The sequence below is a fragment of the Varanus komodoensis genome, unplaced genomic scaffold (genome assembly GCF_004798865.1).
Source record: "Varanus komodoensis strain SLA01 unplaced genomic scaffold, ASM479886v1 scaffold55, whole genome shotgun sequence".
Classification (NCBI taxonomy): domain Eukaryota; kingdom Metazoa; phylum Chordata; class Lepidosauria; order Squamata; family Varanidae; genus Varanus; species Varanus komodoensis.
Genome location: NW_025336157.1, coordinates 3,637,088 through 3,706,092, shown reverse-complemented (window position 1 = coordinate 3,706,092; position 69,005 = coordinate 3,637,088). Strand labels below are relative to the sequence as shown.

At 55.2% G+C, this 69,005-nt stretch overlaps 3 protein-coding genes across 4 annotated transcripts in view; 2 read left to right on the top strand and 1 right to left on the bottom strand.

The window, feature by feature from the left end:
• Nucleotides 1–1,489, top strand: part of TMEM151A (transmembrane protein 151A) — a 5,944-nt gene extending 4,455 nt beyond the window's left edge. The window contains exon 2 of the mRNA XM_044448394.1: nt 137–1,489. Within this exon, the coding sequence (XP_044304329.1) occupies nt 137–1,489 (1,353 nt within the window). The remainder of the gene's footprint in view (nt 1–136) is intronic.
• Nucleotides 1,490–8,612: 7,123 nt separating this feature from the next.
• LOC123032497 (homeobox protein SIX6-like) lies at nt 8,613–11,587 on the bottom strand. The gene is made up of 3 exons (XM_044448393.1): nt 11,192–11,587; nt 9,489–9,652; nt 8,613–8,793 (listed from the first exon to the last, which is right to left on the bottom strand). The coding sequence occupies exons 1-3, from the start codon at nt 11,585–11,587 to the stop codon at nt 8,613–8,615; spliced, it is 741 nt and encodes a 246-aa protein (XP_044304328.1).
• A 32,783-nt stretch (nt 11,588–44,370) lies between these two features.
• ADAMTS4 (ADAM metallopeptidase with thrombospondin type 1 motif 4) lies at nt 44,371–61,040 on the top strand. Of its 2 annotated transcripts, XM_044448728.1 has the most exons (10): nt 44,371–44,382; nt 49,824–51,143; nt 54,884–55,207; nt 55,677–55,809; nt 56,037–56,204; nt 57,077–57,363; nt 57,932–58,118; nt 59,065–59,240; nt 59,503–59,678; nt 60,357–61,040. In XM_044448728.1, the coding sequence occupies exons 2-10, from the start codon at nt 50,478–50,480 to the stop codon at nt 60,769–60,771; spliced, it is 2,532 nt and encodes an 843-aa protein (XP_044304663.1). In that variant the 5' UTR covers nt 44,371–44,382; nt 49,824–50,477; the 3' UTR covers nt 60,772–61,040. The 2 variants fall into 2 exon arrangements, with proteins under 2 accessions (XP_044304663.1, XP_044304662.1); XM_044448727.1 differs by lacking the exon at nt 44,371–44,382 and having other exon boundaries at nt 49,794–51,143.
• The last annotated feature ends 7,965 nt before the right edge of the window (nt 61,041–69,005 follow it).

Sequence of the window (69,005 nt, the reverse complement as noted above, 5' to 3'; positions counted from 1 at the left end):
CGAGTGCATGTTGGGCAAGCGCCAAACGATCCGGGGAAGGGCATCCCGGCGGGGCCAGCCCGGTAAACTGCCATCATCTCTCTCTCTCTCTCTCTCCCCCCCTCCCTCTCCTGCTCTCTCCCTCGCGGGCCGACAGCAACGCCCGCTCAAGCAGTCGCTGAGCAGCTCTCTGTGCCGCGAGTCCCACTGGAAGTGCCTGGTGCTCACCCTGCTGATGTACGGCTGCTTCGGCGTCATGGGCTGGTGCCGGCTCTCGACGGTGACCCGCCTGAGCTATGACGGCTCCTACCAGGGCGCCTCCCTGGTCTACCACGACAGCCCCTGCTCCCACGGGTACATCTACATCCCGCTGGCCTTCCTGGGGATGCTGTACGTGGTGTACCTGGTGGAGTGCTGGCACCGCTTCGCCACGGGGCGCACGCAGCACCGCGTGGACACGGCCAGCGTCTACGAGAAGGTGCAGCGCATGCAGCGGGCCACGCCCTGCATCTGGTGGAAGGCCGTCAGCTACCACTACATCCGCCGCACCCGGCAGGTCACGCGCTACCGCAACGGCGACGCCTACACCACCACGCAGGTCTACCACGAGCGGGTCAACACCCACGTGGCCGAGACGGAGTTCGACTACTCGGGCCACGGGGTGAAGGACGTCTCCAAGGAGCTGCTCGGCCTCTCGGACTACCCCGTCACCAAGCTGCGCTTCACCAAGTGCTTCAGCTTCGCCACCGGCGAGGCCGAGGCCGCCTACCTGACGCAGCGGGCCCGCTTCTTCGGGGAGAACGAGGGCCTGGACGACTACATGGAGGCGCGGGAGGGCATGCACCTGAAGAACGTGGACTTCAAGGAGCACATGCTGGTCTTCCCCGACCCCGGGCGCCCGCCCTGGTACACCCGCCGGTGGGTCTTCTGGCTGGCCTCGCTGCTCCTGCTCTCCTGGCCCCTGCGGGTGCTGGCCGAGTACCGCACGGCCAACGTCCACTACCACGTGGAGAAGCTCTTCGGGGCGGACGACGGGCCCAGCCCGCTGGACGCCGCCGGGGGCTACGGGCGCCGCATCTCGCGCGTCAACACGGTGGACATGACGGAGCTGGAGTGGCACATCCGCTCCAACCAGCAGCTGGTGCCCAGCTACTCGGAGGCCGTGCTGATGGACGCCACCGTGGTGGCCAGCGCCGCCTACCTGCGCAGCTGCCAGCGCTGCCGCCGGACTGTCAGCAGCAACTCGCTGCCCTCGCGGGCCCTCTACGCCCGCCTGCCCTTCAGCTGCAGCCGCTTCTCCCTGGGCGGCGCGCGGCGCTGCGGCGGCATCCTGCGCAGCCTGAGCGGCGGCCAGGTGGGCAGCAGCCTCGAGACGGAGCCGCTGGAGAGCCCCCCCTGCTACCAGGACGCGCTGTACTTCCCCGTGCTCATCGTGCACGGCGGGGAGGGCTGCCACCACAGCGGGCCCCGGGACGGCCCCGCAGGGAGGGCGTCGGGGACCCCGCTGTGAGCCGGCGGGGAGAGGGCCGCTGGAGCCAGGCCCCGCGGAAGAAGAGCGACACGCCAGCCCCCTGCCCTTCCCGACATTTCTCGGCCGGCCCCCGTCCCGCAGGCTTTACGTCCCTTTGGCCAACCTTGCCCCCTTCTTTCAGACTAGTCTCCAAGACCCCCAGACCCACTTTTGGGGGGGCTGTGTAGAGGGAGCTGGGGGGGTCACCTATTGGCTTCTTTTTTATAGTGCTTTGCTCTAAAAACATCCAGATTTTCAGGCGGAGGGGAAGCTTTCCAGCAAGTAAGCGGGAGAACGGATGCAGAAAAATGGGTGGCGCATGGGTCAGTTCAGCCATGAATGAGGAGGGGGGCAGGGGGTAAGGAGCACAAGACGGGGGCCGAAGCCCTCATTCCCGAGCGCACAAGATTAGACTACCTTCTCGCTTCTAAGAGTTTGGCCTCGGTCATCATGAGGACTAGAATCCTACTTGGAAAGTTGAATTCTGCACCAGCTACTGGCAGTTACAAGATACTGCTTGTCTTGCGGTTGTGGGAGACCTGGCCCTTCTGGGAAGCGGTGATTTGCCCTGGAAGCTGACATGGGAAGAGATGGATTTAGCAGACTGGGAATCTCTCTATTATAATGGAGTTGATAACTTTCACAAAGCAAGACTGCCCCCACCCCAGAGTTCTCTCTGCCCTAAGGTGTATTATTTAGTCTTCCAAGCAGGCGCACGTGGCCCTCCTCTGCACCATTTTGGCCTTGCAACAACCCTGCGAGGTAGACTGGGCTGAGAGTCAGTGCCTGGCCCAAAGTCCCCCAGTGAGTCTCACGCCGGGGCGGCGGCTTGGGCCTTGGTCCTCCGGGAGGCCTCGGCCAGCATTCTAGCCACTACACCACACTACCTCTCCCAGGCACCTCGGCTTGCAGATGGTTCAAGGACATTGTTTCAACGATGGAGGTCAACCCTCCCACGATTAGGAGCAGCCCTCCCGAAAACCAGGTGCTGGGCAATGGCCCGTAGTGAAGGGCTGCCCGCTTCCCTGTTCTGCCAGAGGGTTTCTCTGCTTGGCCCCTGCAAGAAACAGAAAGTAGCCCGGCTAAACCTCCGGCCTGGCCCAGGAGGCTGGTCTGCACCTTCCAGCGCTGGCCTGCAGTGACTTTGTCCGTCCATCAGCATATCCGACAATGGACCCATTTGACGTAAGACTAGTGTAGACCAAAAGCTCTTGGGGAAGGCGGAACCGAATGGGTCTGGACCGGGGCTGGGGGCTGGCTGTACCATTTGGTAGAGGTTGGCAGCTCCCCCCCCAATTCCATCTGGCGCACCACAGCTGTTCCCCTTCCTTCCAGTTCAGGGCTTCCACAGCCATCCTTGTTTACTGCCATCTCGCCTAGTTAGGCTTAGGCTTAGGCTTAGGGCTAGGGCTAGGGCTAGGTTTAGGAAAGGACCCCCAGCCCACCCGCTCCTGCCAGTGACACTCCTGGTGCAGGTGCCGGCCTCTGGCGGATGGAGCTGTGAGTGCCTGAGTGGGTTCTGTACATGGCGGGGGAAGCAAGGCGAGCTGGACTGGACCCGCTCCACCACGCCCGGCTGCTGAAGTCGCCCTCTCTAGCGCAGGGTTGTTGGCAGAGCTGGGCTGACACAGCAGGCCCCTGCTCCCCCAAGATCCTTTGGGATTGTGTTGGGGAGTGCGGGGTCGTGGGCAGCGGTCCAGAGAGGAATTTCCCCTGCAGCCGCTCACTGGCTTGTAGGCCAGGACGCCAACTGATCCAAGATGGCGGGATGGCCGCTCCCTTCCTAGGGCACCCTGGGAACCGTCGTCCTCTGGATGGCCCTCCCGCGAGCTCGCAGCCTGGAGAGCAGCATCACACCCGACAGCGTAAACCTTCCATCGTTCGCACCCCTTCTCCTTCAACGGCCAAGTTTTCGGCGGTCGCGCCAGCGTTATGTGGCTCCAGCTCCGCCAGGGACGCTCCAGACGCCCTGTGTGGGCAGGCCTTCCTCCGCGCCTCCGATGGGCAGGGCGGGCGTCCCGGCCAGGCCCTCACCTGCCGCCTCAACCTCCTTGGCCAGGTGTTCCCTGCCTCCATGCGCATGCGTTGCCTACTCTCCCGGAGCACATCTGGAGGCCAAGTGACTGGCAAAGGTGCAGCACATTCGGGGTTGCAGCCGGGCCCCGTTCACTTGAGTGGGTCTGCTCTAAGTAGGACTGAAGCTGGTGGCCACCGTCCCCAAGCAGACTTCACATTTCCACGCTGACCAACTTCAGTGTGGTTTTAGAGCAAGATCTTGCGGTTCCCCGTGCATCCCGGAGAAGGCGGGGAAGGAGTCAGGATGCCGGATCGGTTCTTGCAGCCTCACTTCCGCTTTCTCTCTGCCTCTCCCGAGCGACTCTGGCACAATTTCAAAGAGACTCGGCCCCGTGACGTGAATGTGGCGAAGCGAACCATAAACCGTTGGGCTGGGGTGGGTGAGCTTGGGATTGGACCTGTTGACATTGAAATAAAATAACTTCAAGCCCCTTCGTTATGGGGCGGTAAAAAAGAACTTCTGAGGTGAATGGATGCCTTTTTGTGTGTCCCGGTCGGTGGAACTTCATGCCACTGGTGTGGGCGGAGCTGGAGGCAAAAGGGGTGGAGCCAAAATCCTTGTGGATTTGAGCAAAAGGCTCTTATAGCCTCGGCAGAGACGTTTCAACCTCAGGAAGCGGGTGAAAAATGCACGGAAGCTGCAGAACCACAGCCAGGGGAAAAGACGTGCTTTTTGCCCAATTCCGTCTCCTTCCTGTAGCTCTTCAAAGCCTTTTCTCTTTCCTGCTGCTTTTACTCCCCAGCAGTCGTTGCCCTCCAGATTAAGTGGTGAGAGCTGGTGCCCCCAGTGGGACTTCTCATCCATGACAGCTTTTCTTTTGAGCTTGTTAAGAACTGTCCGTAGCAGTGGACCTATTTTGAAGGTGGCATTCAGGACCATGGACAGCACCTGTCCAGTCCAAAGCAGCATTGCAATTAAGGGCTCAGGAGCTGCACTGAAACAGGAAGTCCAGCTTAGCATGCAGTCTGATTCAGCAACTCACTGTATATAAAATCGAGGCTTCGTCTAGTTCAGGGCAGCCCATACTGGTCGTCTTTCATCCCCAAAACAAAAGATCGCCTCATCTTCTCTCCTACCCTCTCCAAAGCTGTCCGCACACTCACAGGCCGTCCTGGGAGGTGATTCAATACGTTTTGCTCTCACAGCAAAAGCGGCGCTTATCTAAGGAATAATCAGAGAAGGCCACTCCAAGACTGTGCTTTTCCTAACTAGCCGAAAGCCAGAAAGCCTGGGCAAGGCTTCAAGGAACTATCTGTGTTCCTGCACATGGGGAAAGTTCACTACACTACCTGTTGAACCTTGGAAACCTCCTTGCCATTCTTCCGGTAGAGCCCATACCATAGAGGGGATACAGCTGGATATCGATCTAGCTGCCTGTTCATCCACTGACAGAGTTTAATGGGCACAAATGTGTTGTGAAAGGAACCATGTGTCCTGGCACTCACTTTCTGTGATGAGATCTTCAAAAATGGTGAGGCATGGGGTGTTGGGGAAGACTCAGCACATAGCCCATACTGGCTGGGGGTGATGGGAATTAGAGTCCCACTCATTGGCAAGGCATTGGGGCGGGGAAGGTGCAGGGTGGCCGTGAGGGTGTGGGGCTGGGCCCGGAGATCCGGTTTAGACCCCGCTCAGCCAGGGAGCTCATGCCATGGGTGGCACTGGGTCTCTTACAGACTCTCAGCCTGACCTACTTCACAGGGTTGTCGTGAGGATAGGATGGGATAGAGAAGAACTACTTAGCTGCTCTGGGTTTCCGGCAAGAGGAAAAAACACAGGGAATAAGTGCGTTGTCACACCAACTACAACCGTGGCAGATTTTTAAAAAAATCTGATTAGTATTTCACGGTGCTTAGAGAGGAGCGACTACACAGCCCATAACTCCCAGTGCTGCACACGTCGCGAGCCCTGCAGCGATCCATGAAGGCCCGGAGCACAGCTGCAAAGGCACACGGCACAAAATGTCCACGTCCCGGTGCTGCAGCCGCCGCCGCAGCCAAGGATGCGCCGCGGTGGCATCGAGCAGATGGGAGTCGATTGTCTGGAAATAAGTCGCTTCTCCTTGGGTGGTGGGCTGGGAGGCAGCCGGCTGGCCGGTCCTCGCATGCCTCGGAGCATCCCTTCCTTCCAGCGTTGCCATGGAGATGGCTGCCGAGCCTCGGAGACGGAGAAGCCGGTCTCTTCCCCGGCCCTGTCCCCATCCCTGTCCCCCAGCCCGGTTCCGGCCTCCCCTCCCCTCCACCCTGCAGATCTGGTCCTGTGTGCCCCCCCCCCCCCACGACCCCTTCCGAAGCAGCTGCGTGTTCGCATTCCTCTCCATTCGAGCTGCTCGGGAAAGCGAGTCGGAGGCTCCCTTGGCTGTGGGCCAAGCGGTGCCTGAACATCTGTTCAGCTCGGGGAATAGGTGGCGAGGCACCCACAAGATGGAGGTGAGGAGATGTTGCCTGCGATGGGAAGGCGGAAAGAAACACGTTTTTGGCTCCCTCTTTCCGCCTCCTGGAAGCAAAGTGACCCCTCCCATGAAGCCGCCGGGGGGGGGGAGGTTCAGGACCAATACGACTGCGGCGTTTAACTTTTGAATTCAAGGAGGAGGCTATCCAAGGCTGCTAGTCCTCATGGAGTCCCTAGAAGCAATGCACCAGCTGCTGGGGAGCATGGGTGGCTGAGTGCTGCTAAACTCACCTCCTTCGCTAGGGCTTCCCTCTGGGGACTGACCCCGCATGGCTCTGGGTTTTCTTCTCCTTCGACAAGCTGTCTGCATTTCTGGTAACTTACCAAATTGGTGAGGATGAGCTGCAGGGACGGCTGGCCGCTAGCCAAGATGGCTCGCAGGCACTTCCCCCGGGCATCCACGGCCGATCCTGGAGTGCCTTTCTGAGTGGCTTTTGTGGGCCAGTCTAGCAACTCATGTAATGAGCCGCAAAAGGAACAGGAGACAAACCTTCTAAATCTGGGCTCCTAGAGAACACAGCAAGTGGCCCCCTGATTGAGTCTCGGGCCCGAATCAGAAATTCAGGGAAGGCAAGAAGACAAAATGAGCATCTTTACAACCGCCTGGCAGAACAACGTCGAGATCCGGCTTGCTTAATAGGTCGAATGTGTTACACACGTCGCCTCCCGAAAGAGGAAACGCACAACGGGAAGAGAGAAGGGCGAGAAGGCCGGTGGGCGTTTAATAGGCACGTGTTAATTTAGGACTCAAAGGTGCAGGATTAAAACAATTGCTGTCAATTAACAATTAAACGGAACGACACCTCCTCATCCCGTGCAAGAGGGAGAAAGGTGGCCCGTGTGCCATCTGCCAGGTCTCCCGGCTGCATGCCGCTAAACATGGGTGGGCAGCTTTCCAGTCTCCACACCTCTCCTGCCTCGGAGTTAAATTGGACCTAGGCTGCACAGACGCTTTTCCCCGGCTTCCTGTCCACCCAGATACTCTGGTCTGCAACTCCCGGGATCGCTAACCGTTGCTCATGCTAACTCAGGCTGATGGAGAAAATGTCTGACAGCACCAGGTGGAAACGGCTGACATTGGGAATGCTTTCCTATAGAAGCTTACGCTCTGCAAAGCAAGACACACGGCTACTCTGATTAAGGGCGCCAGTCCAAGCATGTTTGGGCAGAATCTTCCCCTGCAGTGCTTAGCATTCCCCAACCAGCCTTTTAATGTCTAAGCATGTAGAGGATGCGGCCAAAATTCAGAGCACCCTTCAGTGGGGCCGCTTGGTTACCAGCACTGAATGGAGGAAGCATCGGTGCAGTGTGATCTCTTGGAAGATCGGGCAACAGGCCCGAGAACCACCGCCTCAAAGTAATGTGTTTGTAAAGGCGCCAACATTTTTTTCTTCTGAATTAACCAACCCGCTGTGTTTATGAGCAAAGAGCTCTTTCATGTGGGGCGACTTCTAGGAACAGGCAAGTTCAGCTTGCAAAGATGGAGATCGTCTGTGTGCCGTTTGTGGGTTTAAGCTTCACATTGGCCCCAGAGAATTAAGAATACAAAGGAGCCTCCTTTATTGACACAGAGTTGTAGCTGAGGAAAAGCCGGAATGAACCAAACTGCCTCTTTTCTGCAGAGCCATAAGTATGCAGAAGCCAAACCAAATGCAGATAAGCATCTGCCCTCAAGGAGCTTACAATCTACCTTGCAGATACCTTGCACAGGTTGTGTCACCTCAGGGGTGGTGGCATGAAACCAAGACCTGCATGGCTTCTTTTCCTCGCTCAGCTCCAGAGCGTGAAGCTACTTTGAATGTCAACATGCATATAATAATCGGACACGAAGAGAGTCAAACCATGACCTTAGAGTCTTTTCAAGTTCCTCATTTCTTGCTCACAATTTAAAAGACAAGGAACTGGGCCATAAGAGTCATCACGGTACACCTTCCCTGCCAGGCATCTAATATTATTCTTGCCCCGATTTCCTCCACACCCCATAAACTCCGACTCTTCACCTTCTTAACCAGCCCAAGACCTCCGGCTGTCTGTAAAATGCACCGTTTGGGAGACCTTGCTAAAATCAAAGCCCCCACCTCTAATGAGCTTAACAACCAGATGGAATTTGGGGTACCTAGAAACTGCAGAGGATCCTGGAGGAATAAACAGTCATTCAGCAGGTTCAGTTTTGCCCTGGATATATGACAGGGGCTACAAGTGAAATCGACCCCTCCAGGTCCTCGAATGGCCTCCTTCCCCCACCTGCCGGTGGTGCTGTGGTCGGACCACTTCTGCACAGCGGTTCCCCCCGCTCACCCTATTAAAAAAGCCTTTTGCTCCTCAAATAGGTTGGTGTCTTGGCCCCACCTCTTCTGCCATGGCCCCACCCCTTTGCCTTTGGCCCCGCCCCAAGAACGGTCCGCCCTTGAGCTGAAAGGGGTCCCCTCTCCGGTATGCGATGCCACAGAGAAAGGGAGGCCCTTTCTCTGCCAGTGTCTGGTCGGATCCTGGATCGTACGCTGCGGATCCCTCTGGATCGTTCTCTTGGTGCCAATAAGCATCCTGTTGGCACACGCGTCTGGGGCTGCCTCCCCCGAGGGACCCCCCTCGGGGTCAGACTTCCCAGCCCTTCCCTGCTCCTTGGCTGCTCTTGGCCTCGCCGGTGCAGGCCGTGGGAGCCCCCTGCTCCCTGGGAATCCTGCCGTCCCTCAACAGGGAGGGGGCACAGCTGGCGCTTTCGCTTCCGGAGGCGTGTGTGGCATCCGCAGGCCGGGTCGGTGGCTCCTTTTGCGTCCTGGCAAAGAACGGAGGGGCCAGAGAGGGGGAGAACAGAAAAGGTTACGTGACAGTTTTTTCAAAAAGAGCGACCATCGTAGGTAGAACAAGCTCTGGTTCTTGGGGAACGCCATGACATTTTCCAGTCTTTAGGAACGCTCCAAGGCCGCTGCGATGTCCTCATCTGGGCCACTGCTGGGAATGGGGGTCCAGGGCCGATTGCACCATCGGGTAAGCAAGGGCTCCAGTGGGTTTATTAACAATCAAACCAGATTCATTGACTATATTTATATCCCACCGTATTCCTTCAGGAAGCCCAAGGCAGCTGACAGAATCCCCCTTCTTCTCCTTTCTAGTTTACTCACACAACAACCCTGTGAGGTAGGTTAGGCTGTCAGACTGGCCCCAGCGTCACCCAGCGAGCTTCATGGTCAAGAGGGGGCTGGTATCCCAACAGAGCACCAGGCTTCACCTGCACATGGCAGGCATGTCATGAGCGGAGCCGGCTGGAGCCAGGGGTCAGACTAGATGACCTGGGAGGTCCCTTCTGACTCGCTCTGTTTCTATGTTTCACTGGCTCTATGCACAGGAATTATCACAAGCACAGGCAAAAGGCACGTGACAAAATAGCAGGTCACTTCATGAACAGGCCAGGAAGAACCATGCTTGTCTCTTTAGGCTCAGCTTTCTGGAACTTTGCCAGGGATGCCTCACCTGTGCTTGGCTGAAGCGGCACGGTCCCTCTGCCGACGGTTTTTAAACCAGTTCCCCACCTGGATGGGAGTGAGCCCCGTGGCCTGAGCAAGATGCCGTTTGCGGGAAGGGTTTGGGTACGGATCCTGGAGGTACCATTCCCGCAGGAGGTTGCGTGTCCTTTCCTGGTAGGAGGGAGCGAGGGCGGGCGGGCGGGAGGGAGGGAGAGAGGGGTTAGTGCAAAGAGAGGGAAGGCTCCACACCTGTCCTTCAGGTGCACCCATCCTGACCCTGCTGCCTGGTTTTTAACACTCCTGGCCCTGGAACTCCGTTTCTCCCAAGGCGCATCGCAACTCTCACCTTTCCTTCTCCTGCACACCTGCTGCACTTTCCTGCATTTCCGTTTTGGCCTGAGAGTCCTGCAGTTCTTCCGGCGATGGCTGATAGAAATTCTAAGCCAGAACATTTGGAGGGCTACCAATTGCCCACCTTTGCCGTACTGCTTTGAAGGTGGCCGGCCTAATAGCCTCCCTGTGCCCCCGCCCCCTTTCTGCCCACTTCTGCTGATTTTTCTTTCAAACTTTCTGTTCCTTTCCTTCAGGACAAAAGGTTGCAACATGGAGCAATCAGATTCAACTTGCTTGCCACGCTCGCTTCTAAAATATTTATTCATTTAATAGCGATATTTTAATGCTCTTCCTTAGCTGAAACAAAGGGGACATTTGATGAAAGCTCTTAATGCCCATAACTCTGTTTTTGGAAGGGGCATTCTGGACTTTTAGGAGGGAGGGGGAAAACTGTCCAAAACCTGAGAATTGGTGGCTGGGGAATTAGGGTGTGGACCCCGGAGAGCCTTTTGAAATGGGAGAAAAATGCAAATAAAGTTTACCAAATGGAGGAGAGGGGAACTCCTAAAGAATATGCCCTTTACAAGAGGCTTCAAAAAAGTCCCTCTCAGCGGAACCCCATCCTGGACTGAGCTAATTGTGGGGAAGGGACAGCTCTGCAAGCGGAGAACGGGGCTGCTGTGGAACCAGTCTCTCGGTCCTTGTCGGGGCTGAGGTTTTCCTGGCGTCCTGGGATCTTTCCGAGACGCAGCACCAAGGGCCTGCGACCTTCGTGCAGGGACTCCGACGGCTCGCCCTCCTGTAGTGGGCACGTCCCTTGAACAGTCAGCAGGGCAGGCTATAATCTTCTCCAGCCCCCCCCCCCCCCTCGCCCTCTGCACCCATCCCTAATCCAGATTCTACATGGCCAGAAAAACAGACCCTGGACGTCTGGATTGTGAGGCAGCGGATGAAGGTGGGTGCAGTGCCGTCGGTGGGCATGCAGGAGAAGGGCTCCCACAGGCCAGAACAACCACAGGGAGGGGAAAGGTCTCTGTCCCGAAGGCGCTTACATTTCGCTGTCCAATGTGGGGAATACAATCGTAGAAGCTGCTTCCTGCTTCGCCACGCTCAGGTGGGCGCATGAGGAGGGCCACGCTGGCTGAGCTCAGTGGGTGGGCAGCGTGCGGTGCCCCCAGGGTGTCCTCCAGACACGTGTGTGTCCCGGTGCCCGTTCTCGTCCCTCCCCCCTCCTCCTCACGGCTCCCGCTCGCTCGCCAGCCAGCCAGAGCCGGGGGCAGCGTCTCCGTTGCCAACACCGTCTCGCCCGCAGCGGGCGGACGGCGCAGGGGCCGCAGGGGGAGCAGAGGCGTGGCTGCAGGGGGCGCCCTGGCTCACCTTGAAGCCGTTGGCCTTCTGTTCGCCCTCGGGGGCAGCATCCCTCGGCGGGCCCGGCAGCTTCTTCCCGGTGGGCAGGCCGCCTGGCAGGGCCCCCAGGAGCCTGTCTCCGGGCCGGAGGAGGCCCAAGGGCTCTGGGGGGTAGGCAGCAGCTTGGCTGCAGCAGGGCGCCAGCCAGGCCGCCGGGGGGGGCGAGCTGCCCAGCACGTCCAGCTCACGGCAGCCGTGGTGGCGGGCGCCGCCGAGGCCTTCGGGGTGCCGCAGGGAGAGGGTCGGTGGCAGGGACCACAGGAGGCGGGCGAGGCGCTCGAACTCCCCGCTTTCCTGCAGGGCTTCGCAGACGCGGGCCACCTGGCTTGGGGAGAAGAGGGAGACGCTCGGTGGGGGCAAGTTCATTTTGGGGCGGTCCGGGCGAGGGGCAGGGGATGCGCTGCGGGCTGGCCGGGGGGTGGGCGGGGGGGGGAGGGGTGGGGAAGGGCTGGGGAAGGGAGGAGAGTTGGGAAAGAAGGGGAAATAATACAAGATCATGCTGAGACGGACAAGGCAGGGGAGGCACCGGCTGGAATCGCCATCGCCGCAGGCCAGACGGTGCAAGCCCCCACCCCAATTCTCTCCTGGAAGATTTTGGAGAGCTTTCCAGGGATCTAGGAAGAAATCGGTTAGGATATTGACTGATTGATTGAGGGTCCAATACTATGCATGTTTCATTTCTTTTTATTTAAACAATATTTTAACAACGTTTAATATTAACTATAGGTTTTAATTTGCAGCTGGAATGAATCAGGTTTTTCATTTGTATAATTTGTATTTTTTGTATTTGTATAATTTGGTTTTTTTTTTTTGGTATCATGTTTGTTTATTTATTAAGCCGTCCCGAGGTGTTAAGCGATGGGACGGCATACAAAAACTCTAAAAAAATAAATAAATAATGAATAATAAATATTTACATAGAATTATAAGCTCGTGTCTTTAAGGAACAATCCTAAGCAAGTCTGGGCAGAAAAGATGCCTGCAATTTGGAATTTTTGGTCAGTTTAAACTTGCATCGGATTATGAACTGGATCACCAGGGTTCCCTTGCAAAATTATTAATTTATTATGCACTTACTCTAAATTGCTCATATACCATCTGATTATTATAGAATCTCAAGATGGTTTACATCAAAAGCCAGAAATTGTTTTGGAAGCCGCCCTGAGGCTTTTGCGAATGGGGCGGCATATAAATGTTCCAAATAAATAATAATAATAAATAAATAAATAAAGAGAAAATTATCATGTTTGGGGTGGAAGAAGGTCTTTCACACCTGACCTGATTAGATGCATTTCTATATTTCACTTGATCTTTCCACAGGTGTGCAAACATGATGATCCAAAATATAATTCAGATTTCAGAACAAAAAGGAAACTCAGAATGTTTTTGGTGGGTTAGGGTTCATGCCCTGTTGAGGCTTAAGATTAGAAAAAAGAAAGTGTCTTCAAACTTCTTGAAGCTTGGGATGTGATTGGGAGTGGAAGAAAGAGTGTACTGTGCAAAGAAATTAAATGTGGGCAGTTTGGAAATCCGGCATGAGACCTGTATAATTGAGCCTGATGTTAGGGTCAGGGTTCAGGCCCAGGCTAGGGTTGGGGTCCGAAAAACCACCCAAACTGTCCCGAATGGGCCTGAGAAACAAACAGCCCTTGAATGGGTAGTTTTCAGACAGCCACCTACAAATACGGGAACATTTGGTCTGCCTTCGTTGAAGCGTTTGCATCTGTCTTTCTTAATTGGTAGCAGCTGACGTCCATACTTAACATATTTAAATATAAATGGGTACACATTCCAGACTCATCCTTTGTAATTCATTAAATCCATTTTTAACGTAAGAAAAATGCCGTTTTCTCTTCCATATGTCTACGGGTTTTGTTTTCATGTGGTTCTGCTGAATTTCACCAAAGAAATGAATTCAAAAGGCATAGTAAATATATCTGCAGACAAATCTGAGTGGTAGTTCTTTTCTCCACTCACTTTCCAGAAATCTGTCTCAACATCACCTTCCAGCCATAGGGCAGTGCCCTTTGGTGTTTGGAAGTGAATTGGGCTGTGGACAAATGGGGAGAGGAATCATTTATATATAAGGCAAGGAGACAGACGTCTGCCTCCCATCCCCAGAACACGGGCAATTTATTCCTTGGGAGAAACTGTATTTCTGGTTCTCAAGAGATACAGAAAAGGAAGCACAAGACACGGTCTTAGATTTCCTCCTTTCCTTCCAGTTTTGCAGTCCCTACCTGAACTGCAAGGCCTCAGCGGTTATAGGCAGCCTAAAAATGTACATATAAATAAGAACCCCCCCCAAACCAAAACATCTTTTTGTTCCCACTCCGAGGTTGCCAATTTGTAATCCCGCCTGTGCTTTCTCCCCTGGCTCTATGAGGGCACGAAACTCTGCACACCATGTAAAATTTCCCCTTGTGATAACGACAGATAAAACCTCACAGATGTGGCGCTCCGGGATATTTTTTCCCCTGGATTGTTGGCATCCCAGCTCTGCCAGATCTTTGCCTCGAGGCTCCGTTGGTTCTGCCGGTCTCAGAAGCTTTCGTTTTTCAGGTGTTGGGCAAAAGCAGGAAGAAATTCTGCTTACCTGATTATCCTTGGGGTTACAGGATCAGAGAAGAGTCGGAGGCAAGCTGGGCGTCCCGCGTGTATGGCTGCATCCTGACAGGCTCAGCGCTCCGTCCCCCGGCGTATTTAGGGATGCTTCTGAAATGCTGGGATGAACCTTTGATACTTTGGTGCCCTGATTACTGGGAGCTAATCGCGGTGTGCAAGAGGGTTTTAACCAGCTCAGGGAGACGGTGCACCATGTGTTTCAGACGCTGACTTCTTTGCCAAAGGGTGGGCAGGCTGCCTTCTGAAGGCTGCCAACTGAGAAGGGCTCTTTCTGGAGCCGCTAACAAGAAGGGAAGCTGAGCCAGATTTGGGGGCTGGCGGGGGGGATTCGCAGGCCTCAGTTCCCCCCTGAAGTGACTCTGCCGTCCTCTGTTGCTCGTTCTGGGCTCAGCCCCAGGTTTTGACCCCATTCCCATCCAGTATGGGCATGGCACATCTTAACCCAGTGCTTACATGTTCATCTCTGCTCTGCAGGCCCAGGTATTTTTGGAGCGGGGGTGGTCCCTCGGGATAAGAACCAGCTTCTGCAGGAATTGTCCCGAGTCTTCCGATCAGCTCCAGGGGGGCTGGTTTCTCTCCTGGCACCATTTAAAGCCATGGCTGGCAGGCAGAGATGGGGCCTTTTTCTTGGCGGCACCAGAACCTCTGGAAAATTCTCCCCAGGAAAATTCCCTAGGCTGCCTTTAAGCAGGCCTTCCAGATGGAGGCAGACTTTTGGTCCACATCTGTTTCCCTCCTGGATTTTTCTGGATGAGGGTTTTTTATTTTCCTGAAATCAAACAGCATCCCGCCCCCCCACCGCCCTGTCCTTGTGTCCCTTTTTATAAACAGGGCTGCCTTTCGGAAAAGGGTCTTTGAAAGACACAGAGAAAGACTTTAGAGCGTTGCATAATTCACTAGGCACAGGTATTTGTGTGTGTGTGTGGGTTTTATACGGACCGCTGAACTCTTTGGGTATCGAACCCCAACCCGGCCTCTGGCAGCAAAATCCCCAGAACTAGGCCTGGCAAGGGGGGGCACAGGGGTGATTTAAGCGACTGAGAAGCCGGTGGCCGCAAAGCGGATTGGAGGCACCGGAGCGGGTGCCAAGTGCCAGCTGTGTTAAATAGCCTTTCCTGGGATCAGAGCAGCAAGCGGCTTCCATCCAAGTCGGAATTGATGAGCCTTAAAGGATCAGGGTGACAACAGCAGTGCTGAGCAGCCACTTAGCATTCCTGAACTGGGTTAAATCACACCTGTTTGAACCTCTTCCAGCTGAGGGAAGGGGCTTCCAAGTGGTGCTGGGGCTGTAGGACATGACCCGGGGTAGCCCGTCACCGCCCCCTCTGCCCCCCATGGTCATGGACCTGAGCCACGACAGTGCTCCAAATGAAGGACAGTCACAGGCCCTCAGCCCATCCTTCCTCACAGGGTTGTTGTGCAGATAGCATGGAGAAGGAAAATCAAACCGTCTGAGCTTCTTGGCCTGGAACAGCAAATTCGAGGATCCTTAGGAAGAAATTAAAGCACCTGATGAGAATACAGTGATGAAATATGGATGCAGAATATAAACAGGAGGAGAACGCTGGCGTGGACATTCCCTCTCGGTTCCCTGAGTACAGCTGGGGTTGTTGTGAGGGTCTCCCAAGAAAGTAACATGTCGATTTCTTTCCCCATGCTGAGAACAAAAGACAACACCTCCTGTCATGGGTTTTATTTTATAGAAGTCCTCTCTCTCGTTGTTTCAGAAGCACAGGACACAAGGGAGAGTGGAGCTGCTTCATTAAAGGAAACACTCCCGGTTCTCAGAACCAAAGCAGTGCTTATCTAAAAAAATAATTCCAGAAGGCCACTCTAAGGCTGCGATCTCTGGTGCTCCTCCGGACAAGCTGAAGGCCAGAAAGGCCTGGCATGGCTTCAAGAACTTATCTGTGTTTCTGCACATGAGGAGGGTTCCCTACACACACACACCCCATTGAACCTTAAAAACCTCCTTGTCGTTCTTCTAATAGAGCCCACCCCACGCAGAATATAAGTTAAAAAACAGAATACCAATTCTGACCCCTCTGCAGAGGTCTCTTTTTGCTGTGGTAAACGTACCTGTCCGTGAAGCCAATCTATTTATTTATGTGATTGCATTGTAAGCTGTCCTGAGGCTTTTTTGCGATTAGGATGGCATATAAATATTTTAAATAAATAAATAACCAGCTCTTCCTTTCCCTGTGTGACAAATGGTTGTCATGGAAAGCTCCCTTCCCTTGGTTGTTAACTGCAGGTTGCTTCTTGTCAGTCATTTGGTGTTCGCTTCGCAGCGGGCCTACACAAAGCCTCGTGGTTATTTTTGAAGAGCAACCTTCCCCCTGCGCCCCTCACCGAAAACCCCATGTGTATGCACGAGAGGGCCGACAAAATGCAGACAAGCCAAGCGTTCTGCAACAGTTTTTAAGATTTCTGTCTGTTCATTTGTTCTACGGCTCCTCTTTCCCAGCCTGGTCCTCTCCAGAGGTATTGCACTACAGTCCCCATCATGCACAGCCAGCATCGGCCACACTTATTCTGCAATGCCTTGGACACTGGATGCCCCAGTCCCTCACCCCATCGAGGGAATGCTTGCAGAAGTGCTCGCCATTTCCAGATATTTCCTTGCAACGTTCCAAACTTTCCACGGAATTTTGATAGACGTGGGATTCAGTGGCGGTTTTCAAATGCATCTCCGGCCCCTGGACCCTCTGGCTGCTGCTTGCTTGCTTGCTTGCTTTCCAGGCTCCCCTCGGGCCCTCCCACCCCAAACATTTCCAGAAAACATCTAGTAGCTAGCTCTATTTGTTCTGGCTGCGGTGGGACCCCGTGCCGTCATGTTCTCAGCTGTCCTGAACACATTTTACGCTGCTGCTGCGTGGATTCGATTCTGTACTGTACTTAGTGTTGCTTAGGCCAACGGCCCAAACAATAAATCAGAACTCGAGCGGGACAATCCAAACGCTCCACCCAAACTTTGGCTGTTCTGCTCTCTGGCCTCGCCAGAGCCATCACAATTGAATCTTGAACAACCCTCAATTTATTCTCCCGCCCAGCATCTGTGCACCATTGGAGAGAGCCAATCCTGAACCCCAGAGGCGTTTCCACATCACGAACAACACACACACACACACACACACACACACACACACACACACAATTTTGTGAGCACTGACAAGACCTTTAAAGAGTGTCCCAGTAAACGGATTTGCAAAGCGGGTGGTGGTCAAAAGAAAAAACTCTTTTTCGCTGGACACCTGGGCTGCCGGGAAAGCGGCTTCAGCTAATTGGCTTCCCAACTGGCTCAGGATAATTGTGGGGAAGGAACTGTGGGTGGATCAGAAAAGGGGAGTCATTTCTTTCGATGGGATTGACTAAGGAAGGCAGAACCGTGGCCTGGCCTGGCTCTTGCCAGCCACAAAGCCTCCATAACCTTGCATGTTCCACCAGTGAAATAGAGAGATGTGATCACTTTGATGCTTTTATTCTCATGGCAAGGATTGCTTTAAGGAGTCCTCCGTTTCCAAGCAGACTTGAAGCTGCCCTAGACGGATGCTTCCTGGGATACAAACCCACACTCTCGTGGCCTTCCTCCTTTGCCCAAAGCACCCTTGTCTTAGGATGCCATCCCGTGCGTGTTAAGATGGAAAAAGCCCCCGCCGGTTGGGGAACGCTAGAAATTGTAGGGCTCCTCATCTCTCAAATATGCGCCATTAGCATGCCGGACGATCTTGACACCGTTGCTGGCTTTCATTCCAGTTTAGGTGATGCGTTTTGTCCCAAACGGATCGTTCTCTGACAGCACATTTCATGCAGTTCCGTAATGTTAACTTTCTGTGCCATGAACCCCCGGCGAGCTTTGGCGGACGGGTGGAGAAGGGGGTGAGAGCGAGCCTGCCTGAGGAGGGGGCTTCTCGTGGGCTTTTCCCCCTGCCAAAAAAGGGGAGCTGGTGTCCCCGCCACGTTTTTCAACCCGAGAGCCTCTTCGCCGACCGCAGGCCGCGGCCTCGGCGGGGCCCCCGCTCCGCAGCATCCATAGCACAACAATTAATCCTGCCCGTATCTGCCTGTGCGAGGTCTGGGCTATAGGGTGTCCTCAATGTATCATTTAGAATTACCCGCGTATTTCCAGCCTTCTGTTACCTTTAATCGCCTTCCCTCGGTAACATCTTGTGTTAGTGGACAACAGACAGCAAAGACTAATTGACTTTGTCATTAAGCTGCCAGGATTCCCCCGGGTTAGCAGCTTAGCCACTGCCTGGGGCCATAAGCTGGATTGTGCCTCATCGGGCCTACCTTGAAATAGACTGCTATGGGGCTCCAGCAAGCCCCATAGCCTGGGCGCAAGCCGGCCCATTTTCCGTGTGATGGGCTGCAGTGGGGGGACCACCAGGCCTTCGGTCAGAGGAGCCGGCCAAGAGCAGGAGATCAGGGCATGCGCGGCGGTTTATCTTGATAGCCTTCGGCCGTAATAGATGCACTCGGGAAGCTCCGTCTCCGACAGCCGAATGCAGGGATATTAATTAATTTATTTAAAGGTTTTGTATGCCGTCCCATTAGTGAAAAAGTCTCTGGGTGGCTTACAGAGGGCGAACCAAAAAACAGAACCCATAACAACAACAGCACACATCTTAAAAAAAAAAGGATCTGCATCTAAAATACTAATAAAAACAAGGATAAAACCAGTTAATTATTGACATACTGGGGGAATAATAAGGAATAATTCAGTGACGAGGGCTGTGGAGAGCAGCAGCCTGTCTGCGATGCCGGCATCAAGCTTCGGCATGGTGGGGCAGCTGCCGTGGCCCCCGCTGGGCCCCCCGGGCAAGAGACCCGCAGACTTGTGCCTCCCGTTCCCCAGTGTGGCCCTCTCACCCCACGGCCTCTTGATTTGGCGCAGACGAAAGGGCCTGTTTTCTCCCAGGCCTTTCGCTTCTCCAGCATTCAAGCAGGACCCACGATGAGGAAGAGGAGGAGGAAGAAAAGCAGGTGGCGACCACGGTGGGGAGGAGGCTGACTCGCTGCAGGAGGGCCCCTGCAGGGGTCCTTTCCCTCACTCCATCATCCCTGGACCCTGTGCTAGAACAAACGAGGAGCGATCCCAACGTCAGTGGGTCAAGCAAAACGGTTTATTCCCACCCCGGCCTTCCAGGCCCGGGTAGGACTGGCTCAGACAGAATCAGAGGCAGAGCACAGTCCGCAGGCAGATATAATACACAGTCCAGACGGAATCGAAAGTCCCGAGGGTGAGCTTTGGAAAACGCAGCACTGGAACGAATGCTTGGTGCTGCCCCTTTCCCGGAGCTCCAGCTTCTCCCCGGAGAAGAATACATCTGGCATGGACACGGCACCCCTTGCCCTGTTCTCTTCCCTGATACGCTGATATTTTGGCCCAAATTCTACATTTCCGGGTGTTCTTTCAGCTCTGAGTTTAGCTTTAGAAATGTTCGGTCTGTTCCAGCAGTGCCCGAGATGGTTTGGACTACAACTGCCATCAAGATGATGGGTCTTATAGTCAAAACATCCACATGGCACCCGGTTGGAGAAAGTGAGGTTATATCTGCAGTCTGATGCAGAAACTCGCATTGGGACGCTGTACAGCGATTCCTGCATTTTATATTTCCCTTTCTGTGTTTCACACCTGAAGTTTTCTGTGGTCTAGAAGAGACCCCAGAAACGAGTATCAGGTTTCCCATCCAAAGCAAATGCCCAGCTCCCACTTCTTCCTTGTGAAGCAGCGGAACGAAAAAGACGGAAGAGGAATGCCCCCATATTCAAAACTCCAACAACCTTTTTCGCGAAGGGGAGCCTGAAATGCAGAGAGCAGAAAGGGAAAACGAGCCGTCGAGCTGCACATTTTCACGCTTGGGTATGTCCTGTCCTTCAGCGTCCGGCTGCGGCGTCTCATCCCTCGCCTGACCCCAATCGTTTGCCGCTTCAGGAGGTTTGCTCCGCATCCAATCCAGCTGCTGGTAGCGCTTGCCACCCACCCTCCCCCGCCGCTCCTTGGGGGGTGTTTATGACACCCCCGGTGTCATAACATGTTCCTCATGTCGCCTGGTCCGGCCCAGACATATTTAGTTGGCTTAATCTTTTCCCCTCGAATAATCTTCGTGACTAAGATCATGCTTGGTATCAAGGCGCATGAATGTCTGATATGGAGCTTCTAATCCTCTCGCCAGCAGGAAGGCCCTCGAACGATCCGGCATGGATCTTCCCCTCCTGGCCACCCTCTCCCCTCCGCCCCCCGCTGTCCCCTCCTACACCACTTTGGGGGACCACCGGAGGTGGCATCCTCCCCGGGTCACCTGCAGGTTGCCAAAGCACCACAGGCCCCTCTCGCGCCAAAAGAGACCATGAGGCGCACGGAAGGGGCACACGGGGATTACACATTGCTGCTTCCGTCTAGGCAGGAAGTGGATCTGTATCAGTGGTGGCGAACTTCTGGCACGCGTGCCGCAGCGGCACGCAGAGCCCTCTCTGTCGGCACGGAGCCAAGCCGCCCCAGCAGCGCCCCAGCAGCCGAGCACCGGATAACAGCGCACACAGGGGCCATGCGCACGCTCGGAAAGGGGCAGGGGTGCCAGGCGATGACGTCACGAGCTGCTACTCATTAGCTGCGACTCGTCCGAGCTTTCGCATGGCTGGTCAGTGCGCTGCCAAGGATATATATATATTTGCTTGGACTGGCTGTGAGGTGCTGTTTCTAAACTAAACCTCACTTTTCAGGTTGTGTTGCAGTGCTGGCACTTTGCGATAAGGAAGTGGGTTTTGGGCTGCAGTTTGGGCCCTCGGTGCCCAGGCCAGGGCGAAAGGCCACTCTAGTGACGTCTGCGCTCTCGGTTTGCTGTCTGGCCTTGCCGAGCGTGGGCAGGCGGCCTCCAGACCCCCTTCTACTCTCTGCCATGCTTAGTGCTCCTTGCGACCTCGCCCAGACCCTGGCAAGTAGAACTTGTTGTGGTCTGAACTGTGGGGCTCTGCCCTGCGGCTGCTCAGCCCCTGCAGGATCCCCAGGGGAGAAAACGACGTAATTGTTAAGTCATCCCATGGCGCCCGTTTGTGACTTGTCGGGGTGGCTGGTTCCGATGACATGATAACCCATTTCAAGGTCTGAGTACGGGTTGAATGAGGATTGTTGTTAAACTGTGGGCTATCGTGCTGTCTGAACCCACCCAAGATAACCAGCCAGGGCAAGCGACGCACAGTTCACAACCCAACCACAAACCTTGGGTAGTTTGTGGCTAACAGCCCCAGGCTAGAACAGCTGGGCTCAGACAAGCCACATTTCGTCAACCTTTCACTCGCCATTCAGACATGTGGGTTCAACTTAGCCTGTGTCCTTTTCAGCCACCAGCTCCTTGAAGATGAGTTGAAGTCATTGTGCCAGCCCCCACTGGCACGGTCCTGAGAACCAGCCCCCCAAAAATGCAAGCCGCGTCCATTCATCCGTAGCAACAGGCCTCTTCTCACGCCCACCAGGAGCAGCTCTTTGGCAAAGCTACTGCGTCCGAATTGCCCACTCCAGAGCAAGCTCCCCAGCTAACCCTGTGTTACAACATGGAATCATAGATTGTTTCTGGGAGAATTCGTTTCCTTCCGAGCACTGCAAGGACTGTGGAGGGAAGCAGAGGATCCGGGGAGGGGGAGCAGATGACCTTCGAGACCCTGCTAGCGAGGAGCCTCGCAAAGATCTGTGAGGTCTGGCTTCAACATTGGTGACAGTGCTGACTTCCCAAACCGGAAGGCCTGGGAACTAGTCGTTCTTGGGGAAATGTTTGCTGCATGCATCTATCCAAACATTCTGCAAAAGGTGAAGCAATAATAATAATAATAAAAAAACATAAATAAAGGCAAGCAGAGCGATGTGGGGGATCCGTTGCCTTTCAATCCTGCTTTGGGGGTTTCAAGAGGCCTGCAGGTGGCCTCTGTTGGAATTGGGGCCTCATCCAGCAGGGTGCTGAGGTCCTGCAGGCAAGACCTGTTGCAGGAAGCACCCCAAAGCCAGACGGGGGTCCAAACAGACGGCCCAGCTGCTCGGCTCTTGCACGAGCTCGCGCCGCGCTGCAGCATCTCCTTGCAGCGCGCTGGGCTCGCACGGCTCGCTGCTGCCCTCCTGTGGCCACAGCCTGGCTCTGCACGCCAGCGAGTGCGGCTATTTCGAGTTTACGCACAGCTTAAGGTTTGGGTTGTTTGTTTAAAAATAAACAAAGCCATTCTCCACCACAGACAGCCTTCAAGGCAGCAGTTGGCTTGCTTTAAAAATGCCACAGCAAAGGAAGAAAGAAAAGCATGACCTAGAAAACCTAGATTAGCAGCTGCTTAAAATCAAACGTGGCAAAATCATCTTATTTGCTAAACAAAAGGCGAACAGGACCGTTTAAACCTGTTGGGTGCTAGTTTAAGCTAGGACCAGGCAGATGTGTCTAGGGAAGGGAGGGTTGTTCTGGATTAAGGAGGCCACCACCGAGAAATCCATCTCTGTGGTAATTGCTTGAATAGCAAATTATAAACTCTTCACAGCAAGAATCCCTTGGTAACTTTGAGTAGGACAGTCTGGTGGAGAGAAGCTGCTACCCAGTGTAAACAGTTTGGAGCCGATGGTCTGGCTCAATTTAAACCACATGGTTCTCTGGAATCATGAGGACCAGAATCTTTATGTTATTTTTAGGGGAACTGCGGTTTATTAGTTTATTATCCCATTAATAGCCTAGCCTTTGTGGGGCGTCTTTGTGGTCATGGCCCTGCCCCAGGTTTCTTTCTCCTGTTTTCTATTTTGTATGCGGCTTGCCCTTTAGGCACACGGGAAAAACGCTTTCCTCTTGCCAGTTGTGAAGAAAGATCCAGCCCTGCCCAGGCAGCTTCTGTACATGGAGTGGGAGGGCATTTAAGCAGCTGAGACATGCCGGCTGTTTCTGGATATCTTGGGGGGTTAGAAACATCCAGGCCCTGACCTAAGCGCTCCCCCTCCCAACGCCCATCCAGCACAAACCTTTCCAGCTGTTTTCTCACCCCCCAGTGGCCTGTCTTGTGGGGATGCAGCAATTTTTTGTGGCTGTCTCACCCCCCCCTGCAGCCTGGGACGTCCAAAGCATGTAATATCACTGACGATTACTAGGAGACGGCCCAGCTCTCCCCGGGCATCCGTCTCCCAGGGGCGATGCAGCCGGGCTGCTCAGGCCAGAGGCACGTCTGGGGAGCTTTCACGTGAGGAATGGGTGTTCTGAAGTTGATAGCTGGAGGTGGGGAGGAGATGCCTGTGGGGAGAGGAAGAGTTCAGACAGAGTTCCCCCCCTCTTTTTCTGCTGATTTCTACAGGAACAAATGAGGTTGTGTTTTGGGGCGGGGGGAGTTGGCTGAGAGAGGGGTAGCACAGCAACGAAAGCCAGACTCGGTTTCCACCCCTCCTCCCGCAACACACGGCTCTTGCGGAAAGTTGGAGCTCAGATCTATTTACAGTGCCGATTGCTTCCAGATGTGAGGCTGAACCTGTGTCAGCAAAATAGGGGGAAAGAACAGAGGGTGAGCAAGAGAAAAAAGGAGCCGAAAACCCGGTCGGTCTGGAAAGCAGGCCATAACAATGCAGAGAAAATGAAAGCACGCCCTAGACAAAGCAGGATAACGCAGGGAGGCAGCAGGCCTGCTCTAGAAAGATTGGAGGGGTGGTCTATTTTTGCCGGAGAAACCGCTGGGCCTGGACAAGGAGAGAAATCGGGGGGTTTTGCTTCAATTAGCAGAATCGAGGGTTCAAAGAGCTGCTTTGGAGAAACAAGTACGAAACGCACACTGGTACAGAGGTACACTGCTCCTGGACAGGGAGGCTCCACTGAGAGATGACTCCAGACTGACTTCTCCGCCGCAGATTTGACAGCTGCTTTTGGCGTGCGTGCGGATGTGAAAAGAGCTGCATCATTTACCAGTTGTGGCCACATTTTAGCCATAAGGCTAAAAATAATCAATAAATAAGTCAGGCTAAGGGAGAAGGGGGACTTCCTGGAGGTCATTGGACTAGTACCCCATTCACCCAGAGGGTGAGCAGGGATGATGGGAGTTGGCATCCCACAGCGTCCGGAAGGCCACAAGTTCCTCTCCCTTGCTTTGGCATCTCCTGGCATTGCCAACACACACTCACACTGCTCTAGACAGGACTCGAACTCCAAGGACGAGCAAGAGACGCCTGGCCATATGCAGAAAGCACAGCCCGCCCAGAGCTCTGTACATGCACAGAATCCAGCCCTTTCTTGACATGTTGCCCCTCTTTCCCCCTGTAATCTGTGAGCCCTTCCGGGGGCTCCTCTCCTTGGCTTTGCTGAGCATCGCCGACTCCTCCCATCCTTCCCGTTTCAGATCCCCGTTACCCACCAGCACATTCCAGTTAGGAGTTCAAGAGCCCCGGGGCGTTTGGTCTCGCGACTCACACAGGGGTCGGTTTCCAACACCGCTTCCTTCGGCAAAGGAAGCAGCAAAGATCGGGGAGTCTGCAGACCGCCTCTCTTTTCTCTGTGCCCAAAAAGTGCCAGGAAAACTTGGCCGAGAAAGCAGGTCTCTCCCAGATTGGGGGGAAGAGAGAAAATTCTGCACTGGCTCCTTCACAGGCTGCTAGAGGATGAAGGGCTGTTTCTGGAAGGGGAATGGAAAACGCAAAGGGGAAGGGGAGCAGCGAGTCCGGGGGCTTTCACCGGAGCCCCCGCTGGGCTGCGGGACCTCAGCTTCTGCTCCTCCACACCTGCCCTTGAGGCCAGCCCTGACTCCGACCCAGCTGCTTCGCTCGCCGCAGGGTAACCCGTGAAAGCAACCCGTGCAAAAGAAAGACGCGACGCAAGCTTGCACAGAAATCGCACGTGTGCAAGTGGGAAACCAGCAATACTTTGCTCTAATTCAAACAGAAATGCAAACGAGACAACATCTCTCGGTGCCAGGATAACGTAACCTATCTGCCTGTTTAGTCTGCTGTTGATAAGCAACTTCAAGGCCTGTGCAGGCCTCCCCGCCAGCCTTTGGTCTGGTTCTTTTCATCTAATCTGGGCCTGAACTGGACAGCTGTTTCAAGAAAAGAATCCCTTTGAACCAACTGTAGCATCGGACACCCCAGGTTATACCCAGAGATGTCCCTCGGAGGTCTGGCGCAAAGAAGCCACCCTCATCTCTGAAAAACACAATCCAGCTGTCCCTGAACCTGTCTCTGGACTTTCCACACGCTTGTGGAGTTGCAGGGTTGCAGCCGGCCAGCTGGGAGCAGCACCGGGCACCTCCGAAAAACCCACAGCGCTCTCTCTCTCTCTCTTGTGGTCTGCCCTCTTGGCACCCCACAGTCTGACCCGTCGGCGTTTCAGCTGCTGACTCTGCCAGCGCTCCCGCCCCCCTTCTCCCCAGACCTCCCCAGGGTGGGTGGGGGGCTTTGGCGAGGGCAGCGCGAACATCCACCAACTATTTCCTGACGCAGCTAAAAAATGCTTTTAAAATGCCTTTTCTTTTTCATGTCCGTGGCTCCAGGGTCTGGCTTGCATGGAGAGGCCGTCCAAAGCCCCCGCAACCCCGAGACCTGCCCGTGCTGCAAGGATCAGTAGGAAGTGGGGAGGGGGTGAGCGGCCCCGAACCGGCCCTCTTTCCTTTCCCCGCTCACCTTTTCCTATCCTTTATGATCTTTTAGGTTCCGAGCATTATGTTAAACCTCTTCTTCGACCTCTTCCTATCCTTGCCTAGCTCTGCTCCTTCTTTTTTCATTTTCTCAATATGTTTTCCTGGAGTTTTCAGTATGTTTCTCTCCATGTTGGTCTTGAAATGAGCTACACTTTGAAATGCTTAGCGGTGGTATTTCTAGAGATTTAGGGACCATTCTGGTTCTCTCCTTTTTTATGGGAAGGGAGCTGGCATCTAATCTAATCAGAAATGAAGAGCCAAAGCCATTTCGGGGCCTCTTCAAATAAAACCCACCAATCGCACATTCTTTCCCCTGCATCAGTCCACTGAAATCACCTCATGCTGTCCTCCCAGTGGTGAAGGATAATGGGAGTTGTAGTTCATCCACATCTAGAGTGTCACAGGAACTTTCCAGCTCTGTAGTGGAAAAGTCCTTTCTGGTCTGAAAAGGCGGCAAAGCGACAAACAAGAAAGTTTGGCAGTGAAAGGATATTTTGAAAACCTGCCACACCTATTTAATTGGTGGTGCACTGCAAGTGGTGAAGCCGCTTTCCTTTGATCCTCTGGGGAGAAAAGGGGGGGGGGTCTTTGCTTGTGGTGTGGCCCTCGTCTTGCTTTTATGACTCTTCAAAGGGACATGGCAGGTTTCTTCATCATTCCAACTGTCTGCACCACCCGTTTAACTACGTCTGATGGTCCTGTAAAAGAAACACACAAACGAAATGCAACTGGAGAGATTAAATGCGTGTACATAAAATATGCTCACGAGGTCTTGCAAACTGGTTTCAACAGTGCACTTAAAAAAGAAAGCCTTTTGGGATGGAATCAGCTTGCAAACCCTCAGAGTTTATGCATCAAATGGGAAAGCGACAGTTAAAGGTAACAGAAATATTCCTTGTTTTTGGTCAGGATGGCACGGAATCATATTCCCCAACCTGGGGCCCAGCAGATTGTGACACCCATCATCCCCAGCTGGCCCAATATCTCTGGAGGACAACGACTGGCAATAACTCTGGCCCCATAGGCTGGACTCTTTAGAGCAAAAACTGGATTCTTTGCTGCTGTTCAGCCATGAGACCAGTCGGGTGTCCTCCCTCACAGATGAGGTCCCTCCATTTGAAAAGCCCTCAGAGGGCAATCCTCTGTTTGAAGGGCTCAGCTGGTCCACGTCCGGGGGAAAACTGAGCAAGGGGGGGGAGCCGCTCTGAAGCTTATTTATTTATTTCTATGTATTTTCTTTCTTTATGAAAAGCTTTTCTATCCCGTCCCCTAGAGAATGTCTCAGAGCAGGATAGAAAACCTTTTCATAAAGAAAGAAAATCGCCAGTCCTTGGACAGCAGCAACTGGACTGAGCTCACCTGGACAATGAGATGGACACGATTTTGATGTAACTTACACAAATTACTTCCAGAGGATTGGGATCTGGCCAGGGCGACTTCTTTCCTTTTCTTTCCTTTTCTTCTTTTCTTTTCTTTTATAACTTTTCTTTTACAACTTCTTTTATATTGTTTATATATTTTTTATTTTATATTATTAATTTTAATTTTATATTGTTATTTTTGTATTGTATTGTATTGTATTGTGTTGTAAGCTGCCCCGAGGCTTCGGCAAGGGGTGGCATAGAAATGTTTTAATAATAATAATAATAATAGTAATAATAATAATAATCTATACAGGTAAAGTGGCCCAGGTGTGTTACACACCCCCCTTCCTGCTGTTTTCAGGGCTCCCCCCTCCCTCCCCTCCCCAATCCCCAGATTCACCCCTGCCTGTGTCCCCCTGCCTTTATCCTTCAGGCCCCTTTCCAAGCATCCCCACAGCTTTCTCTCTTCACCCAGCAAAATGCAGACCTTCTCTGAACTTGACCCGTGAACCGGCGGGGGGAAATTCCTGCTTTTTCACCATTTTGTTCTACCACAGGGCATCTAGTGCTTGCTCAGGTGGACTGCACGGAAAGGAAAAACTTTGGTGTGGAGTGAAGAAAGCACGGTCAAAGGAGCCGGTCTCGGATCGCCAAGAATCCAGGAGCAGAAGTCTGGGACAAGCAGAGGGTTAAAACCTCATCCTAGAGAAGGAGGACCAGAATTGCAGTATTTTCAGCCACCCAAGGGACTCCTTATCTATGCAGATAAATAGACTTCCATGTGATCTCTGGCAAAAGAAGGCATATTTTCTCCCTTATCCTTATGCCTGGAAAGGGCCTTCCAGGAGGGTCTGTGTGATGCAAAATCCCTTCATCTTTCGCAAATCTTGTGCTTTCACAAGCCCCCCAACCCCCTCCAATACCTGGAGTCGACACAGCCTCATGACCCCACTAATGCAGGGTATGTGCTCCAAGCTTCAACCCATGCTGTTCCTCATCGGCCGGTCCCCAAACCTCCCCCCCCCCCCCGCGCATGCTGGATTTTATTTTAGATTGTAAGCTCCTTGGGGCAGAGGTCTGTCCTCCTAGACCTTGTGAAAGGCATGCTGATGGCAATAGGCCACTCGGCCGATGAGGACGTCTCCTGGCTGGAGCAAGATTTTTCGACCCACAGGGGTTAAAAGGCGGGCAGCTGATTCTAGGCTGGGCCGAGATTCCTGGCATTCTGCAGCCCGACCTCCTCGGCCTCTCCGGGTCGCTCCTTCGGGAGCATGCGCTCCGGCCCAGTTTGACACAGGGTGCCCACTCATTCCCCTGCCCTGTCCCCTTGTTTATGGCACCCTTTGGAAAAAAAAATACCAAGTGTTTCTTTCCCTCCCTGGCTTTTTTCAAATGGCTGCCTGAATTTAAATTCAGTCCAAAGCTTGACTCATGTTTTGACTCATCTGTGGCCCAGGATCTTGCCCTCTTGACCGGAAGAGAGGGCCTTTCTGTGGTCTCTCCTCCATCAACACCCTGTGAGGCATCTGTTGCTGGCAGAAATCCCCCTCCTTCTCAGGAGAGACAAACCACCCTGTCGGAATGTCCCCCGTGTCAGTACAGGAGCCATCTGGGTGAGCTGCTGAGTCACTAGGGACTAGGCACTTGAGCTGTCCTCCAGCTGGATTTCTGTCTGCAGGCAGGTCATTACTGGGATGCAAGGTCATGCTTTCTGGGAAGTGCTTCTTCCCAGCTTCGAAGCCCTAATCATGACTCAGGGATCCGAGAGGCACGTGGTCCCAATCTGGGAATTGTTGGTTGGTTGAGCCACATCATGCAAGCGACTCTTTGGGAGCTCCGGCTGGGAGGTCGTGAAGATAAGTGCTTGTTTCCAGGCCTCTCCTAAACCTCCTTCCCAGATTCCACCACGACACCAGAATGAGGGGGATCTTTCCCAGACTGGTTCAGATAACCCAGTAGCCCAAACTCAAGGGTTCAGTGTCACTGAACCATGGTTCGTTCTTGAAATGAGGCTGCCTGATATAACAGCCAAACTCTGGGCCCTGAAGAATTCCTGCAGTATTTACACTCTGCACAATTATTCAAACTCCCCAATCTGCTTTTTGGGCCGTGCAATCTTGCTAGGAATTGCCCATGTGCCTTCAAGGATGACTTCATAACCATAAGGGCTAGAAACATGATTTAAAAAATAGAAGGGGGGAAAGAGCAGAGATTCTTAAGAAAATGAATCAGCCATCCAGGGACATATTCTATGCATGGTTTACACCCAATTTCCTCTGCATATCTGTTGTCTTCCACTCGGATTTGGCTCGGTCTCTTTGCAGGCTGTGATTCGGTTGCGGCATCAAAGGAGGGTCTGGTGCTTTAGCATGTCCACAACTTTCCGAGTGGAGCGATGCTCATGCTACAACTGACCACAGCGCAAGGACGCCTTTGGACAGCTGGAAAGGAAGGGCTTCGGAAGCATCTGTGCAGCCGAAGCCCTTGTGGCTTTTTCATGACCTCAGGAAAGGGAGCGTTGCTTTCTCCGGCGTCCAGCTAGGCCACCGGCAGCAGGCGGCTGCTCCGCTTCGCGCCAGGCCGCCTACCCCGGCCCCTGCACCTGCTGGGACATGAGCCACCGCAGCTCACGGGCAAAAGTTTCCTTGGCACACGCCGACTTCCCCGCCTGAGCACAGCCTCACAAGATGCACATGCCCTGGTCCAGAAAGCGGGGGTGCAGCACCCGTGCAACGCTCTCGGGGGCCGCAGCTGGGGTGCGCGGAGCCCAGGACGAAGAGGGTGCCTCTGCAGACCTGTGCACATCTTAGGTATCCCAAGAGACACTCCTGTTCTTTGGGTTAGTCATGCTGAGCCTTCAGGCAAGTCCCAGCCATGCCCAGCGATTTTGCAACGTGCAACTCATGCCCCAAACAAACCCCCCCACCATATATAATTGCATTTATATTTTACCTTCATTTATATTTTTACCAATGGCGTATTACTGCACATATCTTTTACCAACATAAGGTTGCATTGATAAATACATTGCATTTATATTTTACCTTTCTTCCTCTTGCTAAGAACCCAGAGGGGCTAACAAAGGTCTCCTTTCCATTTTCATCCCCACAACAACAACCCTGTGAGGTAGGCTGGGCTGAGAGCCTGTGCCTGGCCCAAAGTCACCCATTTGGCTCCGTGGCTGAGCAGGGACTCGGCTGCAGCTCTCCTGAGTCCCAGTCTAGCCCACTACACCAAACTGGCTCCCGAAAGCAACCCAAGACCTCAACTTGTCGCATAATAGAAAGTGGCTGTTTGCCCTTCCTGTGTCACAACACGAGCCGGTTAGCTGCCCAAAGGGTGCAGAGGATCCATTTACGCTGAGCAGGTTCTGTAGCAGGAAGCAAGTAAACACCTGAGAAAACATTCGCAAGAGTGAATTTGAAAGGCCTTTCCGTCCCACTGATTATCTTGCATTCTCCTCTCTTCCCAAAAAGAGGCAGCCTTTGGGCATTGCCAGATGGGCAAGAGAAGCAGCAGCTGTGCTACACCTCCAACAATTAGCCGATTTAGGAAAACCCTTATTAAAAAGACATTGCGGCATCCTCTCAGCGGAAAGCATACATTTTTGCTAAATCAGATGGCACCAAAGATCCTGTAACTGTTCTGTGAGCGTCTTTTGTGCCTGCCGCTGATACGGAATGTGACATCTCAGTGCGAAGAGTCACTGCTCAGTGAGAACCACAAGCCTGCCTCCCTCTTACAAAGTCAGGGACTCAGAAAAAGGCAGGATGGTTCAGTGGTCACAGTGTCCGGCTGCCGGCTAATTCAGAAGGAGCGGGCTGCGGTTGGCTTGGCTCCCTGCCATCTCACCATGTGCAATTCAGGACAGGCTCCAGAAATTAACTCCTCCGAATGTTTTAGCCAGTTTTTCTTACAACAGACATGAAAAGCAATGGCGCCCCATCCTTGTCAAAGTAAGCAAGCGAGTGTAAACTGGTCTCCGGTTCAGAATGATTTGGCTCACTGGCTAAAGCTCTTCAGTTTGAGATGCTCATGGGAGAAAACCAGCGCAGGACTCCGTCCCGCTGACGGCTGTCCAGCTGCAGCTTGGCTGTCCCCCTGTGGGAAAGGCCACCCCCCTCCTACGTCATCGGTCCCATCTTTGAATTCCCAGGGTGTTTTGCCTGAGGTTCTGCCAGAATCCGGCTTCCTGGAACTGGAACTGGGCCTGCATTCTGGGATGATGGAGAAGAGATCCTGGCCTTCCCGTGTGGCAACCTTTGAGGTGCTTGAAGGGGGTCCCCGTGTCTCCCCCAAGTCTTCTCTTCTCATGCCCGGTTCTTCCAGTGTCCGGTCCCCTGGTCATTTTTGCTGCCCTCTTCTGAGACTTTCCCTGCATCTCTTCTGAGACTTTCTCTGTATCTTGAATGGTGATGCACACAACCGGACTGAATGTGGTAACCCAAGATGAGGCCTAACCAGGGCTGAGAAGAGGGGAACTAAACCTTATATAACGTGGAGGACTAGGACCTTGCGTGATGGGGAAGAGGCAAATTGATTCAAACCGCTCCAAAGACTGCCTTCTTTGCAGCCACATCAGCTAGCAGACTCATTTGTGGCGTGAGGTCTCCAGAAATCCCAGCGGCCCCCTTTCTGAAGCACTGGATCTCTTATTACCAATGTGGACAATCCCAAACACAGATGTCCTGAGGCAGCTGCATAGATTCATTTAGCTTGGAAGATCCATGTGGGGGTTTCATGAATGACACCCCAAGAAGATTTCCCTGGATTCGCTGGGAGAAGGACGTGCTGGCGATGGAGTCGGTGGTCATAGGTTCAAATTCCCTTAGTTTGCCTTGCTTGGAATTCACCTCGCCAGTTTTGGACAGAACCAACGTTGACTTCAAAGAGTTACATCAGAGCATGATGGAAGGAACTTTGCAGCCATCTGGTCTTCCAATCTGCCTGCTTCTCTCACTAGGCTGTGAGCCATCCAGCTGAAATCCCCTCCAGATTTTTTTTTAAAAAGAATAAAAATCTGCTGCAGAAGGCTGCCCTGCCAAATGTTTCACAAACGGTTGCACAAAAGGTTGTTGTACAAGGTATTGCATCTGCCGCTCCACAAACCATTGCACAAGCTGACCCACTGACGGTTGCACCGTTTCATGGAAGGAAAAATAAAACGAGAGAGAGCTGTTTTGTTACGTGAGATTGAATGTTGTGGTCATGGGTGCTGAAGGCTTTGACTTAGAAATTCATAATAAAAAGATGTCCGGAAGATGAAGGCTGAATCTCACATGTCCGGATTGTGCCAGTCCTGGACTGTAGTCAACCTTCTGCTAGTGGAAAATGGGAATACGAATAGCTGCGACTTTCCGACATTTCTTTTGTCTCCATGCTTCTGCAAAGGTACACTCCATTTTCCCGCAAGGGATGGATCCTTCATGTTAGTAGAGGCGACGTGTGGAGCACAACCCACACTTTCTAGGGCACAACCGCCCCCAGTGAGTTGGACTGCAACCCCCAGCAGTCCCAGCTATTGCCTATGCTGTCCTCAGGATGATGGGGGTTGAACAGCAAAGCATCTGGAGGCCTTCCCGCTGAGGAAGGCTGTCCTGGTTTCCAAGCTAAGCCAACAGGTGGTTTGATATTGCTTCCAGTTCTGGCCTACCGAAGCTCTTGCTCAGACTGGCCCGCGATCATCCATCGCCTGACTGAGTGGGGGACTTGAGTCCACAGGAACATGAGCATACAATTGTGGGATTCGACAGCCGGGAAACACCCTACAATTATTGTGGAGAGAGGGCACACCAGCACTGCGCTCCGGTAAGCCCCATTCCAAGCCGCCTTTCCAGGGAAAACCAAACCCAAGTGAGCGCTTTCCAGGCTCTTGGCTTCTGAGCCGGGCTGAGGACGGCTTCCTCTTTCATGGGATGGAGGTCAGAAGATCTCCTGGCATTTCGAAAAAATGGCACGAAACCGTGGATGCTGCCAAAGGGATTGGTGGTAGGGCGAAAGAGGAGGGGGCCTTCCAGGAAGGCTGGGCTTGTCCCTAAGCCCCTGGTCCTACCATGAAGGTGCCAGTTCCTAGAATAGGTCTTTTGGTGCTCTGATTCCAAACGGCCTTTTCAGGCCAAAAGAAAACCCCAAGGGAATCCAAACAACTAACTCCCATCAGAATAGGGTAGGAGTTGGGGCTGACCATATGGCCAAGGAAGCATCCCTCCTTCTCCCTGCTCATTGATCCTCACAACCACCCTGCGAGGTAGGCCAGGCTGAAATCGAGACTGGTTTCGACCCTGGATGTGACCGTCTTTGCAGTCCAATGCCAGCCGAGAGGAGGAATGACGCCCCTACAGCTCCCGGCGTTGCACAGAGAGCAAGTTTGAGCATGCCTGGGCCCCTCGTGGAGGGGGCCCTGCCCTGCTGGCCCTGCTGGGGGCTGCTCCCAACACAGAGAGACCCCATGGCAGGATCGGAGAGCTTCCGCCCTCCAGCAGAAGGACCGGAGCCAGCGAGACTCGGGACCCAACAGGGCGAGGGAAGCGAACATGCTGTCTTCACAAGGCCGACACCGGATGAAAGCTGCAGCTGCGCCGCCCGGTCTCTCCCGCATCTCCGGACGCCCCACAAAGAGGTGGCTTGCTGGCCCGGCCTGTCGCACAAGAGGCTTCATTGTGCTCCTCGGAGGCGCAAATGCCCTCCGGAACAGGATCCAAGCGGACGGACAGCCTTCTGGTGAAAGCACCTGCTCCCCCTCGAGGCAGAAAAGCCGGCACCTTCCCCTTCTGCTGTGCTCCCCACTCCCTTCCTTTCCCCCCCGGAGAACCGCCGGCCCCCTCACCCCTTGCCAAGTAGCAGGAAGCATCGATGAGCCCAAGCGCCCCACTCGGAGGAACGGGGGGGCTTTGTTGCGCACTGATCTGGCTCACTGGGGAGCGGTGAGGGCCCCTTCTCCTTGCCGCACCCCTTCCCCTTCCCCGTCGAGGCAGGCTTGCTCCGTTTCTGCGCAGGTTTTACTCCGGGATGGAACGGAGGCATTTTGTCTCGAAAATGAGCCTCGGGGACAGCGAAGGCACATTCGTATGATGGAGGGGAGGGAGAGACACCCCCTCCAGCAGCGGGCTGGGTGAGCTGTGACGCCTCGCTTCAGGAAGAGCTGGGGTTCAGCCTTGCTGGCGGCATGTGGCTGGAACGGCTCGCTGGCCAAATCTGGGCTCGAGGGAGTCCGTGCCTTTGAGGGCTCTTGGGCGAGCCTTGCCCTTCTCTCCACCGTGGTCACCGACTGCAAATGAGCGGCTGCCACGGGGAACAGAGGACCCCCGCGGCTCCTCTTTGTCCGTGGGCCCTCGCCGGGCTGCCCGCCCATGACGACCCTTGGCGCCTGCATCTGCCCACCGGCCCTGCGTGGGGCAGACCCAGAGAGAAGGACTCGAGGGAGGCCGCCCTCGCTCGTGTCTCAGGCGCGAGATGCCCCGGCGTGCTCTCCGGGAAGCAAGAGAGGGGCCTTGTTCTCCCATACGGAGGCCAGATTTCCACAGCTCAGGACTGGGAAGAGAAAGTGCCGGTGGCGTGAATCAGGAGGCGCTTGCCACATCTGGCTGTCAGAAGGGCTGGGCTGGCAGAGGGCTTGTCCGGGAGCCAGTGGCACTGCTTCAGATGGGAAGGATGTGGGAAGAGAGGATGGATCTGGGACAGGCCCGGCTTGCACAGCACCCCAGCGGGAAAGATCCGGATTCAGCCCGGCCGCTGTCTCTTCCCTGCACTCCATTCCCAGGGCCGGGATCCAGAAGAGAATCCCCTTCATTGTAATCTCCTTCCGAGAAGCTCTTGTGTACTGTTCTTGGCCGGGCCTCGGGAGACGTCACGGTCGCCCTGGGCCACGCAGGCCTGGCGCTGGCGCCGTCCCAGGGGTCTGTAAATCTGCCTGCTTCTGTCAGAGGCTGTGCAAGGGGGGAGCCGCACGAGAGAAGTGTCCTCCGTAAATCAGAAGCGTAAACAGCTGTTCTCCGCGAGAAAAGTGACAGGTGGTGACAGTGACGTGGTCACAGTTCCCGGGGTCAGGAAAGCCGTGCTACCCCGTAAGCCCAAGATGCAAACAGAGGGGAAAAAAGGGCGGGGGGAATGGCACCCCATGCTCACAGTACAGAATGCAGCTTGGCTACCTTTCTTCCAGCAGCTGGCCCATCCTACAATTAAACTTTACAGAAGCCTTTCTCTGCAAAAGCAATCTCTGCAGGAGACTTCTGTTAAAAAAAATCCAGTTAAATTTAAAGAAGGCTTGCCTCAAAAGTTTCCACCAGTCTGGGATCCTTTGGAAATGATAAGACGTTATCTCCCAGCAGTCCCAAGCCCTGGCCATGCTGGTTGGGGCTGATGGGAGCTCTAGTCTAAAACTTCCGGAGGGTACCACATTTGCAGAAGTCTGCTTAATAGAAGACCCTCTCCCACGCAGTGGAACGGCTTGGATTTCTTACCCGGAGAAGCTGCAATTTAAAATACCTTCCGCAGTATTTGCTCTCTGAATTGGGAGATCCTGAGACGGACAGGCCCCGCTGTTTCCAGTCCGACTTGGTTTCTCGTGCCTCGATTCACCAGTCCATTGTGATCCGTCTCTCTGCCAATCTGCAAGTTATTATTAAAGTCAAAACACATTTAAAAGCTTAACAGCCGATGTTTGCACGCATGATGTCCTAGAACACACATTTTGGAAGGTTCTAGTTGACTTCTTGAGCTGAGAATTGTTTAACCCCTGGAGTCGAAGGTGAGCAGAGCAAGCTGGTCCGTTGACGGGGTGAAGATGAAACTTCGGCACTGGCAATCCGAAACTAATCATTATAAGCAAATAGAATATGCTGATAGACAGAGGAATTTAAAAAAAGAACATTAACGAAAATCAGCAGTGGCGAGAGTGTGTGTGTGCTTGCACCTTTTAGGTACAGCGATATGAATTTGCACAATGCCTTCAGCTCGCAGGACCCAGAATTGCTTGGTGCAGAAAGTGGAGCCCTGAAGGTCAGAAGCAGGCAGAAATCCTGGCGTCGTTCATCCGCAAAGCTGCTGGCTGCTTGGCCGCTTTGCACTCTTTTACTTCCATGCGGTGGTTCCAGAGGTTCCCTGTGAGGCAGCCATTTCAAGTCGTGTCAGGAATCTTCTTGCTAACCAGTTCCAGATGCGTCTCTCTTTCCGATTTCAGCCTCCACGCGCTGTCATTCAGCGGCCCGAGGAGGCTGACCGGGGTCTCTGCGGACTCGTGCGCCTGCCAAGAGGCCTGACGGGAGACTCTGGATCGCTTATCCAGAAGAGCGAACGAACGGCTTCCAAAGAAAGTGGTTTAACGGGAGCCCCCGAACCCCCTTCCCTGGCCTGGAGCGAGGGTGCACTGGGCAGCCAGACAGTGTAAAGCGTGCCTCTAGGCGTATGCAGAGTGGCCAGCTTAAGTGTGGGAGGCCAAGACGCCCACGCAAGGGAGCAGAGTTGGCTTAGTGCGTTTTCAGGAAGCAAAAGTGGGGTGAGGGTGCAGGTGGGAATTTGAGAGTCTCCATCAGGGCCGGGGAATGCGCCCCTCCAGGTGTGGCCGGACTACACCTTCCAGCATCCCTGACCAGTGGCTACCCTGGCTGGGGCCAATGGGAGTGGTAGGCCAAAGCAAGAGGATGCCCCCAGTGACCCTCCTTATCCGAAGGGGTAGGATCGCTCTGATCCCAGGTGCCGATCTCATCCACACGGTGTAAAATTAGCCACTGATATTGGAGGCAGAGGGCTCCAGTGGATCCCCCCCCACACATTTTTCCCCATGCCGCCCCTGCAAGACCCCTGCTCCGCAACGCCTCTCCTTAGCACTCTCTGTTCTCCTCACAGCAGCCCTGCGAGGTAGACTAGCCAGAGAGCTTGGCCGGCTGCCCCACCTCAGCCTCCCCACTGAGCGGAGGCTTCTCTCGATCCCCGGCCTCTGTCTGAACGAGGAAAGGCATTTTTATTTATTTTTATTTTATTTATTAAAACATTTTTATGCCGCCCCATTCGCTGAAGCCTCGGGGCGGCTTACAACAATAAATTTTCATTGTCCTTCTTACCGCCTTTGTTTACTTTCCCTTGCTGTGCTTGCTTCAGGTTTCCCCTTTTCGATTGCATTTGAATTACCGATATGCAATAATAATTAAACTAAAATAGCTGAGAAGGGGGATGGCAGCTTGATTCCCGCCCGATCCGAGTCCGGCCGTGCAGCCCCCCCCCACCGCAGTGCCGTCTCCTCGGCTCCCACGCCCCCATTTATTTTTATTTTTTACAAGCTCTGGAAGCAACGCAGAGGGAGAAAACTTCAAGCACGGGGTTAGGGAGGGGAAGATGTCTGAACTCCCAGGTCTGTGTGCGCCAACAGCAAATGCCGCATCCAAGCTCCTGGAACGGTTGCCAAGAGCAAAAGGAGCAGGCAAGAGAGGCCAGCTTCAAACTCTGCTTTCCAGCATCCTCCACTGAGCTCCGCCGAGCGACCGTTCCGGCACACTGAGCAGCGTGTCCCTGAGCATACGCAGAGTACCTTTGCCCCAACGAGAAGGGCACGGCTATTTTTAAAAGCCGGACATTTCTCCTCCCAGGTCCTCCTGCCATTTAAGATTTTTGTGGGCTGGAGCGTTGCCCCGCGTGCTGCCTCCGTCCCGGCCTTGCCCGCAGTCCTGCTCCGCCGAGCTGCTCTCCGACCTCAGCGTGCCTCTGGATGGTGCCCCCAGCGTTGACCTCGCCTGGCCTTGCTGGAATTTGACCTCAGTTTTGGGACTCTGCCTTGTCCCTGGCCTGGGTGCAGCGAGCGGGGCTGATAGAGTCTTTGTCCTGTGTGACCTGAAGATTTCCCCAGCTTGCCGTCCTTCCAGACAGACTGGCATTATCTTACTATTACGGCCGCGCATTCTTACCCACCTTATTTATTTTATTTATTAATTTATTAAAACATTTATTAAAACATTTCCTCTTGCAAGGACGCCAAGGAGGCTCATATTTTATCCTTGCAACAACCCCCCTGTGAGGGTGTTGGATGGAACTGCCACACTACAAGTCCCATCACCCCCGCAGCCTGCAGACCCTACGGAGAGCCAGTGTGGTGTCATGGTTAAGAGCACGGGACTGGGACTCGGGAGATCCGGGTTCGAGTCTCCGCTCGGCCATGCGGCCAACTGGGTGACTTTGGGCCAGCCAGACTCTCAGCCCGACCTACCTCACAGGGTTGTTGTTCTGGGGATAAGACTTAGAGCGGCAGGAGGAGAATGACCTAATCTGCTTCGTAAGGAAAAAAATGGGCTATAAATCTAATAAATAAAAAATAAACAGACACGCCGGTTTGGGGAAAGCCAGTGTCCCGTTTTATTGTTCTTTGTTTCGTTATACACAATTCGCTTCTGTTAACAGAAATGAGGAGCAGAAATATCCAGAGAAATGTATTCCACTTCAGACTGGATTCTTTCCTTGCGAGGAGGGCGACATAACAGCACAGGCCAACCCGCCATTTTCAGAGCAAAAAAAACGGTATGAATAATAGGATGAAATTTCAACATAGGTAGAGTTTTAGGGTCAGACTTTCCCTCCCACCCACCACCTGGCAAATTATAGTCAGCAATAAAAGAGTAACTGAAAGAACAGCCTTGTAGTGATGCAAAAAAAGCAACTGTTCTAATTGAAAATGTCTGAAATTGAATTTGGGGGATATTAAGCTCAAGTTCTTCTAATCCATGCATCCTTCCTAGGCATGCAGATGTGACGGAACGCAAAGGACCCTCCTTTTCCAGCAGGAACCAACCCTGGGAAGGAGTGTCTCCCCTGCCCTCGAGAGGGAGGGCTGGTACCAAAGTCTGGCAAGTTTGGGCACCTGCCAACTGCTCAAAAGGCCCCCCTGGACTTGCGTCTCATCTTCCCCAGCCTCCTGCTCTGGCTAGCCAGATGCTCCTCTCCCTGCCAAGGAAAGCAAGCGGTAGCCACGATGAGGAAGAGGAAGAGGAGCCAGAGCTGCTGGAGGTGAGAAGGTCGGCCCACCGAGGGAGGGGGCCGTTGTGGCTGCCTCGCCCGAGGGCCCTACAAGATCTGGAGCCGAGACGGTCAGATGGTCTCACCGCTAGGAGAAGCGGAGCGAGCGTTAGAACATGCTTTTGCAGCGAAGCGTGTGTGCCGGAGGGCGGCTTCGTTTGGTTTGGTTCGGTTTTCCTTCTCTCGCTGCTCGTGTGGTGAATGGTTATAATGGAGCACAGCTGCGGGGGTCTTGACATGCGCTCCCCCTCTGGAGTTTTGGTCATGATCCTGGGATCCAAGCACAGGCACTCTTTACGGCCAGGATCCTAATCCACATTCGTTGGGGAACATGAGGGTACTTCAGCCCGAAGAGGCGTGGGCAAGGTCCTGCTCCAAGCGGGCTGGTTCGAACTCGGAGGGGGCCCTTCTCTCAGGGGCTGCAAACAGGGGGATGAGCTGTCGCATTGCCTTTAAAGAGAACTTGTCTGGCTGTCGGTGGGTTCCAGCTGGTCCGGCAGGTTTGGGGTGCACTAGAATAGCCTACCAGTTCTTTGCTGGAAACAAAGAGTTGCTTTTGAGAGGGCTGAAACGAAATTTGAATGGGGCATCTCTGCTTACAGGCAGGCACCCAACTTTTATACAGCCAACACTGCTGGTCAAACAGAACGTGCAGGATTTGGGGCTGGCTCCGAAAACGTGCTAGTCCTCTTTAACCAGAGGAGGAGGTGAATATGTGGAGTCTTCTAAATAGGCCTACAAAAGCCATTGGCTTGCTGGAGTCATCTAGGCCGAGCGTGTGTCAAACAGTCCTCTGGTACAAGTCCAATTTAAAAGAACCCAGAGAAGGAAGAACCGGACAGGGGCCTCGAAGTTGTCCGGCTACAATTAGCACCACTCCAACAGCCTCGCAGGATCTGGCTGCCATCTTATTTATTAGACTTTTATCCGATGCCCTTCTACAGTAAGGCTCCCTGCTAGTTGGAGATGCAAAGCATCACTCTGTCCATTATAACAATTATTTCTAAATCGGCCTGTGCAAATGTCATGCACGTATACAGCCTTTCTTGGAGAAGCGGTTCCTGCTTTTTGGCAACATGTACACTGACACTTTCCTTCGGTCCTTGCTCTGCCAGCCCACTCGGTCGCCCCTTGTGCTACCTGGTCACCCGTGGCAACCAGGTGAGTGTGTGAGCACAAGAAGGAATTGAGTAGCCGAGATCGAAGCAGCGATCCAGCTTTGATCCTCCACAGGGAGGCAAAGGGATGCCTCTATCATTTGCTGAACTATTTCCCATAGCACAAGTTTTGCAGACTAAGATCTTTTTCCTTTTTGGGTTTGCCCTTTCAAGAAGGAGCAAGGTTCAGGCTCCCTTTGCTCCCCGCTTCCCCGCTGTGAGTGGAGGGCTACTTTTATGTCTGCAGACTCATCATTTCCCAGGTCTCCTGCTGTTGATTGATTCAGGCACGCATGGGGCGGGGTGGGGGGGATCCCAGCCACGTCTGTGTGTCTGCGCCCAGATGGAGACTGGGAAATCTGCCACCGAGTCCTGGCTCTCCCCCCATCACCCCCGAGGGAGAGCTGGCATGCCATCTGCGTGGGTGCCGAAGGCTGTCGGCAGCGGACCAGCCTCCCCCAAGGAACACGACAACCGGCATGTCGCCGTTTTGGTGGCTGTTTCCAAGCTGGGGCTGAAAAGTTGGAAAGGCAAGGGCTCATCCGGAGAGCCCCCGGCCAGGTGCCCAGGCAGGGCCCCACAATGATGCTCTCATGGCAGCCAGGAGCGGGTCCAGGGATCCCAAGAGCAAGAAGGGGGTGGGAACGAGACAGAAGGGGTGGCAGAGAGACACGGGGCGGCAGGAAGGGAAGAAAGAGGGGGTGCTCCCCGCTTTCGTCCCGCACTGGCATGCAGACCCCGATGGAACGCTCCCCGAGGCGTTTATGACTGATTCGTACTTATGTGCTGCTTAAGATAGCAAAGCCTGTAAGGACGGTGGCCACGGGCAAGACAAGCGCTCCCCTCTCTGCCGCCGGGAATAAACCCAGCCGGGAAGCCCCACTTGCCCTGCTCTGCCTGCGTGGGCCACCGAGCTGTGCTTTCCGGCCACCACCAGAGCACACCCCGAGCCCAGCCGAGCCGCAACTTGCGACACCTTCCGTGGCGAACCCGCATTTCACACACCGCCATCCTGTCCCCTTGCCCAACCGCCTCCTCCATGGGAGAACCTTCTGCTTTCGCCGGCCGCGCCGCATGCGTTGCGACCGCTTAGCTTCCTCTCGACCGATCTGGGCAGAGGGGTGCCGTCCGAGGGGATCGCAGCTCGGTCTACGAAATGGCTGAGTCACACCCCGCGAGTGCCGAAATCGGGCGACCAGGCAACGCCAGCAAATTCTGCATTTACACCAGCGCGAATTCGGCTGCATTACTGATTTCCTGAAACGGAGAGCTGAACGCACCTTATAAGGACATGTGTGCCACCGTCTCCATCGCTCTGTGGCAACCCTTTGGACAAAGCATCCCTCGCAGATATTTATCTAACCTACTTCTGTTGAAAAACGGGGAACCCGCAATGACCCCCTGGCTTAATGAATTCCATCCCGACTCCAACAGACACGCTTAGAACATGGAGACAGATGTTTGTTCCTCAATCCACACACGCCCTTCTTTTGTTTGCTGTGCAGCTGAAGTCTTGCAATTGGTAAACGCAGCACAGAAGTCTGCAAAAAGGTTGCAGGACAGTGGAGAACTTGGGTTTTGGGGGTGGCGAGAGGCGGATTTTGACCAGGGCCGCATTAATGAGCAGGTTAGAAGTCCGGCCTGCAGCCAGGGACTCTTGCAATACAACCCAGGTGTAGTTGGGGTCACCTTTCGCTAAATATTTACTTCCCCATTCCCCAAATTTTGTTTCCCAGGCACACCTGTTGCATTAGGAGACAAAATGACATGTTACTGAAGTGCGTGCTCTGATTTGTGGAACAAGAACGGCGTTTTTTTAATGGCTCAGCTAACATCCCCAGCAATTCTCAGGTGGGTTGTAGGGGCAACGGTTTGAGAGTAGCTGGGTCAAAGGGGGAATCCAGAACATACGACACTCAGCGTTTCGAATACTGGTTTATTGGACGGGCAGAAGTTCTGGGTTTTAAAAGGCGAATTGAATGGGACAAGGGCAATTTTGCTTTAAGGATGTCCAAGGTTGGACTAAACTCTTATGCATGTGCTATGCAAGCCACTGGACCTCATGGCCTCCTTGGCTCCTTCCAACTTTACTATTCGATGGTTCTGTTTTGCCTGCACGGTCCAGCACTGTCTGATCCAGGTGGCCACACCCCCTCCCTCTGGCCACACCCCCTTCCCTGACAGCCAATCGTTTGGCAGCTTCCTGACTGCCGTGCTTTCCCCCTCGCTCCCAAAGGTTCAAATGCTTCTCCAAAGGGTGTTTGGAGTTCCTTTCCCCCTTCGCCCCTGCCCAGCATCGCAATGCAGCCCCCGAGGGCGTCTCCAGAGTGGGATGCGGCCCTCGGGGGGGGGGAGGCTCCACACCCCCCTTTGCCCCGCCTGGCATCACCCCTCAGTGCCTCAGAGGGACCAGGAACTTGTACCTGGGACCGCGGGGGTCGAAACCAGCGCCTTCGGCGTGCCTCGCGTCACGTGCCCTTGGAGCCCAGATGCAGCCGCACCCCAAACGGGGAGCTGCCCTGGGCCCTTCACGAGCCAGCTGCCTCCCCCCCGAGCCACGACCGTCTCAGGAGCAGCCCCGGCTCTGCTGCCCGGGCCGAGAGGCTTGCTGCCCCCGCCACTGCCAGAGACGGACTGAGAGCCCCTTTGTCCGCAAGCGCCTTGCGCTGGTGCTGCTTGAGAGCTGACCCCGGGCCGGCACTGAAGCCTTTTGTTGCGCGATTTCATCACCGCCTTTGTTTCCCTCCTGAGATGCCCGAGGCTTGTTTTTCATGTCCTGAGCCCTCTTGTCCGGGCGGGCGATGTCTCCTCTAGACACGTCCGCCGCTGCGCCACTTTACCTCTGGGTGGAGGTCCGTGTCCCCCACCGGCAGGCGGAGAGGCGAGGGCTGGGCCGAGGGCAAAGCGAAGGGTGCGGGAGGGCCACCCGGACCCCTGGAAGTTCTCCAGCCCCGGACTGGAAAGATCAAGGCCGCTGGTTTTTGTGAGCAGAGAGCGGCCATCTGTTTGAAGAGCTGTCGAAAGACAGTGCATCCCCACGGCAGCAAAACACATGCCAGTGTGTTCCCCTCCTCTGGCTCTGAATGGCTCCTTTCCCGCTGAGGCGCACGCGGCTCCCTTCCTTCCTTAGCTCTAAGCAGGTGGCTTTGCGTGGGTTCCCTTAGCGCTTTCCCTCCCTTTCTCTGTTGCTTTCCCTGTGTCGAATTTTAGACTGGACGCTCCTTGGGGCAGAGGCCTTCATCCTCTTGTGCTCTGTAAAAGACACTGACGAAACTCGGAAATGCAAGTTCGGCAAAAGGCGTTCGGCCCGTGCAGAGATGCCTCGGTTCCACAGCACTTTGCAGTGTATGATGATAGATTGAGAGGGGCGGTGGGGAGGGGTGGGGAAGAACGATTCCCTGAACATGGGTGATGCTCTTGCTCTTGTTTACAAATTTTGAACATTTTTTCAACCCCACTTAAGAGGGCCACCTCCTCAGCATAATCAATACCGGCTTCCAACGCCCTGAAATATTTCCTATCCATTGCTCTCGTTCTGATTAATGGTGTGTATTTTTTGTCTACACCCTTGTGGCTTTTCCTCTCTCTCTTCTCTGTGTTATGGAAACAGAAGGATTAAGAAAAAAAATCTATAGGAAGGTCTGGCCAACTTTGGGGAGGGGGGGAAAGAAACAAAAAACCAAAAACCTAAAAGCATCTCAGTCTGGGAAAGCGAGCCAAACATTGCATCTCTTTCTAAGAACATACCGAGCCGTTACTTCCAAGCTGTTCCCAGAGTCAGTCTGGGAGTTCTGCCTCAAGTGACACCATTGTTTGGGGTTTTCTGGACACCTCAGCTGCCACCACGCGGAAAACCCTCCTTTTCTGCTTTTAAGAAAAGGAGGCACAGAGGCTGAGGCCAGTCCCGAGCACGGCTTCAGCAACACCCAAACGTTGTACGCTTTACCAAGGGGGGCCAGAAGGCAGGGCCAGACTGGCTTGTCGGCGATCCCAATTTGTTCCTCTCAATTTTCCTGGGGGGCTGCCTTCTTCCATTCGCCATGCCCCCTTTCCCCGATCCCAGTTGTTCGGTGGTTCCCTGAGCTCCGTGCCATTCCAGAAGGGCACTGGGAAAATGGGAGGGGGACTCGCAACCCCCGTGGGAATGAGGAGCCACAATTCCATACCTCTCCTAAGGGATCGTAGCCACGCAGCACCTGAAAACCCCGGCGGACCCACGGCCCATGCCCCCCGCCCCCCGTTGGGCTGTTCTCCGTGGCCTTCGCCCACCCAGTCCACCTGGAAGGAAGCGGTGACTCCTATGCCTTCCCTCCGATTCCTGCCGGGATATGACAAGGCCCTCGCTCTTAATTATTCCACTCTGGGAATTCACTCCCAGAAACTTGTGGGCTGCCGCCGCTCCTCATCCTCCCAACCCTCCCAAGGCACACCTTTTGCTGTAAGCCATTGGCCCAAACCCCTCCTCTTCATCCTGTGCCAGAATGGAAGCGTTTCCCTGGCACATCCGGCTCCGTTTCTGGTATGACGGAGACTCGTGCTGAGGATTATTAAGCCGAAATGGCACCGCCCAGACACGACGGGGAGCTTTCGATGGGCTTGGGGGAATCCCAGGTTTGCAGAAGTGTGGAAAAAAATAATCTTTGGGAAGGGGAGCCCCAAAGCAGGCCTGAGCGTGCTCGGTGCTGACTCTTTCAGGGTGGGAAGGGAGACGAAACCGGATGCAGGGAAAGGGAAGGGGCTGGGATGGGGGGGCTGGAAAGGGGCACAGCTCATGGCCTGGCGGGACAGAGCGGTGCTTGGGACACAGCACAGTGACACTCCTCCGGGGCGGCCAGTTTTGTGTGGCCTCACACAGCCTTGCCGGCCTCCTCTGAGTCATGCCTTTCTAAGGCGTTAAAAAGGTAACAGCCGCAGCGTCTGTGTCTGCCATCCGGATGGGAAACGGGTGGAAATGAGGCCATGTTCCCAAAGTGGATGGGGAGCATTTCCTTTCACAGCTGCCTGGGCCATCTGCCCCCCACCCGGCCGGCTCCTGTCTCCCCGTCCATGAGTCCAACGCCCAGTGGAAACGAGCGTGAATCGCTCTTCCAGGTCGGTTTCCCCTGCCCGGCTTCTGCTCCAAATATAGGTCAATGAAGATGAGAAATTGTGCCTTTCTGGCCGCAGCACAACCCCCCAGAGGACACGGAGCGGGAACCGCTCGGTGTGAGATCGTGTGTCACCGCAAATGTCCAAACCACACCTATAACAAAAGGGTTTGGGGACTAATACGCTCCAGCATGCCAGTCTGACGGGGCTAAAAAAAGGGCTCGTTGCCGGGAGGCTCCAGCAAACACTGTGATGCCACCGTACACTCACAACTTCCGAGCGGCAGAGTGACAGACGCGCCACTTAATTGGTTTTCTTAAAGTAAAAGCCTCGCATGTTTCTAGTCCCTATGCCCACTGAAAAACATCAAGTGTACGAAGCAAGATATATTGGGTGCAATGTTTAGATGTGTGTTAGATATGGGGAATGCTGGCAAGGCCCTCTCTCTTGAAACATATATAGGACTGTACCGCTGATGCTATAAGCCCTTCTTCCTGAAGTCTGGGTTTCTTAGCTAGCGAGGAGAGGGGACTTTGGGGAATAGAGCCAGCATATTATAGGATAGTGGTGCTTAGCTATTCGTATGCTTTTGAAAGCGGAATGAATATGTTTTTTTCAAATGACCCAGTTTCTTTGCCTTGATATTTGGCCGTGTGAAAGGTTATTGTATCAGCAGATGGAACATTTGATTCAGAAAGAGGTGGGCAGAGGATATTGAAAGGAAGAAAAGTCCTACCTTCCGAAATCTTGCTCTGTATGTTAAATTATACCCACTTTCTTAGTTTCTGAGATGCCAAGTGGTACCCCATTGGGAAAATGAAGGGATGTGTGTCTGTCTCCAGCTTAGAGGAGTGTCTTTTTCATCTGCTAGGAAGCCAAGCTGAGCATGGGGAGGAAGGGAAAAGACAGGGGGAAGAGGAATCGCTCCACCCCATGGCAGGAGCGGCAAGACGGGCCGAAGTGGCCACATGGACGTAAAGACCTTCAGAGAGAGAAAACAAGGCTTGGAAAGAGTGCGAATAAACTGGGGTAGAGGAGGGGAGACGGTGAAGAGGTGGGGAGGGTAGGAAAGAAGGGGGGCGACGCAGAAGCTTTTGAATCTGCCCTGTCGGAATCTGCCCTTTTGAACTCGCCTCTTCCAGTGCGGCTGTGGGGGCTTTGCCAAAGCCCTGGCGGTGCGGCCGAGGGATCTCCCCCTGCACGGGGGAGACGGCAAACCAGCGGTGTCTGAATCGCAGCCGAGCAGAGGGGAGAGGCCCCGAGATGAGGTTAGAGGAGGACAAAGGAAAACAAAGGCACGGGAAAGAATCGTATAGAATTTGCCCATTGTATTAACTTGATATAGATCATGGCAAGAGACCAAGGACTGTGTGTTGTTTCTGAACGCAACACTTCGCCCGTTGTACTTATTATACTGAAATGTAAAAATAACTCTGCTGGGATCAGGCCAGGGGGGTCCAGATTCCACAAGCGGGACAGCATATAGGGGCACAAAACTGCCGGGGGGGCCGGTCTCCCCCCTTGGGCTCCTCAGAGGCCATGCATCTTCCTGCAGCTCCAAACTCTTTCCCCCACCCACAGATTTGGCATTAAGCTAAAATATGGGGGGGCTTCCCCCCCCCCACTGCCCACCAGAGGTGGCCCCTGAGAGTACCTCCAAAATGCAATTTGGCTTTCGAGCAGAAAAAGGTTCTGTGCCCCGGCCTTCAGTCTAGCACCCCTTCCTTGTGTCCTCTGCCAGTTTCTGACCTCCAGAGGTAGCCTGTCCTTGAACAAGGAGGTTCTATTCAGCATTAAGAGCCTGTTAAGCAGAAGGATTTATCCCTGCCCCTATTAATGTGGAAGAGCCAAGTTTTAGCATTATGAGAAAAAAAGATCTTCATCTCCTTGTCAGAGGTGCAGAACCCTCTTTAGTCTCAGAGTCAAATCCTAATTTGAAAAAAATCCCGGGGAGGGGGCGGGAGGGTCATGCCCCATCCGTCAGTGCAACTAAGGGCAAACAAGCCATGATTCTCGCATATTTTCAGCCTACTCAGAGGTGTAGAAGCAAGCAGGAGAGAATCACTCAGCAGCGGCCTCCCCAAACCCTGCCCCTTGCCTAGCAGGGAGACGCTTTTATCTCCAGGTACCAGCTGATCTGAGATAAGAGCTCATCTGCCGGAGGGGGGCACAGATCCGAGGGAAGACGCCAACGGCCCCGGGGAGCAATCTTCCTCCGATTTTCCCACTAGCCTGAAGTTTGCTGGGCCTGACCTACATCATTCTAGTCTTCTCAACTTCTCCACTGCCCTCCAATGGAAGAAAGGAAGCAGTCCGATGCAGCAACAGCACATTGGTGCAACCACAAAGTAAGAAAGAAGAGCGGAAATTCGGGAAAGAGAGCAAGTCGGTTGCTACAAGCTGAGGAATACATAGTTAGTGTCTGGCTGCCAAGAAACGAGCGAGATTTCTCTCTGGAACCCAGCCAGACTTTTCTTCTCTCTCGAAAGCACTGTTTTCCAAGAGCTTATTCCCGGTGTGGCTCACTCAGCCAGGCCCATGTGCATCTTGGCAGGTCTCTCAGCTTTTCCAAGGAGGCCCAGGGGACTGTGGGAAAGGAGGGCTTCTTATTCCCAGAAGATCCCTCTGGGCCTGGGAAAGGCACAGTGACATAAAATGGAAAGCCCTGACCGAGTGAACCGAGAGCCCAGGACAGAACGAGCCATCCGTGCTCCGATCTGCGGCAGCATCTGGGAAGAATCAGTGTCATGACTACACGGCTGGCTTTCCCAGAGGTCAGCCAGGTCGCCTTGGAGGAAAGTCAGGGCCCCGACTTACACTTCATACACCCCCCCAGAAGTGCATCATTCATAAAAGAGGGCAAAGTTTGAATCATGTTTCTGCATGCCAAGTGAGATCAAGCGATGCCCACTGAGAAACCGAGGCAATGGCCTAGCTAGAGAGGCAAGCCCCGGGAGAAGTCTGCTATCCAGCTGCACCATTTCTTGGAAAGGAGGGGCATAAACTGGGCCCAAAAAGCCCCCCGAGGCAATGGGCCTCTGCTTGCCCTGAGTGGAGCATGGAAAGCTCCTTCAACTAAGAGAAGTCCTCGAATAACTAAGGAGTCCACTGTGACAGCCACGGAAGGGGAGAGTTGGCAGGGGCTGTGCAGGCCGCCAGGTCCACCCGCTGCTGTTGCGGGACCCCAGCCTGCGCCATCCCGCGCAGATGGCTGTCGAGGTGCCTTCTTGAATGTCTCCAGTGTGGGAATACGTTACCTGCCATATTGCCAGGGGGGCAGGTCTAGTGGGTGGATACAGGACTCGGGAAAGCCTTTGTGCTCAGGCAACGGACGACGGTCCGTGTCAGGAACTTTGCCAGCCTCGGGTTCCATGAAGGCTGGCTTTGGGGGGACTGGGGCACACTGCCCAACGGTTTGGCCAATTTGGGCCATTTCTAACCGGTGGGATGTCAACCTATGCACGATCCAGCAGGGCTGGGCAAAAAGTCAGTCTCCAGAGGTTGTGAACTTCCCTTCCCGGTGTCCCTGAACACGGGCCGTGGTGGCAGGGCCTGCTGGAAGTCGATATCCAAAACATCTGGAGACGAATGTTTGGCCCACACTCAAGCTGGGTTGGTTCAGCGGTTCCTCCCTCCCTCCCATCTGCACGCTCCCCCACTAGCCCTCCTATCAAGAAAGCATGGAATGAGACTGGTTTCTCTCCAAGGCCAGGGGGTGAGTCCTCCGCTGCCCCACAGGGAGCTATTCCCAGAGTCACCTGTGGGGAGAACGTCGCTACCGTTGAGCGGGATCAGGGACAGATTACCTGGGAGGCAGTGATGCGCAGCCATGGCAACGGACTGCACCCCTTTGCTGCGGACGGGTGTCGCTGGCTTCAGAAGGGGGCAGCACTGTCCTACGCAAGCCGGCTGAGGAGGATTTGGTGGAACTGGGTGGACAGGATTGGGGCTTTGCTGTGCTAATCAGTGGGCCTTTTCAGGCAGAAATCCCATTGCATTTAATAGGCTTCCGCTGATATAGAAATGCACAGCATTGCCTTGTGACTGGGAAGCACAGGAAACAACCCACTGGACACTGGGCTTCCTTTCTCGGAGTTTAGGCTGACGGTCCGCTTCCTGCGATATCTTTTGTGGGCAATTTGAGTTCCGTGTGGCGATACGGCAGGTTCAGGCGACTTAGGGGCTGAATCGGGGTGGTTCGTTGACCCTCATGGTTAGGCGCGGCTGGGTTCCGACAGCACGATCGATAACCCAGCTTTCAGCACCCACCCGCGCCCAACCCGTTTCCAACCCTTGGGGTGGGTCATCGCCTTATCTGAATGCAGCCGGTTGAGTTCGGCAAATAATTGGTACTGTAAAGCGAACTCAGAGCTTGGCGGATGGCGGCAGAACAGCTGAAGGAAACGCACAAGAAGTTCTGGCATTATCTTTTTAAAAAAGAAGAAAGCAAGCGAAATGCTGTGTCAGTTGATTCATAGCCTCTGGCTGAATCATTATTTCTCAACTTAGCCTCCCCTCTTTCCCTTTCATAGAAGAATAAAAAACCAAACAACCCCCCCCCCAAACCGTAATAGCTCATTAAACAAAAAACAAAAAAACTGCTGGCTTACGTCTCCATGTGCATCAGCAAAATTTGGAGGCGGGGGAAGTTGCGATTAAAAAAAAAAAAAACACCCTTTTCTCAGTTCAGCCAATCCTGAGAGCCAGATGCAGCTGTTATAAGCACTGCACGTCGAGTCGCTTGCCACAGCAGAGGACTAATATATACACAGAGGCGAGCAGACACACAAAACAGCTGCATGCACACACAGCACAGAATTCTCTCTCTCTGTTGCAGAAAGTTTCTGAGAATTATTATGCAGAAGACTGAAAGACACGTGTGAAATTGCAGGGGCTTGGCTCCTTCTCCTATTTCCAAGGTCTTTTTTTTCTTCATTTAAACTCCTTTATTGAAGAGAAGCAGAGCTTGCTTAAAATATCAGTATTATTTCTTTCTAAATTTTGAAACGGGAAGAAAAAAGGTAGTGGTTAGAGGGGAGAACACTACACTGTCTTGCCGCACGGACTTTTGGAAGACGCTGGCCATTTTTTGCAGCGTGAGCGTGGAAAAGAAGACAAAAGTCCATTGGAGGAAAGACTTGGCAGCAACAAAGCGGGGAAGGAAAAGAAAGATATTCTGGAAAGAAACGATTGCTAGCTAAAATAGAACGCGAACAATCGAAGAAGTAACTTCAGCCCGAGTGTGCAAGGCGGCAGACTCTGCTTTTCCAGGTCTATAAAAGCCCCCCAAAGCTAGGGTGCCCCACAGATCAAGAGGGATCCCTTATTTTTGCGATTCCCAGGAGCTGCTCCTCAAGGGCGCCTCTTGCCTCAGAAACACCCCTAGGAAAAATGGAGGCCCCTCTAGATCCAAGCTCGTTTTCTAAAAGCATTTTGTTCCCGACGTTCCTCCTCTTGCTCGCCTCTGGCTGCCCCCTGATCCGGGCTGCGCATGAGCATTTTGGGGGGTACCAAGAAGAAATCATCTATCCGGAGAGGCTCAACATCACGCATCACCGTGCGGGCCAGGACAAGGACGGCACGTTTGATAACAGCCTCGGCACCGACGGGAGCCCCGAGGAGCGGCTCGCCTACCGCTTCCGGGTGTTTGGCGAAGAGCTGGTCCTCCACCTGGAGAAAGACCCCAGCTTCTTCACGGAGGGCTTGACCGTGCAGTACCTGGGCGGATCTGGGCAAGCAGTGGACGGCCTGACCGAGCAGGGGACGTACTTCACCGGCACGGTGAACTCCGACCCGGAATCGATCGTGGCCGTCAACTACAACGGGTCCTCTCTGCTGGGGGTGCTGCAGTTCCGTGGCGCCGAGTACCACGTCCAGCCCCTGGAAGGGGCAGCCCCAAACACGGCGGGAGGAGCCGGTGCCCACGTGGTGAGAAAGAAGATGCCGGAGAAAGCCGGCGGCCCGATGTGCGGAGTCGGATCCCACGTGCCAGAGAGCAGGCCGGCTGTGGGCGCGGAGCCTTTGGCCGGGGCGGGAGGATCTCCCAGGAGAGCCAAGGTAAGGCGGGAGCCTCCGGAGGCTTGTTTGGGTGGGAGGCAAGCCCCTCACCTGCACCGTTCCTCACACGCCGCCTGGGCTGCCCTCTGGGAGGGGAAGAAAAGCGCCACTGGTGCGTTCGGTCTCACACTGAGGTTGCCCTTGGCCAGGTGGTGGGGAGGGTCCCAGGATGCCCTCTTTCTCCGGGGAACCGGAAGCAGATGGTTTCGCAGGGGGCACTTCTCCTCCCTGGGTTCCCTTGCCACTGTTGGGGGAGGACTTGGAGGGCTTCCCATAATTTGAAGGAAAGGAATACACGTCGGCATCTTCCAAGGACTTCTCGTTCCGCGGCCAGGGAGGGCAAACGCGAGCAGGCAGCTCGGAGAGACCGAGCGGGGCCAGGGTGCCTGGCGGTGTAGAGCCGGTGGCTGTCCAGCGGTGCTAAAGTCGCCCTGGTGGCCCTTGGCCTTACCTGGCGACAGGTGAGACTTGCGGCCTTCTCTGGCTGCACTTTGCAACATGGAGCGTTCGCTAGAGCGGTTCCTCCTGGGCAGGATCCCGGAAAGCCACTGACCAGGCTTGTCGTTGCTGCGCCACACCCCACACTGAATCTCTCTGCTCAGGTGCCCCCAGACCCTCACGGAGAGCCCCCTTGCCCTCCGGCCCTCCTGCCAGCGGCATTCTCCGTGCTGGCCCGATACCGATTTAACCCACTCACGACCGCATAGGGGCAGACCGAGGGCTCCCTCGCCCCCGTGTGCGCTCGTTCCCACCTCGTTCCCTCGAGGCACTTTTGCGGCCGTGGAAGCGTCCTCCCTCCCTCTCGGGGCCAGGATGTGCCGCCTGTTTCCTTCTGGTCGCTCCCGGGGGCAAGTCTGCGAGATCACGGCAGAACAGACCGAGCCAGGGAAAGCCCAGCCCCAGGGCCACGATGCCGCGCCTTCCGCCGCCACCCCCGAGCCTCGGCCAGCCGCCCCTTGCCCCAGCTGCCGAGTTGGGAAAGCAGAAATGCAGAGGCACATGGGAAAGCAAGCAGCCCTGCTCGGCTGAAGGCCACCGGAAGGCCTTCCTCCCTTGGAACAGGGAAGGGGAGGGAAGGAAGGGAAGTGACATGGTCTTTGGGAAAAGGGCGGGTGGTGAGAGGAGGCTAGAAGTGGCACCGGAACAGGAGGGATCCTGGAGGGCACTGCAGACCCAGCTGCTTGGGAGTAAAGGGGAACCCAGAGGGGCACAGGGGGCGGATCTTTCCTTGGCACGGACTCCCCTGAAGATGCCTCGGCTGTGTGAGCGGGGCGGAGGGCAGGCTGCGCTCCCAGAGGCTGCTGCCGAGATTTCGCATGCACCTCTCCGATGGGTCACACCTCCCTGCAGGAAACGAGGCGCATGTGGCAGAGGGGCTGCCCCAGGCCGGGAAAGACCCGGCCCAGGGACCACCGAGGAAGAGGGCGCCCGAGCCGCTGCAGGCCAGACACCCAGCACCGGGCCTGGAAGGGGCTAGAGCTGCCTCTCTGCAGCAGGAAACCCCCGTCTCTTGCACCGTGTGGGGAAGCAGCCAGGCGCTGGTAGGCAGGAAATCAGGCCGAACCTGCCCCACTGCCCCGGGGCCGGGAGTTACTTGCACCGGCTTCACTGCTCCCAAGTCCACATCCCACCTATGCACACCCGTGCAGGTGGAAAGCCACCTGGGAGGGTCGGGCTGCTTCCAGAGAGGAGGCAGCTGGGAAGGAGGGGGAGAGAGAAGCGCCCAACCTCCCTGGAGGAAATCAGCCCCGGAGCCATTAGGGTAGGACTCAGGGGCACAGGCCTGGCCCCCCAGCCAGCGGGATGACACAGGTGGAAGCCCGCATGCCCGGTTTGGCTCGTCCTGTGCCAGAGCTACCATCGAAAGGCTAACGAGGGGCCCTTCCCTTAAGGCCACTTGGTTCAGAGTCTGACATGATCTAACTGCATCTCCAGAAAGAACGACAACCTGTCACAGAGGCTGGACTGGTAGCACTGTTAGGATCAGTTAGTGTGAGAAGAGCTTTACAAAGGCGGGTGAATTAGTCTATTGGTGGCTGCCAGCTCCGAATGCCAGATGGAACCTCCAAGGACAAGGGCAGTATACCGCCCAATGCCAGAAGCTGGGGGGCAGCAGTCGGGGGAGGCTGCTCTGCCCATGCCTGCTGCTGACCTTCCAGAGGCCTCAGTAGCTGTCCCCTGCTGGAAACAGGATACTAGGCTGGAGGGACACTGGAGAGCTTCTGAAGCCTCGAGCAGAGCTCTGCTCACTTCTGCTTCTCAACCCGCTGCAGGAGTTTTGCAGCAAACCTGAGGGCCCTGCTTCACAGCCAACATCTCAGGAGCTTTTGAGGGATGTTGTAAGTGCCTGCACAGAATGGGCCCGATGCCGTGGGCAGGGCCAGGTGGCTTGCTCTGCTCCGGGGTACTGCCCAAGATGACCTCCCCTGTCCTGACAACAGAGCCGGCTCTTCTGGACACATGGCCCGTCTGGCACCCACATCCCACCCGGACTCTTTCTCATGCTTCCTGTAGCATAGCTCCACAGAGCAACAGAAGCCGAACTCGGGTTCCTGCCCCAAAGGGCTTACTTTTTTTAAAAGGACAATTGCAACTTGAGCCAAGACTGGCCCCCTGCGCTCCAGTTTCAGGAAGAATGATAGGAAGGGACGTGTCTTTCCTGAGCGCTCCCCGAGCTGCTGATTTTAGAAGGCTGGTGGGAGGCCAAGACCTGATTAAAATTGGGGAAGTCGGGGGAAGTTTGTGGATTCCATTGAGAGGATCCCTGTCCTCCCCCCGCCTCCTCGTAATTTGAAAACTGGGTGGCATGTTCTTTCCCTGAGCATGTGCAGAAGAGAATGTGTCTGTGCCACCGCAACACCCGCATTTAGACCTGGGGGAACAGGCTCCTTGCCTGGGTTAGTACGCCCCATTGAGACGGGGAGAGGGAGGGAGAGAGCAAAAGAGTGGATGTGGGTTTCCATCGTCATAATGTATGCATAATTTTAAAAAAATAGAATTATTTTGGAGTGGACAGCCCTGCCGGTGCAGCGTGCGGCCTCCGGAAGTTTAGGCACGCAACTCCCAGCAGCCTGGCCGTTGGCAGTGCTGTCTAGGACGGATGGGAGGAGAGTGTCAAGCTTTCTGCACGACCCCAAATGGCAGTCCTCTGCAAAGCAGAGGATGGCGGGCCACCCGGACGGGAGCTCCGGCAGCCCCTGGTGGCCTTTTGCCTCTCGCTGGCCACGGGGCGGGGAAGCCCCAGCCTGGCGCCTGCCCTCTCGCTGCACCGAAGGCTTTGGTGCTTGGCAGCTCCGTCCGAGCGACAAGCCCGGCCCCCAAAGCCCCCCCTCCCCTCCGTGCACAGGAATTCGGCGTGGCATGCGGCCAGAGCGAGCCACGCGGTCGGATGCAGCTCCTTAACCCTCTTGCTGCTCGCAGACATCCGGCCTCCGGGCACAAGCGCCACTGACCAGCAGCCTCCCCCTGGTCAAGCAGGGCCCGGAAGACGAATCGATGCAGCATCTGCAGATGGACCAATCTGTGCAGAACCTTCTCCCCACAACAGCAGCCTCCGCCATCTCTAGCTGGACAGGGCCGATGTTTCAGGCTGCAACTCCGATCGACCCCAGCCAGTAGATTCTCACTCAGAACTCCTAAGCGTCCAGGTTCGGCAGTTGCAGGGTCCATGGTGGAAGTTTCTGGAGAAGCCCACTGGTCTGCCGCCCCCTAATCCCCCCGCCTTCCTCTCTCCCCTGCAGAGGTTTGCTTCCATCCCGCGCTACGTGGAGACGCTGGTGGTGGCCGACAAGGAGATGGTGCGCTTCCACGGCGGAGGCCTCAAGCCGTACCTGCTCACCATCATGGCCGCCGCAGCCAAGTTCTTCCGCCACCCCAGCCTGAAGAACCCAGTCAACTTGGTCGTGACCAGGCTGGTGGTGATCGGAGAGGGCGAGGACGGCCTGCAGGTGTCGTCCAACGCCGCCGAGACACTGCGGAACTTCTGCACCTGGCAGAAGGGCCTCAACAAGCCCAGCGACAAGGATCCGGAGCACTTTGACACGGCCATTCTTTTCACCCGACAGGTAAGCGTCCCGCTGGTGGCCCCAGGCACATCTTCCTCAGTTTTGATGGCATTTCTGTCCTGCCTTTCTCCCCTCTGGTGGCGTATATATGACTCTTCCTCTCTGACTGTATCTTCACAACCCTGTGAGGCGGATTCAACTGCGAATCAGTGTCCTTAAGAAATGCCGAATTCTGCAACCTGTCTGCATCATGGGGACCTGGCATGTTAGTACCAAGTTGGAAGCTCTGGCTGGCTCCAGTTTCTCTTCCTTTTGGAGGAGAGAATGTCTTATGGAGTGATGCACTTATAGGACGCAACTGGGGGGTCTCTGCCTGCCTGCCTGCGAAATCCCCTTGCTTAAAGGGTGCTTCACCCAGACAAAAGGCCGCATGGAGACGCCAGTCCCTTCTTGAGTAGCTTGAACGCCAGTCCGCCCAGCCCTAGCACAAGAGCAGTGTCCACAGCATCCGTTTCTCTTCCGCTGGCAGGATCTTTGCGGGCGATCCAGCTGCGGCACTCTCGGCATGGCGGACGTCGGCACGGTCTGTGACCCGGCTCGCAGCTGCTCCATCGTGGAAGATGACGGCCTCCAGTCTGCCTTCACAGCAGCCCACGAACTTGGTAAGCGGGGTCTGGGTGGCCGGTCCGCCCCAGCATTCCTTCCAGGCCCTTCCTGCTGAGCAGGATCCGGCGACCAGGCTGTGGCATCTCCACGGGGCTCCTGAAAGTCGGATTGCGCTCTGGAGTGGCAAGCGTATAAATCGGGGATGCACCACAGTTCTGTACCGAGGGCCTTAGAGGGAGTGGGAGATGATAAATGTCCCCCTTGCCTCATTCCCCACGTGTAGGGCATGTCTTCAGCATGCTCCATGACGACGACAAACACTGCAAAGAGCTGAACCGCCACACCAACTCCCGTCACATGATGGCTTCTGTCATGTCCCCCGTGGACCCCGATGAGATGTGGTCGCCGTGCAGTGGCCGCTTCATCACCGATTTCCTGGACAATGGTCATGGTAAGAGCTTGCCGCCCCACCTGGATGCCCCTCCTCTGTTTGGCCGGAGCAAGCGTCTCCTCCTCAGCGCTCAGGTTCTTCTGCATGCCGCCCTCACGCACCGCCGGACGGTGGCGATGCTTCGCGGCGTCCCAAAAGGAGCGCCAGTGGCGCTGGGGAGGCCCGGGCAGTGTAGGGGAGCGCCAGGATGCGCAGAGAGGCCTTTGCCGGGCCAGACCTGAAGTCCACGTCGCTCCGGCCCCATGTTTTGTGACCGCCACACCCCCCCTTCCTCAGCGCTCTCTCGCCCCATGAGCATGATCCACCCTCGCCCTCCTCGTCTCCCATCACGGCTCCCAAGCCTGCCAGTGCAAGAGAAGCAAATCCAGCGGGTTCCTCTGGCAAGGCTGGAAAGACCGGGAAAGAAAGTGGCTAGGAAGGCAGGAGGAGAAATCACATTTGCAGAGCGAAGGGGCCAGGCTAGAAGCTGGGATGGGGGAAACCGTGAGCTAAGGAGCGGGGAGGGATAAGACGGCCCGGAGAGGAAGAAGAGGCAAAGGGATCGAAAGGAGGCAAAGAGCGAGGCTTGAAGCTGGGAAGGGGATAGACTGGCCTGACATTTCCCAAGAACTGTCTCAATTTTATTTTTGAAGGGGTCAGGGAGGGGAGAATGTTGTGGGTGCCGCACTAGGGCCCCCCCCCCCGATGTGCATCATGCTTGACAAAGAACGAGAAGCTGGAGCTTACCAGAGAAAAATGTGCAGGCTTCCAAGCTCTCCAGAACTCTTTGTCAGGCCAGGTTACTGGTGGTGGTGGTTTTAAATTGACAAAACTGGGAGCTTTTCCTGGACTTACGTAACCCCAAGGCTCCCCTTCCTTCCCTCTCCCTGCAGGTCTCTGCCTCCTGGACAAGCCGCACGAGCCCCTGAGCCTGCCGGCCGTCTTCCCCGGCAACAATTACGACGTGGACCAGCAGTGCCAGCTGAGCTTCGGGCCGGACTCCCGGCACTGCCCCAACATGCACCCGCCCTGCTCCTCGCTGTGGTGCACGGGCCGGATCAACGGGCAGTTCATGTGCCAGACCAAGTACTTCCCCTGGGCCGACGGCACGCGGTGCGGCGAGGGCAAGAGCTGCATGAGCGGGCAGTGCATGAGCAAGGTGGAGCTGAAGGCGTACGACGTGAGTCGCCCTGCTGGCAGGCGCTTGGGCTGGGAGGGTTCGCACCCCGTCGCCGGGGGCCAAATCCCCGTTCAGGGGAGTTCTTGGGGCGGCCCCCGCGAACCGAAGCATGTAGCTCGACGTCCCGCTGGGGGTGGGCAAGCCGGGCCCAGATACCAGCAATGCCAGCCTATGCTGGCCTAACCTCTTCTTGCCCGTCCGAGCCTCGGGAGAGGCGATTCAGCTTCCGGAGGGAGGGAAAACTGGGCAGGAGGCGGGACTCTTCCCAAAAGCCCAGCTGTTGTGAAAAGGGGATTAGTTATCTGGAGAACTGCAAGGAGCTGCATTAGGGCCCCGGGACCAGGGGGCTCAGGTCTCTGCAGTTGGGCCTGCGGCTCTCACCGCCCCACGGCACTGACTCTCGCTAAAAAGCAGATCGGGAAACCTGGCCAAAACCTCCGCCTGCTTCCGTTCGCCCGCCTGCGGTGCCGGGGAGAGGGCGCTGACCTGTCTCAGCATTACTAAGCGCTGGCCTTTGGCCATGCAGAGCCCGTCCTCACCCGGTTCTCTCCCGTCTTCCTGCTTCCAGATTCCGACCCATGGCGGCTGGGGCCGCTGGGGCCCGTGGGGCGAGTGCTCGCGCAGCTGCGGAGGGGGGGTGCAGTACTCCAGCCGGGAGTGCAACAAGCCCGTCCCACGGAACGGGGGCAAGTACTGCGAGGGGAAGCGCATCCAGTTCCGCTCGTGCCAGGTCCAGCAATGCCCTGACGGGAACGGTAAGATCACACTCCTACGACAGGCGTTGGCGTTCCCTGCCTTTCTACCCAAGAGGCATCCAAAGTAGAGCAAAAAAAAAAAAAAAAAACCCAGCTTAAATATACATTTAGTTTGACTCACAGAATGGCAGGCTTAAGTTTTCCGAGTACATTCAGCAAGAGTACAGTGCTGAAAAGCACGGGGTGGATGGGACACAGCAGGCCTCCCGATTCCTTTTCTGGCTGGACTAGCGAGGCGACAGGTGCCGGCTAGTGAAGCTGCTAGTGACCGGCCACCTGCTCACACCAAGCCTCTTACGCAAACTGAGCCGGTGCTTCGTTCGGCCTCTTGAACATATGCCTGGTTTGATACTGAGAGAAAAGGTTGCATTCAAGGACTGTTGTTTTATTCCATGAACACTAGCAGAATCCCCCATCCATCTGTGGGGCAAGAAGCATCTTGCGTTAAGTTATGAAAGTCAACTCTGCCTGAGTAGCAGTGGAGTCGTGGTTAGTTCTGGAACTGGGCAGAGCCAGGTTCAAAAGCCCCTGAAGCTCACTGGCAGATCTGGGGCCAGCCCCTACCTCTCAACCGAGCCCACCACGCAGGGGTGTTGTCGGGAAAAATGGAAGGGGAGAAAGAGAGAAAGCACAGCATAACAATCTGACAAATACATGGGGATTTCATTAGTTGTTTTTCGGCGCCAGGCCAAGACCTTTTTATTTAAACGTTATTTTAACTGTTGATTTTATTTATTGATTTTAAATCCGCTACCAGGATGTCTCCAGTATTTTATGTATTTTGTTTAGAAATATATTTATGTATGTATTGGAAGCCGCCCCGAGGCTTATGTGAATGGGGCGGCATACAAGCTGTCTAGATAGATAGATAGATAGATAGATAGATAGATAGATAGATATTGCAAATAAATAAATAAATATTGTAAATAAATAAATTTTGTTCCAGCCTTGACCTATCGTGAGCAGCAGTGTGCCGTGTACAACCACCGAACGGACATGTTCAAGGATTACCCGGCCCCGATGGACTGGGTGCCCCGGTACAGCGGTGTGGCCCAGCGCGACCAGTGCAAGCTGACCTGCCAGTCTCACGCCCTGGGCTATTACTACGTTCTGGAACCAAGGGTAAGGGGCTGCGCCGTGCCTTGGCAGACTGCGGGGCGGGATTCATTTGTGTTTTTGCTTATTATTTAATTCGTTTCTATACTGTGCAGTCGCCCGAGGCCGTCTCAGAACACAGGAGCAGATGGGGAGGTGGGCGGTCAGGGTGGGGCACGGGGGGAAATGAAGGCAGTCCAGAGCAAGAGGGGATGAGGAAGCGGGGGCTGGAGCGGAACGGGAGGCCCAGGAACCGCTGGGAGGCCAACCGACTGTCGTTCTGGTCCAGGTGGCTGACGGGACGCCCTGCTCCCCGGAGTCCACCTCGGTCTGCGTGCAGGGCCGCTGCATCCACGCTGGCTGCGACCGCGTCATCGGCTCCAAGAAGAAGTTCGACAAATGCATGGTGTGCGGCGGGGACAACTCGGCCTGCACCAAGGTCTACGGCTCCTTCGCCAAGCCCAGGTGAGCGACGCTTGCGCCGGCGGTGCAGGAACGGCAAGGATGCCTGGCGTGGCTCCCGGTGCAATCCAGGTCTTGCTTCCGGAAGCACGGCTAAGCGTGGAAATGATCCGCAACCCAAGGTGTGGCTTTTCCCGGGCGTTTTATTGCGGAGCGCAAGGAGGGGAGGGTTAATTCCTTCCTCCTGGACAACAGGCTCCTGAGAAATTTCCCCCAGGCGTGGCAGCTCCCCATGGTTTCCTACTGATTAATCGATTAAAAATCGATTAAATTGCAGTGTGAGGGTGAGGAGGTGGGGGGTTGCAGGAAGTGGGAAGAGCGGTTAACCCTTCCCTGTCCAGCTCTAATCCCCCTTGAATGGAATGGCAGTTAGGCTAAGAAAGCAAGCTCAGGTCTCCAGGGAATAGATTGCAAGCCCCGAAAAATAGCTTCGCCCACTACTGGAATAGGGCCCCCTGAGAGCTGCTCTGCGGCCCTCAGACTGGAAGAGGTCCTGCACCCCGACTTGGGAGTCCTCGCATGCAGGGGGTTCAAGATTCGACTTGCTGTGCTGAGAATGAACCCCCCCCCCCCCAAGCTGCATTGCGGGGCTGCAGATGCCAGCTTAGGAATCCCACGGCGGCCCTTTGCCAGACTCCGTCCCGAGCGATCCTTGACGCAGCTTGCTCTCCCACCCGCCAGGTACGGATACAATGACGTGGTCACCATCCCCGCCGGAGCCACCCACATCCTGATCCGGCAGAACAGCGCCTCATCGTCCGCCAGCGATGGAATTTACTTGGCACTGCGCCGGCGGGACGGCTCTTATGCCCTCAACGGCAACTACATCCTGACGCCCTCCGAGCAGGACGTCCGCCTGCAGGACGGGGCGACCTTGCGCTACAACGGGGCCACCAAGGCCGTGGAGATGATCACGGGCCGGGGGCCGCTGGCGGAGCCCCTCACCCTGCAGGCCTTGGTGGTGACTGACGAGAAGACCCCGCGCCTCAAGTACACCTTCTTTGTGCCCAAGCCACAGAAGAAGCCGTCGAGTCAGTGGCTGAAGCAGAAAGCCCACATCTTACAGGTCCTAAGGAACCGGCGAGGCCGCAAATAGACTCCGGAGCAAGGCGGTCCTCCAAACCTGAGTGGGGGCCGGCGTGGGGAGGGGGGGGCTCCGAGGCGGCCCTTGGCCGTTCCGAAGAGGACAAAGGCACACTGCCTCTGCCACCCTTCCAAGGACCCCCTGCACAGGAAGGACCGCTCACCAGCAGGGCGCCATGCTGGGTCTCGGCTGGACAGCGGCCAGCTCTTCTGCAGCAAATTGTGGACTGCTTTTTGGTCCGCTTGGCACGGCCTGGACATCTGGCGATGCAGGACACTGAGGAGGGGGAGTGGGGGGAGGGAAAAGAGCGTTGCTCGCACAGCCAGACTCGGTGTTGGCTTGGCAGGCTCACCCCGCTTCCCTCCCCGGGGAGAAACGAGACGTTATGGGGTAATAAGCCAGGCTCCAGAAAGGAATCCGGGGTGGGGAGAAGGATGGGGAGGAAAGCGCTTCATCATTCCAGGTTTAAGGGAGACCAGCAGCGGGATGAAGGAGACGGAAGGCAGAAGAGAGCTGGCATCGATTCGGGAAGAACGGGCTTTCCACAAGCCCCCTTCGCTCCTCTGGGGCCGCTCCTCTCAATGGCTAACCACTTCTGAACTTTATTTATTATTGGCTTTTATTTATTCACCCCTCTGGGTACCTTGAGTATGATTGAAGGGTTCGGGTTCGAGCTTTAAAACAAAACCGAGAAGCACAGAACAAAGCCGGCAGCCGTGGGCCCTTGCTGAACACTTGGCAAGTTTACACCACACGTTTTCTGGGCCAGCCAGCAAATGTGCTTGAATCGGTGGCGTCTACCTCAGCCCCCGAGTGCTTCCTCTTTCCCTGCTCTCTGCCCTTCGCGCAGGCAGCTCTCTCCTCGGCCCGCTTGGCTCTCATGGCTTCAGCCAGCCACTGCCAGGCGTGGGATGATTTCCTTCCTTCTCTTGTGGCCGTGACGAGGCACCAGGGAAATTACAGGCCTGGGCTTCTGGGGAAATCCACTCCATCCCGCAGTGGTCGGGCTGAGGAGGATCTTTCTCCCCACGCTGGCCTCTCTCCGCGCTCCCATTACACTGCTGGGGTAAAGCAAGAGCCAGGTCTTCATGGTGTGGCCACGGCTGTGGGGCTGCCCGGTCCCCAGAAGCACGCAAGCAGCGGAAGGCCACGGTGAAGGGTGGCCCTGGGGGACACTGCATGGCCCGGTCACTGGACAGGCCTTTCCGGGGACGCTTCCTGCAGCCTAACAAGGGAGAACAGGGAATCAATAGGGCAAGAATGCAGAAACCAGACAGGGCGCATGCCCCAAACTGCCTCATTCAGTTCCTGGCTCCAAAGAGAAGGTGGGGATTAAGCGGTTGGAGCCGTGCGACTCCTGTTAGGGCCGGCCCCAGCAGACACACCCTGTGTTCAGACAACACCTGCCAGGGTTGACACGGGTCGTGTTGCTGCCTGCGCCCAGCCGCAACAACAAGCCCTGTTGAGCAACCCATGGTTCACAACCCAGGAACAAACCATAGGTTATTTGTGGTGCGCAAGCCATGGCAAATGTTTTGACAGCCTACGCCGATCCACGTGGCCCCAAAGGGCCACTGAAGGCCCGGTCTCACAGCCACTGGCCTCTGATGCCTCCTCCGATTCCAACACAGGTCCCGATGAGGCATCACGACCGTTGCCCGTCCACAAGCTCCAAAGAGCTGTGCAACACCTCCCTCCACCATCGGGATCCCGGGCCGCAACCCATCTCCCTGTCTTCTCTACCCGCTTTTTGGAGGAATATACATGCCAAAGCGGTGCAGGGATTCAGAAACTCCATACTGTGCCGCAAACAGCACCCTTCACAAGTTCCCCTCCTAGGTAACTTACTCTTTGGGATTGCTGCATTTTTAAATACATATCCTGATGGAGAGGGCGAGAAGGAAGAGGCTCTCTAGGTTTTCTGACTTCTGTGAGGGCGGCAGAGCCAGAAAGTCAGGGCAAAGGAAGCCGTCCATTTTATGCCTGCCTTGATTTTCTTGGGACTATGGACTTTGCCTACGCTCGGGTTGAGGCACCCTGAAATTTCCCCCTGGAAGGGGCGAATTTATTTAAAACCTCTGTAGAACCAGAGGGACCCCTCCTCTGAGAGAGGGTCTTCCCCCCCTCCAACAGCTACACAGCCAAGAGGCTGAAGCTGGAGGTTAGTAATTTAATTAAATTATAATTTAAAGAAGCGCAACAAAATGGCTTATTGGACCCGGGGCGAGTCCCCCGGGCCAAAGGGAGGGTTTTTATACTGATTTTATATAAGCGATACTTTAAATATTAATTATTGTGGCAAACCTGGCATTTTTCATTTGTTTTTAAAATAATAAAACTTCTGACAGGTTATTTAATGCTATTTATAAATCTGCTGTGTGCTGTGTGGTCCTTTCTGTGTATGACACTTCTCTCTCTGGGATCTGAGGCTTCTGCAGAGGCACAGGAGGGGAGGGGCACAAGGGGCCAGAAGGGAGCTGGGGGGCCAATGTTGCTGCCCCTACAGGCCTGGCTACTGGCCCCCCAGGCAGGACAGCCCGGCCAATTACCCGCAGTGACAAGAAGCACAGAGATTTAGGGTGGGAGGGCTCCTCGGAGGTCATCCAGTCCAAGCCCCTTCTCCAGCCAGGGGTCTTGACCTTGCTGAACCCTCAAGAAGTGATGAAACGTTGGGCCCAGTTCAAAGTGCCAGGAGAGGAAGGAAGGGGACGAGAGGGTGCTGTGCGGGGAAGGAGGCAGAGAGGAGATTTCAGCCTGGAAAAGTTTGGGGTGGGTAGGATATGTTTGTATTGGAAGATTAATCTTCCCTTGGATTTTCATAAGGGGAAGGTTTCCCCTTGACATTAAGTCCAGTCATGCCTGACTCTAACGGGCGGTGCTCCTCTCAGTTTCCTAGCCGAGGGAGCCAGCGCTTGTCCGCAGACAGTCTCTGTGGTCGTGTGGCCAGCATGACTAAACACCAAAGTGCACGGAACGCTGCTACCTGCCCACCAAAGTGGTACCTTTTATCTCCTTGCATTTGCATGCTTTCGAACTGCAAGGTTGGCAGGAGCTGGACGGAGCAACGGGAACTCCCCCCGTCGTGCAGATTCGAACCGGCGGCCTTTCGATCAACCAGCCCAGCAGCACAGCGGATTAAACCACTGCGCCACCTGTTTAATGATAACAGAAGCAATGTCATTTGGAGCTCAACAAACCAGAAGGCCCAGCTGTGGTCTGAGGAACAGGGCGCCTTCCACAGCTGGCTCTTCGCTGGAGGGCTGGCTGCCCTTCCTCTCTGAGTGGACCTTCAAAGGGCTTAGATGACAGGATTAACATCTCCCAGCATGCCCTATGAATGCTAGGCCAGGAGCATTCTGGGGGAATTCACAGGCAGGACTGTTGAAGCATGCTTATTAAATTTATACCCCGCTTTTTCCCTCCAAGGAACGCCGGGTGGCTTCCATGCTTCCTCCCTTTTCTGTTTGATCCTCATGACAACCCAGCTAAGGCAGTTAAGGCCAGCGAGTGGCCAAAAAGGGGCCCTGCCAGGCCCTCCCGGCGGCCCGGAGATGGCCTGCCCCCACCTCCGCACGGAGCGGCTGGCGATCCCGGCCTTGCACCGTGTGAAGATCCGCTGCAGCAGCCCCCACACGACAGCTGCTTTTCTTACCCGCCAGGAGCAGCCCACATAAGCCGGGCGCGTTCGTCCCGGAGCGGAGGAAGACCCCGGGGCCGGAGAAGAGGCAGGACCACTGCCGCGTCCCCTGCTCCTCCAGGCACGCCCCCCTCCTCCTCAGATCTCCTTTCCAGACAGCCGCCCTCCCTCCCTCCGCAACGGCTTTCTCTGACTCATCCGGCCCGGCTCCAGGTCTCCCAGCCTCCTCGCAAGGATCGGATTCCGCCAGCCCGCAAGGCGAGCTGCAATTTCCATTCGCGGTCCTGCAAAGGGGGGATGCCGGGATGGGGGCTGGGGTGCTGCAGCCCTTCGGCCGTTTGGAGCTGCGAGGAGTGGGGGGGGGCACAGCTGTGCACATGGCGGATGAGTCATGCACGCAAAAGCGGCAGTCGCAGGCACAAGTCCGCCGGCGAGCAAAGCAACGGATTCACATGCAGGATCCCTTCAGCAGCGCACTTCGCAGAGACACGGACCAAGCGATGTCCCGCTCTGTTAATGCCGCACAGGACTTGGACAGGGTCCGGCTCGCCAGCATTCCCTGAAGGACGCCTATTTCCTGTAAAAATGCCTTATGGACCAGCCGGAATTCACGGCAGCCCCTCCACGGGAAAATGCTCGGCTCCCCCAGCAGCCCCAGGGGCACTGCAGTTCTCAGGTGGCACTTGTGCGTGTGTGAACAGGCACACCAGATCCATCCCCCGGGCTGCGTGTGCCCCGTTCCTTCGCCTGAAGACAGCTTTGCACTACATGCCAACGGGCCCCGTCGCCCTTCCCCAAAATACCAGTGTACATTCACAATCAAGGTAAGCCAGGATTACTTCCCGAGAAGCTCGGCTGCTTCGATCTCCTTCCCAGACAGTCACCCTCCTCTGTGGATCTCTGTGACTCATCGCAGCCCTGGCTGGGGTGGGCAGACTTTGGGGCTGTGCGATCCCACTCTGCAGTGTGGGGTTTGGCCAGAGAGTCCGGGGTTCTGCCACCTGGCGCCAGCGCTGACAGAGCAGCTTGGGAGAAGAGGACACGAGAGAGAGCAGGACCCCTCAAGAGCTGCCCGAGGACTCTCCCGACATCGGAGTGGAGCTTGACTTGATCCTTGTGTGCCTTTGCTCAGTTGCACAAGGATCCCCCCACCCCCCGCTGCCCCCGCCACTCCCCAGCTTGCTTCAGGAATCACATTCGAGGGTTTGCTGTCACGGCCCCTAAATGATGATCAACTGCAGATCGCTCAGAAGTGAGCGCTACAGTGGCAAGCCACACACAAGCCGAACATCACATAACACAAGAATTTTGCTCACAGCCAGTTTCTCACCTTGAAGGGCAAAGAGTCTGGAAGGTGAGTCAGAGCATAAAAGGGACCCAAGCAGTGGAAGAACGCAAGAGCAGTGCTGTCGGTTCAGAAAACGAGTCCTTTCTAGGCCTGGTCACACAGCGGCCCACCAGCTAAGCAGCCAAAGGAACTCACAAGCAGGGCATGAGTGCAAGAACACTCAGCGACCCATGTGCCCCAGCAGCTGGTGTGCCAAGGCATACTGCCTCTGGCATGGAGCAGTGCATGTCCAATGTTCTCTACCAAATTTGAGGGTCAGGGTTCTGGGGGTCCATTTGCCCTCTCTCTTGGACTGGCGAACTAAGCATAGTCTGAATCTATTCCCAGCAGAGAATTTACCTTTACAGATGGAAACAAAGGAAAAATATTGTGTTTAAGAAAGAAGGTGTGGTGTATACTTTGGAAGTTGAGTAACAGGAAGCCTAGACTTCTCATTTAGATGCTCTTCCTCCAGTTTTTTTTTTAATTAGACACTTGCAGAAACAAGGACCAGAGGCCTGCTTTATCAAATAAAAACAGAGCTAGAACAGCGAGAAAAATAAAAGCAAAGGTTCTGTTCAAGTTGTTGGATTCCTCACTTCCTGGCACCCTCTTGGAAGCATCCAAAAGCCACCGCAGTGCAATCCACACAGAATGGATATGCCCAAGCATATCCCTTGAGACAGACCACGTGGCGGTCGGCCAGCGCAGAAAGCGTCCAATGCAATCAGCCGTAAGAAGTGGGGCGTGCACTCATTCCACATCCACACTAGAAAATGTCCGTGGGGAGCAGAGGGTTCCCCAAGACCACAGCCTTCTCCTATTGCACCTTTGCATTGGGGGCCGTCTAGACCTTTGTCTGAAGGTAGAAAATGATCAGCGCTAAATCCCACACACATTCTTGTCCCCACTGCACCCCACCCCCTCGATTTATTTTGCGGCAAGCTCTACTGCATGAAAACCTGTTTGCCCAGTCTGAGCGAAGCCACCTGATTTAAAAGAAAACAACCGCAGGGCTAGTGAGCTGGGAAAGAGTGACTCAAGCACAAACCTGAGGGCATGAACACACCCACACACACCTCGATAAGGACCAGTGAAGGTTAAAGCCAAAGGGGGAAGGACTTAGCGCTGCCTCTCCCCAACAGATACCCGCTGGTTTGGATGACGCATCTGGATGCAGCTAGCCAGGGAAAACTGGCATAGTGTTGGACAGCTGCACGGGAGCTACGCACAGGAAGGCCTCAACCGCAGGGAGAAAAAGGGCACACTCAAGCGCAGTTGTGAACAGGCTGAGAACAGTTAATTCCTGAATCGGCACCCTTTCCCTGGAGGTCCCCTCCTTGCCCTCCTCCCTTCCGGGAACCAACCTGCAGCCCAAGGAAAGGCATCTGACAGCGATTAATGGACTGAGGCCAGGGCAAAAGCAGACCATCCTGGAGGGGCAGGGAAGGGAGACTCCACCACAGACCATCTGTGACCCCCAAAGCCCTGCCAGGCTGGTGCTGGCCAAGGAAAGCAGGCCCTAAATGGGTAGAAGCGACATTTGCGAACAAGAAATATGTTTTGTTTATATTTAATTCAAGCCTTTTGTAGCGAGCATCTTCTGAGAAGAGGGATCCTTTCTCCCTCTGAGAATGCTCCTGGGCCATGCTTGCTGTTTGCAGCAGTGCCTTCCATTAATCCGCGTAGTGCAGGCTACAGACCATCACCCACCCAGCTCCGAGCACCACTTTATTCTGTGCGGTGGCAGCTGGCAACAATGAGCAGGGCCTTTTTGGTGGTGACACCTCCCTTCAGGAATTCTCTTCCCCAGTCCCCTCTACTAAGGGCCAAGGTGACACTGCAAAGGCCGTTTCATTCCTGCTGGGCCTCCAAGGGCATTTGGTTTGAATGGCCCTGCTAAGGAGCTATTTTACATCCTGAGTCTTGTTTCGGAATCCCTGTCCTCCCCCACCGTGGAAGAATCTTGTTAAATAAATAAAATAAATACAATACAAAATGAGGGTGTGAGTATGGGGGAAATGCTGATAACACACCGCACAGGAGAAAGCGCTACTACTACAGGTACCAGAACCCACGTAGGTTTTACTTTCTGTGCTTTTGAAGGCTCAAAGCCATGCATGTTTGGCTAGGGAAACGTCTTTCGGCTAAGCTGGCTGCAGAACGCTAAGGAGCTGAAGGGGTTCCCCCTGCCCCCGTCGAACCATACATAGGATCGTACCCCGAGAGTTCCACTTCCCCATGGCCAGGCAAAGCACTGAAAGCAGAAGCCTCCCAATGAAGATGGAAAACCCCAAATACGCAGCTGTCCTATCCCCACCCCAATGCAGCCAGCGTTCCTTCTGAGCGGGTTTTCTACACAACAGAGAAAAAGCTCGGGGGCGGGGAGGGGGGGACACACACACCAAAATACAAAAGGGGCCGTACCCGCAGCAAGCCAGCGCTGCGCACGAAAGGGCACAACGGCCTGCCCTTCGTGGCCTCTCCGCGCTCTGTCTGGGGACAAGAGACGTGCCGACTGCACTTCCCAAAGTCCCCAGGCTGCAAGTCACGGGCCTGCTCTGCAGCAATGGAGGAGACCGCAGTGGGCTGCCCAGGGCGCGCCCGGCCCTGCTCACCAGAACCCTCACATTGTGCCTGTACAGAGAGCCAGCGGGCTGGAGGCCGAAGCGAGCGGACAGGGGAAGCATCCCCGTCCGCCAGTTTCCACACCTCTCTTTCTGGGGAGACGCACCCAGGGGGATGAACATCGGCCGAGAGCCTCCGCACACAGTTCCCCAGAGAAGCAGAGCAACTCGCCAAGGCTGCACGGACAGCTGCAACGAGGCAACGAGCACCTGCGTGTTCCTTGCTCTGGGACGGGGGCGAGGCTGGCCTCCCCGGAGGACCCGGTCCAAACGCGCGGTGTGATGAGGCTTCGGAAGCAAGGGCGGCTTGAGCTGGGCTCAGCCCACACAACTGGGGCCAGGGAGGCCACCTCTCGGAGCTGTTTCTCACAGGCCCCGTACTCACTGGTTCAGGGTCTCCACAAAGCGCTTGCCGTGGTCCCCAGCACGACGCCGAGGCGTGGGCAGGCCGGAGCCCGACGGGTGGGGCCCGCCGCTCGCCGCCTTGCCGAGATGGGAGCGAGCACTTATCGCAGCGGGAGACAGGATTTCAAGCACTTATGGGATGCCGGCGCTGCTCCAGGATTCCAGAGAAGGATGCAATCCAGGGCCGCAGGTTCCAGGAGGCGAAAGAGAACCCTTGTGCTTCCGTCGAGGAAGGGGAGGGAGACAGGGA

Bases quoted from the DNA above. Each gene is read 5' to 3' on its own strand.
- LOC123032497 (XM_044448393.1), bottom strand. From the start codon at position 11,587: ATGAACTTGCCCCCACCGAGCGTCTCCCTCTTCTCCCCAAGCCAGGTG. The intron at 9,653-11,191 runs GTGAGCCAGGGC...CCCTCCTACCAG, and splicing joins AGAAGGCCAACGGCTTCAAG to GAAAGGACACGCAACCTCCT. The intron at 8,794-9,488 runs GTGAGGCATCCC...GTTCTTTGCCAG, and splicing joins GCCGCTTCAGCCAAGCACAG to GACGCAAAAGGAGCCACCGA.
- ADAMTS4 (XM_044448728.1), top strand. From the start codon at position 50,478: ATGGAGGCCCCTCTAGATCCAAGCTCGTTTTCTAAAAGCATTTTGTTC. The intron at 55,208-55,676 runs GTAAGCGTCCCG...TTCCGCTGGCAG, and splicing joins CCATTCTTTTCACCCGACAG to GATCTTTGCGGGCGATCCAG. The intron at 59,679-60,356 runs GTGAGCGACGCT...CCCACCCGCCAG, and splicing joins GGCTCCTTCGCCAAGCCCAG to GTACGGATACAATGACGTGG.